The 72,089-nt window shown below is 45.5% G+C and overlaps 4 protein-coding genes and 1 pseudogene across 5 annotated transcripts; 3 read left to right on the top strand and 2 right to left on the bottom strand.

The window, feature by feature from the left end:
• Window positions 1–37,485: 37,485 nt before the first annotated feature.
• LOC147988667 (uncharacterized) lies at window positions 37,486–38,382 on the bottom strand. The gene has a single exon (XM_087535400.1). It carries the CDS (start codon window positions 38,380–38,382, stop codon window positions 37,486–37,488), a length of 897 nt encoding a protein of 298 aa, XP_087391526.1.
• Window positions 38,383–42,607: 4,225 nt separating this feature from the next.
• Window positions 42,608–49,559, top strand: LOC147988665 (lecithin-cholesterol acyltransferase-like 1; annotated as a pseudogene). Its single transcript, XR_015617529.1, has 3 exons — window positions 42,608–43,076; window positions 43,191–43,389; window positions 48,740–49,559. The product of XR_015617529.1 is annotated as a lecithin-cholesterol acyltransferase-like 1 (transcript).
• LOC147988666 (uncharacterized) lies at window positions 45,811–47,659 on the top strand. The gene is made up of 3 exons (XM_087545059.1): window positions 45,811–46,057; window positions 46,145–47,138; window positions 47,235–47,659. Exons 2-3 carry the CDS (start codon window positions 46,485–46,487, stop codon window positions 47,376–47,378), a joined length of 798 nt encoding a protein of 265 aa, XP_087401185.1. The 5' UTR covers window positions 45,811–46,057; window positions 46,145–46,484; the 3' UTR covers window positions 47,379–47,659.
• An 8,214-nt stretch (window positions 49,560–57,773) lies between the features above and the next one.
• LOC125543834 (lecithin-cholesterol acyltransferase-like 1) lies at window positions 57,774–59,874 on the top strand. The gene is made up of 2 exons (XM_048707319.2): window positions 57,774–58,369; window positions 58,557–59,874. The coding sequence occupies exons 1-2, from the start codon at window positions 57,951–57,953 to the stop codon at window positions 59,464–59,466; spliced, it is 1,329 nt and encodes a 442-aa protein (XP_048563276.1). The 5' UTR covers window positions 57,774–57,950; the 3' UTR covers window positions 59,467–59,874.
• A 3,176-nt stretch (window positions 59,875–63,050) lies between these two features.
• On the bottom strand, window positions 63,051–66,897 carry LOC147988664 (QWRF motif-containing protein 3-like). Its single transcript, XM_087544873.1, has 6 exons — window positions 65,878–66,897; window positions 65,084–65,203; window positions 64,843–64,959; window positions 63,617–63,706; window positions 63,433–63,540; window positions 63,051–63,363 (listed from the first exon to the last, which is right to left on the bottom strand). Exons 1-6 carry the CDS (start codon window positions 66,895–66,897, stop codon window positions 63,295–63,297), a joined length of 1,524 nt encoding a protein of 507 aa, XP_087400999.1. The 3' UTR covers window positions 63,051–63,294.
• Between the last annotated feature and the right edge of the window lie 5,192 nt (window positions 66,898–72,089).

Here is a 72,089-nt window from a genome sequence, read left to right as displayed (position 1 = left end):
GAAGTCCCAACTTCCAAGAAGGATCCCCTTTATGCACTTCACCTACCGTACACATATGGTGTTTTACAGGGAAGGCCCTCGGGACGCCATGCCGAACCCGTAGTGACTCGCCGACAAGGGACACCGAAGCCGGGTAGGCTAAAAAGGAAGGCGGTCAGGACTGAGACGCCGGCGCAGAGGTATGATACAGAACCTCGCTCCATGGTTCTCGTCTTTTTTTTCAATATAATGACGTCCATGCTTCCTAGTAGGAAAAATGCTCGCCGGACTATATCCGGAGAGGTTGCCGATCACGCCACCACTAGTCGGGCTCCAGGGCCGGATATAGAGGCGGAAGCTAACATGGGACGAACGCCGGATGCTCCTCCTTCAGAGGATGCGGATAGACTATCTGCTACAAATTCCGAAGTGGAGAGCGCCATGAATCACAGGCGTCGCCGGGCCGTACTCCGTGATGCTTGTTTCTCCCAAGAGGCGTTCGATGCCTTCAACTCAGGAGACGCGTACATCCATGCTGCTCAAAACGGTCTTGCGAGAGCCACGGACCAGTATGTAAAGGATATACGGGTAAGAAAATCTTACGATTATATATATCAGTAGCCCCTAAGACTCGAAACAGTTGACACAACTGATTTAAGGATCATGAATTGTGCAGGTTCTTACAGAGAAGAATACCCAATTGTCTCAAGAGCTGGAAGAGTGCAAAGCCCAGCTACGGGCCGCGGTTGCCGCATTGAAGGACTCCGAGAAGGCCCCCTCTGGTAACACTTGTTTCCATTGCAAAGAGTGACAGGTACCAGATAGTATGCGACAGGCATGCAAATCTAACAATAGAAGTTGTAGTTGACTCCGGAGTGAATCCGGAGGCCGTGCCGGAGAATACGCAGCGTGCTAGTCGACAGCTAAATGCTGGTGAGCGCGTGCTTACGCGGGTCAGGCAGGAGAAAATAATCTCCAGGACGCCATGCTACCTCTTGAGCACTGCGTTGGATTTCCCCGAAAAGGAGAGGATGATACAGCAAAGTAGCGTAAGTATTTCCCTCAGTTTTTGAGAACCAAGGTATCAATCCAGTAGGAGGCTACGCACGAGTGCCTCGTACCTACACAAAAACAATATCTCAACGCAACCAACACACTTAGGGGTTGTCAATCTCTTCACGATCACTTACGAAAGTGAGATCTGATAGAGATGATAAATAATATTTTTGGTATTTTTGGTATAGAGATGCAAAGTAAAAAGTAAAAGCAAAGGAAAAAGCAAAGCAATAATAAAGTGATGGACATTAATATGATGAGAAAGAGACCCGGGGGCCATAGGTTTCACTAGTGGCTTCTCTCAAGAGCATAAGTATTCTACGGTGGGTCAACAAATTACTGTTGAGCAATTGACAGAATTGAGCATAGTTATGAGAATATCTAGGTATGATCATGTATATAGGCATCAGGTCCGAGACAAGTAGACCGACTCCTGCCTGCATCTACTACTATTACTCCACTCATCGACCGCTATCCAGCATGCATCTAGAGTATTAAGTTAAAACCAGAGTAATGCCTTAAGCAAGATGACATGATGTAGAGGGATAGTTTCATGCAATATGATAAAACCCCCATCTTGTTATCCTCGTTGTCAACGATACAATACGTGCCTTGCTGCCCCTTCTGTCACTGGGAAAGGACACCGCAAGATCGAACCCAAAGCTAAGCACTTCTCCCATGGCAAGAACAACCAATCTAGTAGGCCAAACCAAACTGATAATTCGAAGAGACTTGCAAAGATAACCATTCATACATAAAAGAATTCAGAGAAGATTCAAATATTATTCATAGATAGACTTGTTCATAAACCCACAATTCATAGGTCTCAACAAACACACCGCAAAAGAAGATTACATCGAATAGATCTCCACGAGAGAGAGGGGAGAACATTGTATTGAGATCCAAAAAGAGAGAAGAAGCCATCTAGCTACTAACTATGGACCCGTAGGTCTGAAATAAACTACTCACACTTCATCGGAGGGGCTTGGATGATGATAGAAGCCCTTCGTGATCGATGCCCCCTCCGGCGGAGCTCCGGAACAGGCCCCAAGATGGGATCTCATGCATACAGAAAGTTGCGGCGGTGGAATTAGGTTTTTGGCTCCGTATCTGATCGTTTGGGGGTACGTGGATATATATAGGAGGAAGAAGTACATCGGTGGAGCAACAGGGGGCCCATGATGGTGGGGGCGCTCCTGGTAGGGTAGGGCGTGCCCCCTACCTCGTGGCCTCCTGTTACGTGCCTTGACGTAGGGTCCAAGTCTCCTGACTTGTATTCGGTGAGTGAGGGAGTCCTGGATTAGGGGGTCTCCGGACAGCTGGACTATCTCCATTGGACGGACTGTTAGACTATGAAGATACAAGATTGAAGACTTCGTCTCGTGTCCGGATGGGACTCTACTTGGCGTGGAAGGCAAGCTAGGCAATACGTATATGGATATCTCCTCCTTTGTAACCGACCTTGTGTAACCCTAACCCTCTCCGGTGTCTATATAAACCAAAGGGTTTTAGTCCGTAGGACAACAACCATAACATACAATCATACCATAGGCTAGCTTCTTGGGTTTAGCCTCTCTGATCTCGTGGTAAATCTACTCTTGTACTACCCATATCATCAATATCAATCAAGCAGGACATAGGGTTTTACCTCCATCAAGAGGGCCCGAACCTGGGTAAAACATCGTGTCCCCTGCCTCCTGTTACCATCCGGCCTAGACGCACAGTTCGGGACCCCCTACCCGAGATCCGCCGGTTTTGACACCGACATTGGTGCTTGCATTGAGAGTTCCTCCGTGTCGTCGCCGTTAGGCTTGACGGCTCCTACTATCATCGATAGAGATGCGGTCCAGGGTGAGACTTTTCTCCCCGGACAGATCTTCGTATTCGGCGGCTTTGCACTGCGAGCTAATTCGCTTGGCCATCTGGAGCAGATTGAAAGCTACGCCCCTGGCCATCAGGTCAGATTTGGATGTTTGAACTACACGGCCGACATCCGCGGAGACTTGATCTTCGACGGATTCAAGCCACAGCCGGGCGCGCCACACTGTCGCGATGGGTATGACCTAGCTCTGCCGCCGAATAGTACCCCAAAGGCTGCGCCCGTATCAGCTCCGACCCTTAGCTCGGAGCCAACTGCGCCAGTCGAGGACGGGTGGTTAGACACCGCCTCAGGGGCTGCAGTCTCAGCGATGATCGAGCCGAACACCAGCCTAACCCTCTGCGCAGCCCATGACTCCAAGGTGCCGGACTCTTTTCCGAACTCCTAACCATCCGTGCCCCTGCCAATCGAATCCGATTGGGCGCCGATCATGGAATTCACCGCCGTGGATATCTTTTAGCACTCGCCCTTTGGCAACATTCTGAATTCACTAAGGTCTCTCTCTTTGTCAGGAGAGCCCTGGCCGGATTATGGCCAACAGGAATTGGATGCGGACGACGAAAATTTCGACGCCCACCCACCACCCACTTCATAGCCACTGTCGATGATTTAACCGACATGCTCGACTTCGACTCTGAAGACATCGATGGTATGGACGACGATGTAGGAGACAAACATGAGCCAGCACCTATAGGGCACTGGAAAGCCACCTCGTCATATGACATATACATGGTGGATACACCCAAAGAAGGCAATGGCGACGGGATAGCGGAGGATGACCCCTCCAAGAAGCAACCCAAACGCCAACGTCAGCGGCGCCGCTCTAAGTCCCGCCAAAGCAAAAGTGGTGATACTGGCACAAGAGATAATAACACTCCGGATAGTGCTGAAGAAAACAACAAACCCCTCTAGCAATATTTAGAGCAGGAGGATGGAGGAGCCAGCTCTCCTGAGAGAGCGGCAGACGGAGAGGAGGAGGATGACAATCACATGCTCCCCTCCGAAGACGAGGCAAGCCTCGGCGACGATGAATTCGCCGTACCAGAGGATCCCGTCGAACAAGAGCGCTTCAAGCGCCGGCTTATGTCCACGGCAAATAGCCTGAAGAAAAAGAAGCAGCAGCTTCAAGCTGATCAAGATCTGCTAGCTGACAAATGGACTGAAGTCCTCGCGGCCGAGGAATATAAACTCGAGCGCCCCTCCAAGAGTTACCCAAGGCGCAGGTTACTACCCCGACTGGAGGAAGAAGCGTATGATACGGCTGATCGGCCACCTCATGGCCGCGATAGAGAGGCATTCCAGCCAAAAGCTCAGCCTCCACCCCAACGCCATTCAAATAAAAAGGCATGGGGAGATACGCCAGAGCTGCGAGACATATTGGAGGACAAGGAAAAGCATTCAAGATCGATCTACGGATCACGAGGGCGCACCACTCTGTGAGACGACAAATGTCACGCCGAATACAATAAAAGCAAATCCGGCCGGGCCGAACACAGCGGGCAAGACCCATTCGAGCTGCATCGCGATATAGCCCAATACAGAGGCGCCGCACACCCCTTATGCTTCACAGACGAAGTAATGGAACATCAATTCCCAGAAGGTTTCAAACCTGTAAATATTGAATCATACGACGGCACAACAGATCCCGCAGTATGGATTGAGGACTTCCTCCTCCACATGACATGGCCCGCGATGATGACTTACACGCCATCAAATACCTCCCACTAAAGCTCAAGGGGCCAACGCAGCATTGGCTTAACAGCTTGCCAGCGGACTCCATTAGCTATTGGGAAGATCTGGAAGCCGCATTCCTCGACAACTTTCAGGGCACTTATGTGCGACCACCAGACGCCGATGATTTGAGCCACATAATTCAGCAGCCAGAAGAGTCGGCCAGGCAATTCTGGACTCGGTTCCTTACAAAGAAAAATCAAATCATCGACTATCTGGATGCGGAGGCCTTAGCGGCTTTCAAGCACAACATCCGAGACGAGTGGCTAGCCCGGCACCTTGGTCAGGAAAAGCCGAAATGTATGGCAGCTCTCACGACGCTCATGACCCGCTTTTGTGTGGGAGAAGACAGCTGGCTGGCTCGCAGTAATAACATATCAAAGAACCATGGTACCTCAGATACCAAGGACGGCAATAGCAGGTCACGTCGCAACAAGTATAAGCGCCGCATTAACAGTGAAAATACTAAGCACTACTAGGAAAAGGCCTAATAATGGTGCACTTGTTTTGCCTACTAATGGCGCATTACCAGTGCGCCATTAGTAGCACGCCACTAGTATATCTTACTAATGGCGCACCACAGGTATACTAATGGCGCACCAACTAGTGCGCCATTAATATGAAACAGCATGCGCCATTAGTGTGCCTCCCGGGGGGCCATACATAAGCATGGCTTTGTCATACTAATGGCGCATTCTCTGTTGATGCACCATTAGTATCCTTTGGCATACTAATGGCGCACCTGGTGGTGATGCGCCATTAGTATGAATATTTGGTTTTTTTCCTTTTCTGATTTTTGCGCAGGTTACAAAATATATTATTAGACAGAATATAAAATATATTATTAGACAGAATATAGACAGCAGCACACAGCAACATCAGATTCATCGAATACAATAGAAGATTAGTCTCCGAATACAATTCATCATATTAGTCTCCGAATTCAAAAGACCGAACAAAGATAAAACATTACAAGTCTCAAGACCGCGAGTATCGAGTTTGTCGAAAGTAATACTAATCCTAACAAGTCCTACTAATCATCATCATCATACAACTTCTACTCGTTAGTCATAACAAGTCATACGATCATCATCTTGATAGTCTTCGAACCAACCCTACTTAATTGTTCTTAGCACATGATCATCAGTATTAGGCAGGACCTAAATACCCTATTTAAGCTAAAATAGCATAAAACAATATAGACCCTGACTCTCCATTATGGAGAATGGAGAACATCTTGTCTCCAATTCTTGCGCTTCGCTTCCTTTTGCTTCCAAGAAGCTCCTTACGACTGTCCATACATTTTTTCCATCCTTTGATTTTCACGTCTCCACTTCTTTTAGAAATCTCGTATGGACAGTTGAGATTCGTAGGACGACCTGGCTGTATGTTCAAAACATTAACACTACCTTTCAGATACATCATATGAGGCACACAATTCTCTGGGATTATCTGTTGAAAAACATAGTAATAACTTCATAGTTAGCAATGATGTACTAGTTTTAGAAGTATGCAAAAGATGCACGGATGTCGTAATAGTAAAAATCTTACCAGGGTATCTCCATGGTAGTTACCGTAGTTGAACACATGCACTAGTGGCACGTATTTACCATAATGTTGAGGAGTTTGATTGTAGATATTGTAATTCTCAATGTCAGTACAAAATCCGACCAAATGATTTTTCTCGTTGTAAGTTGTTAATTCGGAGCCATCGGTGTAGTGGGTTTTGTCTACCGTCTCCCACACATTCTTTGAACAATAAAAATAAGCTGTCAATGGAAATAAGCTGTCAACTATTTTGAAATAAACAATATAAATTAGCTAATAACTATGTTTGAGAAACTCACATAGCGGTAGAACTGCAGGCGTATCAACAAGGACCCAAATGTCCATATTGTCTTGGTTGATGTCAGGATTACCAAGATCCATGGAGATAAGCATACCCTCATCAAAACCATACATCTTGCAAAATGCTTCCCAATTTTTGCAACCAAAATGGGCTACGCTCTCAGAATTATATAGATTTACTTCAAAGTCCACATCGTGATGAGTCCTTAGGTGAATTTTCTTTGTTTCAGAAATTTCATGGTCTTCAAAATCCATCCTCTCCAAGACATAGAATCTTGCATGGCATGGGATAAGCTATACTCAAATTGTAAAAGATGAAAATTACACGTTGAAATAGTTGAAGTCATGCTTAATTATGAAAATAACACTTGTTGTCGTTGTGTACCGTTTCAACTTCGAAGGTCTCCTCGAGCTTAATGCTGAAGCGCCGATCATCGTCCGGGTGAGGCATGTTGCACAGACCTCGATCGTCGTGGCACCAGTCGCACTCCGCTGGGAGACTTTCGTCGTCCGATGATGATGACGACATATCCTGGGACAGCTCCTAGAATTGCTTGCCGCCCGAACCACCGGCCTCATCGTTGTGGGCCATGTTTCACTCTAAATAGGAAAAAAGTTTGGTCAAAAAGTTGGTTATTGTCAAGGAACAAGATCATGGTCTCATCATTTAGGGTTTGTCGACACCGAGGCACCCTAAAAGCCTAAGCTTTCATCATTTAGGGTTTGTCGACGTCGAGGCACCCTAAAAGCCTAAGCATACATCATTTAGTTTCTCATTGACACCGAGGCATCTGGGGCAGCCAAGTTAAGTTTTCATCATTTAGGGTTTATCGATGCCGAGGCACCCTAGGTTAGGCCTAATCACTTGGCACTAATCACTTGGCTCTATTGCCACCTATGGTTTAATACAGGAAGAATAAAGGGGCAGTTGATCCTACTTAATTAAGTACTAAGATACCCCGGCCCATGCATTAGTAGCAAGTACCCCATATGTCCGATCTTTAGCAAAGTCATGCTAAAATTCACGGAAAATTTCAGCATGACCTTTGCTGAAAATAGGACATATGGAGTACCCGAATTTGCTGGAACAGAAGTTAATCGACATTCCGGCAAACTCAAGGGCCTCTCGGGGTACCTGCAAAATCATCACGACACGAAGGGCCTCTCAATATGCTTGCAAGTAAATCACAATATGCTTGCAAGTAATTTTTCTGTAACAGTCTTGCCCCTATTTGAAGGACAAGCAAATAGATACAATGGGTAGCTTTGGCACAATCCTAAGGCACTATCCTCTGACTAATTCATCACTGTAGGCCGGCATGAAACACACTCCTCCAAAAAAGCCTAAAATTCCACTATTATTGCATGTAAAAAAGCCTAAAATCCACTAGTATTGCCTCTAAGAAAGCCTTAAAAGTCCACTATTATTGACAATCAAAATATGATCTGAACTGTAAGGAGTTAACTGAAAAATGAGTGTTAACTGAAGTTTTCCAGTACAGATCATAACTGAAGTTATTCATAGAATATAGTGACATCAAATGCAGTTAATTAGTCTTAATTGAATCTTAGTAAGGTTCATTCTGAAGTCAAAAGTCCCCAAACAGTGAAAGGGAACAAACAAAAAAATGTTCGGGAAATTCCAAAAGAGTCTAAAGGTATGGGTTGGTTTTTGGTTCCAATTTGAAAACCCAAAATTTCATCAACACATTAATTATAATTTGTTTGTGCAAATACTTCTCTCAGGCAGCCACACACATCTTTCTTCATCCAATTTTTTCCTACAGCATCATTGAACATCTAAAACTTACCAGCTCAACTTGAGAAAAAAATGGATAGGCAGGGACATTTGTGCCTTTTGCCATCTAATCTAATCTACCTCTGCTTGATTAACTATTATTTTGGTTTTCACTTTGTGCCAGCCCATTAGATTAGTTGGTAAAGTACATGCTTCATCTTACATTCCCTACCTATGTGTACATGCATTTGCAGGCTTTCAGGCCCTGACTAATTAACTACATTGCTGATCAGAGACCCTGCTGTTTACTGGGAGGTGGCAGTACTACTGTGCTAGTGTGCTAGTACTGGTTTTTATTCTTTGGAACCTTCTACTTATGAATCTCTCTCAAGTAAAGATTTTTAACTAGTAGTACATTTTTGTATGGTGGAAAAGTCCAGCAGCACTAGAACTGAACTGATTGATCTATACATGTTGTAGGAGGAGCTATATCATTTTCTCCATGGGGAAGGAGGAGAGGGAGGAAGGAGGAAGGAGGAGAGGTACCTGGGCGGGCGCGGCCGGTCGCCGGAGGGGTTGGGGTCAGGGTTGGGGTTGGCGGCGGCGTCGTCGAAGGGATGGCTCGATTGGTCGTTGGGGAGGCCTCCTGGGTGCCTCGGTTGGTCGTGGGGAGGCCGGCGGCCGGGGTCGTCGTCCTGCACCCCGTGCCCGGACTGAGGTAGAGGCGGCGCAGGGCAGGGGCCGACGTGGGGAGGCTGTCGGCGACGGCGAGGTTGCGGAGGCGTCGGCTATGGCGGAGCTGTCGTGGTGGGGGCGTGGGGGCGGCGGTGACGTGGGGCGGGGCAGCGCGCGGGGGGGGGGGGGGGACTAGATCTGGCGAGAGGGAGGGACAAAGGGGTCGGGCTAGGGGGGAAGATTACTAATGGCGCACCCCCGAGCGGTGCGCCATTAGAATGTTTTTTCTAGATAGCAATGGCGCATCCTAGAGCGGTGCGCCATCAGAATGTTTTTTTAGATAGCAATGGCGCACTACACGAGCGGTGCGCCATTAGTATGTTTATTATTATTATTATTATTTTTTGTTGCTATTTTTTAATATTTTTTTTATAAAAACAGTAATAATTTTTTTATGAATATGAAAAAATATCATCAAATGGGGTGCTCGGCGGCGGTGGAGCGGGCCGGGGAGGGTGCGGTGGGTCGGCGGCGACGGTGGAGCGGGGGAGGGTGCGGTGGGTCGTCGGCGGCGGTGGAGCTAGCGGGGGAGGGTGCGGGGGGTGTTCGGCGGTGGTGGAGCGGGCCGGGGAGGGTGCGGTGGGTCGGCGGCGGCGGTGGAGCGGGGGAGGGTGCGGTGGGTCGTCGGCGGCGGTGGAGCTAGCGGGGGAGGGTGCGGGGGGGGGGGGTCGAGATCGAGATGAAGGGGGATAGCGATCGAGATTTAAAAATATTCATCAAATTTGAAAAAATATTCATGAATTCGAAAAGTGCCCATGAAATTTAAAAATATTCATGAGTTTAAAAATATTCATGAGTTCAAATTTGATATCGTACGTCTCATAGGTCATCAGGTTGTGCTCGGTGCCATGTGACAAGGCGAATATGAGTTGTTCTTCCGCGGAAGAATCTTCATGTAAAGGGTACGACAGAAGCTTCTACTTGAACCAACGCGTGAAACATGAGTTGTGCTTTTTACTAGTTTAAACAACGAGTGAAACGCGTGAATCTTGAAGTAAAAAAATAAATATATATACTAATGGCGCACCGGGCAATAGTGCGCCATTACTAGTTTAAACTAGTAATGGCGCACTGTGAAACGGTGCGCCATTAGTAATTTTGCAAAAAAAAAGAATAAGAAAAAAATTACAGTAATGACGCACTCTCTGCTTGGTGCGCCATTACTAGTTAGAACTAGTAATGGCGCATTGTCGACCTGATGCGCCATTAGTATGTATGGAAAAATGGAAAAAAAATTAATACTAGTGGCGCACCCTGTTTCTGGTGCGTCATTAGTGTCTTTCACACTAATGGCGCATCACCAACAGGTGCGCCATTAGTATTTAGTAGTGGCGCACTACTTCCCTGGTGCGCCATTAGTATCAATCCTATCTATAGCCCTTTTTCTTGTAGTGGAGGATACGGCAGTCAATGCCGGATTCAAAGGCTCTAAATCCGGTCAGCGGAAAAAGCCATTCAAACAAAGTACGCCGGGTCCGTCCAACTTGGACCGTATACTCGATCGCTCGTGTCAAATACACGGCACCCCAGACAAGCCAGCCAATCACACCAACAGGGATTGTTGGGTGTTCAAGCAGGCCGGCAAGTTAATTGCCGAAAACAAGGACAAGGGGCCACATAGCGATGACGAGGAGGAGCCCCGGCAGCCGCACACTGGAGGACAGAAGAGGTTTCCCCCGCAAGTGCGGACGGTGAACATGATATACGCAACCCACATCCCCAAGAGCGAGCGGAAGCGTGCGCTTAGGGACATATATGCACTGGAGCCAGTCGCCCCAAAATTCAACCCTTGGTCCTCCTGCCCGATCACCTTCGACCGCAGGGACCATCCCACTAGTATCCGTCATGGCGGATTTGCCGCACTGGTCCTAGACCCAATCATTGACGGATTTCACCTCACTCGAGTCCTTATGGATGGCGGCAACAGCCTGAACCTGCTTTATCAGGACACAGTGCGCAAAATGGGTATAGACCCCTCAAGGATCAAACCCACACAAACGACCTTTAAGGGCGTCATTCCAGGTGTAGAGGCCCATTGCACAGGCTCAATTACACTGGAAGTGGTCTTCGGATCCCCGGATAACTTCCGAAGCGAAGAGTTAATCTTCGATATAGTCCCGTTCCGCAGTGGTTATCAACCGCTGCTCGGGCGAACCGCATTTGCTAGAATCAATGCGGTACCACATTATGCATACCTCAAGCTCAAGATGCCAGGACCTCGTGGAGTTATTACAGTCAATGGAGACACAGAGCGCTCTCTCCGAACAGAGGAGCACACCGCAGCCCTCGCAGTAGAAATGCAAAGCAGCCTCTCAAGGCAATCAACCAGTTCGGCGCTTCACAGCCCGGACACCTTCAAGCGCGCTCAGGGCAATCGGCAAATAGACCGCCTGGCGCGATCTGAGCTCGCGTAGCAATACGGCGGCCACCCCAATCCCAGCCCAGCAGCGAAACTCGTGCCGCGCGTACATAATTACGCATTAAAAATATCATGGGCACATGTGGGGAGGGGGGCAAAACTGCGGCACGCCCCAAGACGTGGCCTAAACCGCACTAGGGGCTTCCCGTTCGGTTATTTTTCCTTTTCTTTCAGGACCTTAATCTCTGGAAACACTGTCCGACAGCACTATTGCCGAACACATAATGCAGCAACCAAGGAGGCAGACAACTACGTTATACCACGGAATTTCCAGGTTGATTACAGTAACGAGTGAAATATTCAATTTAACATCATTCCTCAGCTTGCCCTTGGAAGGGACATAGTCCTACTCTTTTCTTATCGCACTATCTGTATAACTCTTTAACGCAATTTTTTAATAAAACAATGCATGGCATTATGACTATTATTGCATTCTTGTTATATATATATACTAGTCATCGACCCGTGCACCTGCACGGGCTAGCCATTTTGAGGAACCTGTAGATATTAAGAAACTGAATTAGTTTTCAACTTAGTTGGGAACTATTTCTCAAAAAGTTGAATATCGGGAAATCTATATAAGTATATATTGAAATATTAACATAACATTTATAATCTCTTATGGTTTCAAGTAGAGAGAATATAATTATTGAGTCGAACAACTTATTTTTCAGAATACTTCGCCAATTTGACAGGAAACAAATAGTATGCTTATGGATCTACATGGGTTTTAGTAGGATATTACAATATAAGTATGTATTGATGAGTTGCTAATAGAAGCATGTCCCTTTAACATCACAACAACCATGATTAGTGGGATTGAAATGTTTCAACAATCATTTGTTTATGGATCCACGCAACATCTCATTACTGTTTTCAATTTGTTTAGGTGTAATGCGACAGAAGGAAAAAATGACAAACATTTGCGGCCAAAAGAGAAGTTATGTGGGAAAAAAGGACCATGTGAAGTGTCATGTTTTGATAACATGAACATGATAGGGTTGAGAAAAAGGTAGGACTCTGCAGCAAAAAAATCGACAATGAAACACCAAATATATGTATCTGCGAGCTCTAAAAGAAATACAGTGTTAGCTATCTCAAAGGAGCTTTTAAATACTTAGAAAGGACAATATGGTGTAGATGCAAAATCAGGACTCCATCTCGTTACAAAAACGATGACGATGTTACGAAGGTAATCTCAACATGAGAAACTCATTAACTGAGGCGAATGTGGTGAATCTGCACACATAAGTTGTCACTTATTTTGTTGAGAGTACATATCAGATTATCAGAGGAAGTACCTGGAAGAGAGATAACCGCAAGTTATATGAATCTGAAGGTTATGTTTTCTACTTTTCATAGATTCCATGGTGTAAATCCTTAGACCATAAGTACACTCTATGTAGGTAACCGAATTCCGCTCAAGGCACAGACGAATGAAAATTAAAGGGTGCATAACTACAAATCCATTCCTCTACCGGGCATAACCATGAATCAAATCATATAAAGTAGGAAAATACAGAAAAACTCATGTTTGAGAAAATACGACCTAAGAATATCATGCATTCAACTGACATTGTTCATGAATTTTAATATACTACAAATAAGCCCAAAGTGGTCGGACCCTTCCCCGGACACTGCGCAAGTGGGAGCTACATGCACCGGCTGCCCTTTTACAAAAAGGAATAAACTGATCAGCAAGGATAACCTACCAAGAAAAGAACACGGAGAAAGGCATGAAAATAGCAAAATTATATATTGAATTCGCAGCATCATAAATACCATTATCAGTACTTCACGCCTTACAGCAGTAGAAATCCCAGCTACACATTAGCGAAACTGGAACAAAGTCACAATCGGTCCAGTTTTCAGCCGAAGAAATCAGCAAATACTTGGCTATCAAGACATGAGGAGGATTAATTATAAGTAGTAGAAATTTGAATATATGAGAATCATCAATTAAAATGAGATGGACTAATGAAACATGCGCGGCACTGGCCCTTTTCTCCAAGCTAGGTGAGACGCGCCGCTGGCCATTGGACTCCTTTTTGTCGTAATACTTAGTACTGCGCTAGTGGTAGGAGGATGAGAGCAAGTATGGTAGAAATTTCTACTGTATTTCACTGACCAAACCTACATTTCTCTTTTGAACTTCCATCAGTACATTGGCTCCCCCTCTGCATCATGCATCATGGAAATTCAAGAGGAAAAGCTACATTGCCATCTCGTAACGCGTCGCCGGCCACTCGACTCATCCTTGTCGTAATGCTTAGTGTTGCTTTTTGTTGATTCTAACTTTGCAAAAAAACATGGGACACACAAAAATGGTGGAGTCTGCAAAAAAAAAATATCCATTGTGTTGTGGCACGGGAAAAAGAACACTTGATTAGGTGGAAGAAGCGGAGGATTCTTATTGATTGTGTTATTCTATTTGCAGATTAGTAAAAAAGCACTTATTGCTCAGAGAATAGAAAGAAGACGTTCTGCCCCAGAATTCACGTTGATGCATGTGTACACATGATTCTTTCACTACTTCTTCTACGGGGATTAGCAATAGTAAATCCCAGCCACTGATAGAGGGACGAGACTTGCCTGCTCCCCTCCCGTGTGCCCATCCATGCTCCCGCATACGTGGCTTGATTTGATTGGAACAAAATAAGGCCCGGCCCCACCCCTTCAAAATCAGGGGGGAGATGATTAGATTAGAAAGAAAAAAGGAAAAAAGACAATCGTTGGATGAGGTGGGAACATGGATGGGAGCATGGAAAGGGAGCAGGCAAGCCGGATCCCTGATAGAGTAGCAGGGAAATCTTTTGAACAAATCAAACACATGATATCTTCGTACAACAGGAAATCTTGGAATGTCATGTCCACATAATTAAATCTTACCACTCTATCGATATGAACTAATTTATTTACCGTTCATGTATGGATCTATATTTATTCCCGATTTTTTTCTTTATAAGAAATACCATACCAGCAGAGAAGACAAACCTATTTCAGTGCAGCACAATCAACTTCCATGCTACATTAATATTACATTAAAAGCTGCAGGAAGGGAAACCTGGATCAGTAATTAAGCAGTATTGCAATGAAATAATAACTGTTAAACAACAAACAAAGCATGGACAAAAATTTCACATGGGCAGCAGGACTCAGACGGAGCAGTATGAGAACAACTTCCTACGAACTACGTTAATGATGCCGGCTAAGTAATGCTTGGTCAGATGGTTTCGTGAGCTTTGAACCTCATGCATGGCACCAACTCAGAGACAAAAGTACGCAGAGGCTAGAAGGAGAGCGAGCATCCTGTGGCAGGAGAGAGAGAGAGAGAGGAAGAGGCAACGCTGGAGATCGAGCAGGCGTCATGAACACGGCAGCGCTGCACGTAGGATGAGCGGCAGGTCGGAGATAGGAGCGAAGGGACAAACTACTCCGTAATACTTCCTAGATCAGGACGGGGAATCTGAGACGATGTATGTGAGAAATTTCAACCATAGTTCTCCGAACACAATAATCATTATCTCTCTTTGAAACGGCCATCAGTACATCAGCTCCTCTTCATCAATCATCATAAAAATTGATCTTACCAAAACGAAAAACTTGATTGCAGTATGGTCAAAATCTGAAATCAGGGGAGATTGAAGGGCTGCACAATAACACGATCACTGAGGGACTTGATTTGCTCGTGACCTTCTTTTTAGTTGATCTGCCATATGTTGAGGATTACAGGGAGGTGATGCGCGTTCAGCCTCTTGTGAAGAGGTGAGACTCGCCGGAAGAATTGGTTACATCCAAAAGAGGCTCATTTGGCTGTTTACATGAAGATTGGAGATGGGAGGGAGGGAGGAGGACCAGATGGAGCAGCAGCCCTAGGGATTTGCATGATGTGCGGGTACCTCGTAGGGTAGGATCGATGCAGGAAGCAGTCCGCAAGGGAGATGACCTTTTTTTAGACGGAAGATGACCTTTTTTTACATGAGGGAGATGGTTTGTACGGAGATCAGATGGGTAATATGATTAGTCTTGAGGATTAATGTTTTCTTAGATGGAAGATGCCCTTTTTATGACGTGAGGGAGAGATGCCTTATTTCTACAGGAAGGTGGGATAGTAGGTCAGGACTCTTAAGGTATCTCATCCAACGGCTATAGGTATTTAATATGGAGATCGGGTGGCTAATATGATTAGTCTTGAGGATTAACGTGGTGCCTCGATTAGTGCTTCTAATTAGTAAATATAAGATATAAGATAAGATAAGATATATATATATCTATGTGTTCATTAATGATGCCTTGCAACCGTACACTCTGGTACGGCCAATACACCAGGGGCTTACGTACCCCACAATGCGGTGTGAAAAATCCGAACACTTTCACAAGTGCGGCACCCCGAACTTATAGCATTATATGCATCAGCTCCAAATCATGTCTTTGGTCAAATGTTGGGTTTGCCCGGCTCCTATGTTTTGGTACCTTACGTTCCGCTCTATCGGCTAAGGTAGCGCTAGGAGAACTACTGCGATTGTGCCCCGGTTTTGCCGGGCTGAGCACCTCAGTAGAGAAAGCTAAAACTGACTGTCATGATAAGGCGAGAGACTGGTCGTTGTTCTGTGAGGTTCTCGAGTCCCTAAAGATTTATGCCGCTTAGGGCGAGGGGCCGGCCCTATCCGGCTTAAAGGCGTGTATCGCGCCTCGAATTCGGCCTTCCGAATACCAGGGGCTTCGCCGAAATTTAAAATTATAGAATTCTATGGCTAAGTGAGAGTGAGAAAGCATTATTAGTCCGGTTGCCTTGTACGTTGTGCTGAGCACCTCCCTCGAAGGACCCAAATATGGGAACAAGAGTGCTCAGGTTTATCCCGAACACCCCAGCACTCGTGGCATGGGGGCAGAAGTCGAGGACTAGCCATCTCTCAGATTGAACAAATGGCCAAACAGAAGGTAATATTTTAAATTCACACAAGCGTTGCATAGCGCATATGAAACAAGTTTTCATCATACAGGATCACACGAGCAAGTTTACTCAAATATTACATCATTTGAACATTCGTCCGCTACAAGATGGGCACCCTTCAGGACATCCTCATAATAAATTTCGGGGGTGCGATGCTCCTTGCCCTGCGGCGGCCCTTCCTTGATCAGCTTCACAGCGTCTAGCTTGGCCCACTGCACCTTCACACGGGCGAAAGCCCGGCATGCACCTTCGATGCAGACGGACTTCTTGATGACCTCCAGCCGTGGGCAGGCATCCACAAGTCTCCTCACCAGGCCGAAGTAGCTGTTCGGAAGGACGTCGCCAGGCCACAGCCGGACTATAAGAACCTTCATGGCCTGTTCGGCCGCCTTGTGCAGCTCGACCAGCTGCTTTAGCTGGTCGCCAAGAGGCATTGGGTGTTCGGTCCCAGTATACTGAGACCAGAACAGCTTCTCCGTTGAGCTCCCCTCCTCGGCCTGGTAAAACTGCGTGGCATCGGACACGCTGCGGGGCAAATCTGCGAATGCTCCTGGAGAGCTCCGAATTCGGGTAAGTAATCGGTAAGTTACTTTTACATGCTTGCTCTGCATATAGAATGCCCTACCCGCCGCTATCTTCTTCATTGCATCGACCTCACGGAGGGCCTTCTGGGCCTCGGCCTTGGCACTCTTCGCGCTCTCGAGGGCCGCGGCAAGCTCAGACTCTCGCGTCTTCAAGTCAAGCTCCAACACCTCGTGCTTCGTCACGAGAGCCTCGAGCTCTTGCTGCACCTCGCCCACCCGAGCCTCGTGCTTCTCTCGCTCGGTGCGCTCCTTGGCCGCTTTATCTTCGGCCTTGGTTAGAGCTTGCTTCAAGGTTGCCACCTCGGTCGTGGCCCCTGGCAAACATACAATGATCCTGTCATTTTGCAATCGCGTCCTTTTTATATATACATATCTATAGACGGGGTATTACTTACCCTTGTTCTCCTCGAGCTGCCTCTTGGCAAGGCCGAGCTCTTTCCTGGACCCCTCGAGGTCCTGCTTCAGTACGGCGACCTCCGCAGTCAGTGCGGCGGACGCTAGCAGCGAAGCCTGCATATGCATATTGACACACTTATATTAGACTCCTGCGATATTATTTGATCCTCTGTTCGGCTTTTCTTTGTGAACACCGAACAAAGCATCAGGGGCTACTGTCTATGCGGTAATATTTCTACTACATTTTAAAACACTTACCTCGAAGCTTGTTAGAAGGCTGGCACAGGCTTCAGTCAATCCGCTCTTGGCGAACTGAACCTTCATGATCACAGCACTCATGATAGTGCGGTGCTCCTCGTCGATGGAAGCGCTGCGAAGCGCTTCCAGCAGATTGTCCGGCGCCTCTGGATGGATAGAGATCACCGTCACAGGCGTCTTGCCCCTCTTAGAAGGAGACCGCCTGCCCGAGCCTGGAACCGCTGGAGGTTCCGGCGTGGTCTTCGGCTGAGGGCCGAAGTCGGAGCTCTTAGGGGCCCCGTCCCCTCGGCTCCCGGAGTCCGGAAGGTCGCCTTGAGGCGCCTCCGGGACTGTCTCCCCTCGATCCGGTGCCTCTTGAGACAACACCTCGGTGTCATCGGTAGGATGAGGGGAGGTGGCGGTCGGGACTGGATCGCTATCCATGTCCGACAAGCCCAAGGAGCCGTCCGATGATACATCGATACTGGCTCGTGGCGGCCTGCATAATTGCGTTCGGCGTTAGGGAAAGCAGTGCGACAAAGGAATCCTATGAGTTACTCTGGTATCCGAATACTTACGATCTCCCCGGGGGCTTGACCCTGGGCAACCACTCGTCTTCGCCTTCGTCAGCGGCGGTGGAACTGTCCGGAAGGAGAGTCCTTCCCTTCTTGGACCCTCCGGCCTCCCCGGTTGGGGCGGCCTTCCTTTTCTTGTCTCCCCCAGTCGATGGGGGAGCATCTTCTTCTTCTTCTTCCTCGTCTTCGGGGGAAGAGTGCACCGCGGAGTCATCGGACGGTGAGTCCGACGACGCCTGGCGTCGGGAACTCTTTCGGGTTCCCTTGGCCTTCTTGGTCTTCTCCGGCACCGTATAAGGGGCCGAAGTCAACATCTTCGCCAGAAGAGCGTCTGCGGGGCCTTCGGGCAAAGGAGCCAGACAGTCGATCTGCCCGGCCATCTTCTGCAAGTCCTGTCAAAGGTACGGGAGTTTAGATCCCGCATAGAGTCAATCTATATAAAAAAATAAGTATCCTTGGAAAGGTAAAGCAGCTTACCGCACTAGCTTGGCGCTTCGCGCTGAATCCGCGATCCTCAGTAATAGGGGGGGACCTCAGCACTTTTGAACAACACCCTCGAGGCGTCTTCATGAGTCGTGTCGAAGAGCCTGTTCAGAGTTTGGTGCTGCGCCGGATTGAACTCCCACAAGTTGAACTCCCGTTGTTGGCACGGGAGTATCCGACGGATGAGCATAATTTGGACTATGTTGACAAGCTTGAGCTTCTTGTCCACCATGTTTTGAATACATGTTTGGAGTCCGGTCCGCTCTTTCAAACTACCCCAGGACATGCCCTTCTCTTTCTAGGAGGTGAGCCGCGCGGAGATGCCAGATCGGAACTCGGGGGCCGCTACCCATGCAGGGTCACGCGGCTCGGTGATATAGAACCACCCCGATTACCACCCCTTTATGGTTTCCACAAAGGAGCCCTCGAGCCATGTTACGTTGGGCATCTTGCCCACCATGGCACCTCCGCACTCCACCTGGCGGCCGCCCACCACCTTCGGCTTGGCATTGAAGGTCTTCAGCCATAAGCCGAAGTGGGCTTGATGCGGAGGAAGGCCTCGCACACGACGATAAACGCCGAGATGTTGAGGATGAAGTTCGGGGCCAGATCGTGGAAATCCAGGCCGTAATAAAACATGAGCCCCCGGACAAAGGGATGGAGAGGGAATCCCAGTCCGCGGAGGAAATGGGTGAGGAATACTACCCTCTCATGGGGCCTGGGGGTGGGGATGAGTTGCCCCTCATCTGGGAGCCGGTGCGCGATGTCGTCGGGCAGGTATCCGGCTCTCCTCAGTTTCTTGATGTCTCCCTCCGTGACGGAGGAGACCATCCACCTACCTCCCGCTCCGGACATGATTGGAGAAGGTCGAGGTGGAAAGTGCGGACTTGGGCGCTAGAGCTCGAGTGTGCGAAAACGGATGGGTAAGGGAGGAAGAAGGCGTTGATAGAAAGGTGAATCCTTATCCCTTTATATGGGCGGACGAAACTAAGCGTCCCCACTTGCCTGGTAAAACTCGCTTATCCCCCAAGCGCCACAATTGATGGCGCGGTTGGGTTACCCACGCCCATATTGATGAGAATCCCATAATAAGGGGACACGATCTCTGCTTTGACAAGACGTGTCGAAAAACTGCCTCGCTTTATGTGCGGGGCTGGTTAAAAGAAACAGTTCGAATAATCACTTGGCCATGACGTAACATCATGCTGCCAAAACAAGCCAGCAAATTAGATCTATGAAAGTATTATTCTCTCTGTGGTGGAATATGGAACTTATTTTGCAGGGTCGGACACTATCCTCGTATTCAAATTCTTCTGTGATGTATTCGGAGAAGGAACCCGCCTTGCAATGCCGAAGACAATACTGCGCGCCGGACTCATCATCATTGAAGCCTGGTTCAGGGGCTACTAAGGGAGTCCTGGATTAGGGGGTCTCCGGACAGCCGGACTATCTCCATTGGCCGGACTGTTAGACTATGAAGATACAAGATTGAAGACTTCGTCTCGTGTCCGGATGGGACTCTACTTGGCATGGAAGGCAAGCTAGGCAATACGTATATGGATACCTCCTCCTTTGTAACCGACCTTGTGTAACCCTAACCCTCTCCGGTGTCTATATAAACCGAAGGGTTTTAGTCTGTAGGACAACAACCATAACATACAATCATACCATAGGCTAGCTTCTAGGGTTTAGCCTCTCTGATCTCGTGGTAAATCTACTCTTGTACTACCCATATCATCAATATAAATCAAGCAGGACGTAGGGTTTTACCTCCATCAAGAGGGCCCGAACCTAGTTAAAACATCGTGTCCCCTGCCTCCTGTTACCATCCGGCCTAGACGCACAGTTCGGGACCCCCTACCCGAGATCTGCCGGTTTTGACACCGACAGTCAGAAAATCAAGTTCCCGAAGGTTTCATTCCATTTGGACTCCGTTTGATATTCCTTTTCTTCGAAACCCTAAAACAGGCAAAAACAACAATTCTGGGCTGGGCCTCCGGTTAATAGGTTAGTCCCAAAAATAATATAAAAGTGGATAATAAAGCCCAAGAATGTCCAAAACAGTAGATAATATAGCATGGAGCAATCAAAAATTATAGATACGTTGGAGACGTATCAAGAATCCCCAAGCTTAATTCCTGCTCGTCCTCGAGTAGGTAAATGATAAAAACAGAATTTTTGATGCGGAGTGCTACTTGGCATAATTTCAATGTAAATCTTCTTAATTGTGGTATGAATATTCAGATTCAAAAAGATTCAAGACAAAAGTTCATGTTGACATAAAAATAATAATACTTCAAGCATACTAACAAAGCAATTATGTCTTCTCAAAATAACATGGCCAAAGAAAGCTACCCCTACAAAATCATACAGTCTGGCTATGCTCTATCTTCACCACACAAAGTATTTAAATCATGCACAACCCCGATGACAAGCCAAGCAATTATTTCATACTTTTGACATTTACAAAACCTTTTCGATCTTCACGCAATACATGCGCGTGAGCCATGGATATAGCACTATATGTGGAATAGAATGGTGGTTGTGGAGAAGACAAAAACAGGGGAAGATAGTCTCACATCAACTAGGCATATCAACAAGCTATGGAGGTGCCCATCAATAGATATCATTGTGAGTGAGTAGGGATTGCCATGCAACGGATGCACTAGAGCTATAAGTATATGAAAGCTCAACAAAAGAAACTAAGTGGGTGTGCATCCAACTCGCTTGCTCCCGAAGACCTAGGGCATTTTGAGGAAGCCCATCATTGGAATATGCAAGCCAAGTTCTATAATGAAAAATTCCCACTAGTATATGAAAGTGACAGAATGAGAGACTCTCTATCATGAAGTCATGGTGCTACTTTGAAGCACAAGTGTGGTAAAAGGATAGTAACATTGTCCCTTCTCTCTTTTTCTCTCATTTTTTTTGTTTGGGCCTTCTCTTTTTTTATGGCCTCTTTTTTTCGTCCGGAGTCTCATCCCGACTTGTGGGGGAATCATAGTCTCTATCATCCTTTCCTCACTTGGGACAATCCTCTAAAAATGATGACCATCACACTTTTTTTCTTCTTACAACTCAACAATTACAACTCAATACTTAGAACAAAATATGACTCTATATGAATGCCTCCGGCGGTGTACCGGGATATGGAATGAATGAAGAGTGACATATATGAAAGAATTATGAACGGTGGCTTTGCCACAAATACGATATCAACTACATGATCATGCTAGCAATATGACAATGATGGAGTGTGTCATAATGAACGGAACGGTGGAAAGTTGCATGCCAATATATCTCGGAATGGCTATGGAAGTGCCATGATAGGTAGGTATGGTGGCTGTTTTGAGGAAGGTATTTGGTGGGTGAGGGAGTCCTGGATTAGGGGGTGTCCGGGTAGCCGGACTATACCTTCAGCCGGACTCCAGGACTATGAAGATACAAGATTGAAGACTTCGTCCCGTGTCCGGATGGGACTTTCCTTGGCGTCGAAGGCAAGCTTGGCAATGCGGATATTTAGATCTCCTACCATTGTAACCGACTTTGTGTAACCCTAACCCTCTCCGGTGTCTATATAAACCGGAGGGTTTTAGTCCGTAGGACAACTTCATCATACAACAAGCATACCATAGGCTAGCTTTTAGGGTTTAGCCTCCTCGATCTCGTGGTAGATCTACTCTTGTACTACTCATATCATCAATATTAATCAAGCAGGACGTAGGGTTTTACCTCCATCAAGAGGGCCCGAACCTGGGTAAAACATCGTGTTCCTTGCCTCCTGTTACCATCCGGCCTAGACGCACAGTTCGGGACCCCCTACCCGAGATCCGCCGGTTTTGACACCGACAGTGGGTGTATGATACCGGCAAAAAGTGCGCGGTATTAGAGAGGCTAGCAATGGTGGAAGGAAGGAAAGTGCGTATAATCCATGGACTCAACATTAGTCATAAAGAACTCATATACTTATTGCAAAAATCTAGAAGTTATCAAAGCAAAGTATTACGCGCATGCTCCTGGGGGGATAGATTGGTAGGAAAAGACCATTGCTCGTCCCCAACCACCACTCATAAGGAAGACAATCAATAAATAAATCATGCTCCGACTTCATCACATAACGGTTCACCATACGTGCATGCTACGGGAATCACAAACTTTAACACAAGAATTTATCAAATTCACAACTAATCAACTAGCATGACTCTAATATCACCATTCTCATATCTCAAAACAATTATCAAGCATCAATTTTTTTCTTAGTATTCAACGCACTCAAAAGAAAGTTTTACAAATCTTAAATACCAAGCATATTATTATTAAGAAAATTACCATGCTATTAAGACTCTCAAAATAATCTAAGTGAAGCATGAGGGATCAATAGTTTCTATAAAACAAATCCACCACCGTGCTCTAAAAGATATAAGTGAAGCACTAGAGCAAAATTATATAACTCAAAAGATATAAGTGAAGCACTAGAGTAAAACTATAGAGCTCAAAAGATATAAGTGAAGCACATAGAGTATTCTATCAAATTCCAAATTATGTATGGCTCTCTCAAAAGGTGAGTACAGCAAGGATGATTGTCGTAGACTAACAAGCAAAGACTCAAATCATAAAATACGCTCCAAGCAAAACACATATCATGTGGTAAATAAAAATATAGCTCCAAGTAAAGTTACCGATAGAAGTAGACAAAAGAGGGGATGCCTTCCGGGGCATCCCCAAGCTTTGGCTTTTAGGTGTCCTTATATTATCTTGGGGGTGCCATGGGCATCCACAATCTTAGTCTCTTGCCACTCCTTGTTCCATAATCCATCAAATCTTTACCCAAAACTTGAAAACTTCACAACACAAAACTTAAAGTAGAAAATCTCGTGAGCTCCGTTAGCGAAAGAAAACAAAAGACCACTTCAAGGTACTGTAATGAACTAATTATTTATTTATATTGGTGTTAAACCTACTGTATTCCAACTTCTCTATGGTTTATAAACTATTTTACTAGCCATAGATTCATCAAAATAAGCAAACAACACACGAAAAACAGAATCTGTCAAAAACAGAACAGTCTGTAGTAATCTGTAGCTAGGGCAAGATCTGGAACCCCAAAAATTCTAAAATAAATTGCTTGACGTGAGGAATTTATATATTAATCATCTGAAAAAATAATTAACTAAATAGAACTCTCCAAATAAAAATTACAGCAGTTCTCGTGAGCACTAAAGTTTCTGTCTTTTACAGCAAGTTCAACAAGACTTTCCCCAAGTCTTCCCAATGGTTTTACTTGACACAAACACTAATTAAACACAAAAAACACAACCAAAACAGAGGCTAGATAATTTATTTATTAAATAACAGCAAGTATAAACATTGGGTTGTCTCCCAACAAGCGCTTTTCTTTAAAGCCTTATAGCTAGGCATAATATTTCAATGATGCTCACATGAAAGACAAGAATTGAAGCACAAAGAGAGCATCATAAAACACGTGAAAAACACATCTAAGTCTAACATACTTCATATGCATAGGCATATTATAGGCAAACAAATTATCAAGGCAATAAAAAACTAGCATATGCAAGGAAGCGTAAAGAAACAATAGCAATCTCAACATAACGAGAGGTAATTTAGTAACATGAAAATTTCTACCACCATATTTTCCTCTCTCGTAATAATTACATGCAGGATTATAAGAAAATTCAACAAAATAGCTATCACATAGAATACTTTCAACATGATCCACATGCATGTAAAGTTGACACTCTTCCAAAATAGTGGAATTAACATTAACTAAAGTCATGACCTTTCCAAACACACTTTTATCAAAAACTTCATAAGATTGAACATTCTCCAAATAGGTGGGATCTAAATTTGACATTCTTCCAAACCCACTTTCAATATTATTGCAAACATTATAATCAATCTCATATTCATCATGGGGCTTAAATAAATTTTCAAGATCATAAGAAGAATCACCCCAATCATGATCATTGCAACAAGTAGAGGACATAGCAAAACTAGCATCCCCAAGCTTAGGGTTTTGAATATTATTAGCACAATTTATATTAATAGAATTTATACTGTCATCATTGCAATCATGATTTTTATTCAAATATCTATCGTGAATCACTTCATGAAGTACTTCATCACACTTTTCAGATTCACGAATTTCAAGCAAAACCTCATAAAGATAATCTAGTGCACAAAACTCACTAGCAATTGGTTCAACATAAATGGATCTCTTAAAAAGATTAGCAAACGGATGAGGATCCATAGATCTTAGGTTCACTATTTAGTAATAAATAAACGACTATTCCAACCCTACGAGCAAACAAAAAGCAAGCGGGCAAAAAGAAGCAAATAGAGAGGGAGGATAGAGAGAGAGGGTGAATAAAACGGCAAGGGTGAAGTGGGGGAGAGAAAACGAGAGGCAAATGGCAAATAATGTAATGCGGGAGATAGGGATTGTGATGGGTACTTGGTATGTTGACTTTTGCGCAGACTCCCCGGCAACGGCGCCAGAAATTCTTCTTGCTACCTCTTGAGCACTGCGTTGGATTTCCCCGAATAGGAGAGGATGATGCAGCAAAGTAGCGTAAGTATTTCACTCAGTTTTTGAGAACCAAGGTATCAATCCAGTAGGAGGCTACGCACGAGTCCCTCGTACCTACACAAAAACAATATCTCAACGCAACCAACGTGCTTAGGGGTTGTCAATCCCTTCACAGTCACTTACGAAAGTGAGATCTGATAGAGATGATAAATAATACTTTTGGTATTTTTGGTATAGAGATGCAAAGTAAAAAGTAAAAGCAAAGTAAAAGAAAAGCAATAATAAAGTGATGGAGATTAATATGATGAGAAAGAGACCCGGGGGCCATAGGTTTCACTAGTGGCTTCTCTCAAGAGCATAAGTATTCTACGGTGGGTGAACAAATTATTGTTGAGAAATTGACAGAATTGAGCATAGTTATGAGAATATCTAGGTATGATCATGTATATAGGCATCACGTCCGAGACAAGCAGACCGACTCCTGCCTGTATCTACTACTATTACTCCACTCGTCGACCGCTATCCAGCATGCATCTAGAGTATTAAGTTAAAAACAGAGTAACGCCTTAAGCAAGATGACATGATGTAGAGGGATAGTTTCATGCAATATGATAAAAACCCCATCTTGTTATCCTCGATGGCTATGATACAATACGTGCCTTGCTGCCCCTTCTGTCACTGGGAAAGGACACCGCAAGATCGAACCCAAAGCTAAGCACTTCTTCCATGGCAAGAACAACCAATCTAGTAGGCCAAACCAAACTGATAATTCGAAGAGACTTGCAAAGATAAACAATCATACATAAAAGAATTCAGAGAAGATTCAAATATTATTCATAGATAGACTTGATCATAAACCCACAATTCATCGGTCTCAACAAACACACCGCAAAAAAGAAGATTACATCGAATAGATCTCCACGAGAGAGGAGGAGAACATTGTATTGAGATCCAAGAAGAGAGAAGAAGCCATCTAGCTACTAACTATGGACCCGTAGGTCTGAAGTAAGCTACTCACACTTCATCGGAGGGGCTTGGATGATGATGTACAAGCCCTCCGTGATCGATGCCCCCTCCGGCGGAGCTCTGGAATAGGACCCAAGATGGGATCTCGTGGATACAGAAAGTTGCAGCGGTGGAATTAGGTTTTTGGCTCCGTATCTGATCGTTTGGGGGTACGTGGATATATATAGGAGGAAGAAGTACGTCGGTGGAGCAATAGGGGGCCCACAAGGGTGGGGGCGCGCCTGGTAGGGTAGGGTGCGCCCCCTACCTCGTGGCCTCCTGTTACGTGCCTTGACGTTGGGTCCAAGTCTCCTGAGTTGTATTCGGTGAGAAAATCACGTTCCCGAAGGTTTCATTCCGTTTGGACTCCGTTTGATATTACTTTTCTTCGAAACCCTAAAACAGGCAAAAAAACAGCAATTCTGGGCTGGGCCTCCGGTTAATAGGTTAGTCCCAAAAATAATATAAAAGTGGATAATAAAGCCCAATATAGTCCAAAACAGTAGATAATATAGCACTACTAGGGAAAACGTTATACACAGAACTTTAGCAGTAACGCTTGTTAAAAGAGCACGCTACTACTAGATAGCAGTAGCGCGTGCAAAATAAGCGCGCTGCAGATGGACATATATCAGTAGCGTGTCTCACCAAAAACTCGCTACTACTAAAATTCCAATCACTTAGCCGATGGGCTACACATAGTAGTAGCGATCTTCCAAAAACCGCGCTACCGCTAATAAACTTATAGCAGCGCGTTTATGTGTAAATCGCTACTGCTAACGAAAAGAAAATGAAATGAAAAACGAATAGAGAAGCAGATGAAAATGAAAGAAAAAGGAGAAAGGAAAATATAAAATGTAAAGAAAAATAAATGAAAAAGGGAAAAAAATGATGAAGACGTAGCAATAGCGCGCTCTCTGAAACGCGCTATAGCTAACTTAGCTATAGCGCGTTTTCTGTAACGCGCTACTGTTACTTTTGACTTAAGCAAAAAAAAAGGTTTCCCCCGGCCACCACTTCTCCCCCAAATCGATCCCTCGCTTCGCCGCCGTCTCCCCCACTTCGCCGTCGCCCCCACTTCGCCGCCATCTCCTGCCGGCGTCGACGTCGCGCTCATCCTCACGGCCGCCGCCCGAGGCCGCCCAGCATCACCGCCGCTGCCTCTCGGGCCACCCTCGACCTCACCGTCGCCTCCCTCGACCTCACCGCCGCCGCCCTCGACCTCACCGCCCCCGAGCCCGCCAAGACTGTCGCGTCCCGATCCTGAGCCCGCCCACCCCGCCCCTACCTCCATCGCCAAGAACCTCCCCGCCACCGTCTCTCCCCTCTCTGTAAGCCCCCCAACCCATCCTTTTTAGTTAATAGATGTTCATGTTAAGTAGTAGATAATGTTGATGTTTTTAGTTAGGGTAATAAAAGACGATGTTAAGTAGTAGATAATGTAGATGTTAATTAGTTCAGTAGGGTTTAGTTTTTGAATTGAGTTTGTTTAACTAGATGTTAATTAGGGCAGTAGGGTTTAGTTTAGAGTAAAGTTTAGTTCAGTAGTTAACTAAATATAATCTATATTTGGTTTTTGAATTGAGTTTGAGAGAGCATGTATGATTTGTGTAGATTTTCTTGAAGTGTCAAACGCTATAGGACATGCAAATTTGAAGTGGTTAGGATATATGCAAATTCCTCAATTGTGTTTGCCCATGTTTAGATTGTGCCCAAGTGGCCTTTTGTTGTTTCCAGGGAATGAAGCTGAGTGGCCTATGTTTTGCCGGAATGTTGATTCATTTCCGTTCTGGCAAATTTCAGGTTCTTGATTTGTCCACTTTTTAGCAAAGGTCATGCCAAAAATTTTCGTGAATTTCGGCATGACTTGTGCTACAAACTAGGACATATCGAGTGCCCGGGATTTGCCGCACCAGGAAGGAGTCAACGTTCCTGCAAAACATAGGCCTTTTGTATGTCATTATTCATTTTATTAGGTCTAGAATTAATTTACTAGATTTAATCGTAGGAAACATGGCTAGCAACGATGAAGGGCAGGGTTCTGGTGATTGCGACGACGTCTATCGGGCGGCAGACGAATTTTTTAGCCTTGCCGATGATCAACCGGTGGCATCGGGGACTGAGATCGACACATAGAACGGTGCTGAGACTGAGACCGGCGCTGAGACTCAGACCGGCATCGAGACCGGCACTGAGACTGAGACCGACGCTGCCTCGGGGAGTGGAGCCGGTGTAGAACCGAAAGCAAAGAGGCAACGGCTTCCTAACAAACTCAAGACTACTAGACTGGTGGTCACGGAGGTGGACGATGGCAATTTTGAGCCAAAGGCACCCGAGGAAGCGCGTCGATGCTACGGCAATCAAATAGGCTGCATCGTACGGACAACCGCCACCATCAATGATGAGAAACTACCGAAGATAGAAAATATGAGGAGCTCCCTCCTAAAGAAGTTTCACCAGATATTGTTGTTCCCGGGCCGGAATGAGAAGGATTATGAAGATCCAGATGAGGACCTGGCAATGAAGAAGATAAACAAACACGCCATGAACAAGTTTAGCAACGCATTGGCCGCCTGGAAAAATCGAGTGAAAGCAAAGATCATCGACAAGAAGTAACCCTACTCCGAGATTGTAAAGGATAATCCGACAATCACGGAAGAGCAGTTTTAAATATTGAAGGAGGCTTGCGAGGCCGAAGCTGCCAAAAAAAGTCTCAGTACATGAAGGGGCTTCAAGAGAGGAACATTGGGAGCCACCACCTCGGAAGCCGTGGTTACGGCGGAAAGAGGTCCAAATGGGCCAAGGAGGACGCGGAAGCCGCGAGTCTTGGCATCCCAGACCCCTTGGCGGATTTCACCGTCCCGCAGGAGCGTGACGTCATCAGGGCCCGGCACCGTTGGGACCCAGTGAAGAAGGTTTACGAGACAACACCGGTCATTACGGAGTTCATGAGACTGCTGGTAATTTTAGTTTCTGATCAATTCGACTGCACACGTTAGTCATATTTGTAAACGATCCTTGTGCCTTTTGTAGAGAGAGCAGCACCAGATTGCGGCCGAAAGCGACTCGCCGTCTGAGGCATTGGCGAGGCCCAAGTGGGACACTCCATTCAACCGGGCGTTAAACATATTGAAACGGCAACCGGTGGATACTTGACCATCGTATGGACGCGTGCACGGTGTCGGAGACGGCGCCACGTGGAAGAAGTACTACCGTGAGACCACGGAGGAGAGAAAGGAAAGACGGAGGTTAACTGAAGAAAACATCGACAAGAAGGTTGAGATTGCGGTTGAGAAGAAATCATCTCAGACAGTCGCAACAGCGGTAGCTGCCGCAAAACAGGTGGTTGCAGATTTGTCTACTTCCTTGGTGACGGGCGTTATCCCTTGGACAAGGAAAAATCCAGAAAAAAAATGCAGAGGACTTTCCCCTTGCCGACTTCTTGGGGAGCAGCTCGACTAGCGTTGCACCGGCACCTGCTCCCGCACCGGCTCCTGCACCTGCTCCCGCACCAAACGTGCTCGGTGGTGCTTCGTCTTTGGCTGAGCTCGACGCCCTCACGGTATCTGTCACACCGCCCCCCTTCAATATAAATGTATAATCTCCCGTTTTCGTTTCCTTTCGGATGTCTCACGTCGCAGACTTTTCTTTACAGGCCGACGAAACCCCGTGCACCATATTGTACACCATCGGCGACCATAAGGTGGACATGGGGAAGGCGATGATAATGAAGCCGAAGGAACCATTGTTCCACAACCGGCCGATCCCCCCGAACGTCTTCAAGGTTTCCGTGGCCAGTGTCAAACCGGGCCACGAGAATTTGCCTCCTCCAATACTAGCGGGGGATGACGACGAGACACCGTGGCGGCTTGGTGATTGTTGCAATGGGTGGGTCCTGTTGTGGCCAAAGAGTCTGCTTCGTCTGGAGGCGGCCGGGAGCACACCCATGAGCACGCAGCCTCAGCAAGGTATGAACATCAACACCCCACCTAGCCAATTAGCGTCGGGTGTCGGTTTGGGTGATAGCGGACGGGGTAAGGAGGAGGCTCCATTAGTCGCTGATGACGTCGCCATGGATGAGGATGAGGACGAGGACGGCGATGGCGCTAAACAGTATGTCTATACTGGCGCCTTCTCAGGGTTTGAGCGTCATGAGTCGGTGCCTGAATTGCCGTCTCAACATATTATGGACGACTTTCTGGTAGTAAAGAAGTCTAGGAAGAGAGCGAGGAAAGGCAAAAAAGCTGATTCTATGATCCAGCCGCCTCAGCAGCCTCGGCTTCAGGACCGTATAGATATCCCCGATGCGGAAAATTGGCATATCCCCGGTCAACCAAACCTGCAACAGCGGTACGGGCCAGATTCGGTGATCTAAGGAGACTTCATGACGATGTGCTGCGGGTAGAGAAAGGCCCCATCGCCTCGAAAGATCCAGGATACCCACTCTACGTGGTTAACGTTCCGCGGCAAATGTCGTACGTCGACAGCTTCCTCGCGGATAAGTTCTTCCTCCAATTCGATTACATATTCGACATGTTTCACGTGAAGAAACTGGATTTTACGCTTGTCCGCCTTTATGCCTTGCACATGAACTACATCATCGGGGTTGAGCAGATATCTAATATCTGTGTCGCTGACCCGTACTACATGCACGAGGGCTTCTTGGGAGTCTGCGCGAAGCACCGTGAATACACGAGGGATTACATCGTCAATTTCATGCTCGCCAATAAGGACAAGGAGGCGATTCTTGTGCCTTATCATCCGGTGTAAGTCATCCGGGCTGCTATCCTTCCTTCGATTTCAATCATTCATTTGCACGGTGGAGGCTAATTAATTTGAGGTGTACTTATTTTGCGCAGCGGCGGGCGCGTCGTCCTTGTCATCCTCTACCCCCGATTCTCCCATGCTCTTTACTTGGACTCGTCGAAGAACATTCACAAAAAGGATTACACCCACATCAAGGATGTTCTCGACAGTGCTATGTTTTACTACCAATCAAGGGGTGGAGAGGTCAGGGACAAGAAGACAAGGGGCGGCAGGGCCTCCTTCGGCCATAAGACCGACTTCTGCTGCATCCAGCAACCGAACGATTCTCTTAATGATGGATTCTATGTCCTACACCACATGATGGAGTACAGATGGGATCACCAGAACCTTCGCATGTCATCTAGATCCGCGATGCACATATTCTGCAATGGGCAAAGGACATAGGAGATATCAAGGATCATCGACTTCGAGCTGAGTTCTATAACATCCAACGCGAACTTGCCCAAATCATCATGAAGGAGGTTGTCGGAAAAACATGGATGTTCTATGGAGAAGGACAAATGTCGCGGGAAGACGTCCGAACATGGATAGCCTCTCAGCGTCTCGACATGAAGCCTTTCACTAAGCTCAAGGACTATCTCCCTGACTTGGATGGATGGAACGACATGTTGGAGTGATTGTCGATATATGACAATGTGTCCGTTTAGTCCATACTTTCTGTATGAAAAAACTTTGAGTTATGCACGGTGAAACTTTATTTGTGATGTAATTAAACCGTCCTCCTCCTCGACTAGCGAAAATCACTCTAGTTCGGGCATTTTGGGGTATGATGAACTTTTTTATTTATGCTTATGATATGTTGTTTCTATTTTTGCCAAGTCTGTCTCTTTCTGTTGCTCAACTATATATGTTGCATATCATCGACTCATGTGACGATGCAGGTGCATAGATCATAGATGGCGAAAAAGTGCTACGCCAGGAGTATATATAAGACAAGTGGCCGGAGTGTCAGGCCCAGGTGTACGGGTTTCCGGTTTCCGAGCGACAGGCAATAGTTAGTTCAGGTTCACGCTAATGCGAGAGAGGGATACGAACTTATGTACTCAAAGTGATAGCTCTTCTTGCGTATATCATTGTTTAGATGGATGACGATGTATTTGCAAGTAATCGATACTTGTATCGCTATTTTTGAGATGATGACGAGAGACCACTTTGTGTTGGATGATGATTATGATGATGACATGATTTGATGAGACTAATTGTATGTATATGCTATGATACAATTGTATGTGTATGATATGCTAAAGATTATTGTATAAAGCCTATTCAAATACAAAACAAATATGCAGGGAAAAAACTAATAAAACTAGTAGTAGCGAGGGGGGGAATTTAGCAGTAGCGCCGCCTTACCAGTACCGCTTCCCAGTAAACAGCGCTGCAGATAATATCAGCAACGCCCTTTTCTAAAGAGCGCTACAACTATTCAAGTATAGCAGTAGCATGGGACAACAAGCGCTACTGCTACCTTATTAGTAGCGCCAGTCCCCACGCTACTAATAGGCCCAAAACCCGCACTACTGCTAGGCTTTTCCGTAGTAGTGTAGCATGGAGCAATCAAAAATTATAGATACATTGGAGACGTATCATGCCAATATCCAGTTGGGCGTGGAACTGAAAGATGTCTGAGCCCAGCTTGCGGACTCCGTGAAGGAGAATAAGCGGCTTCGACGCGGCATTTTCAGTAAGTGCTTAAACAAACTTTTGAAAGAGTTCGGTGAATAAGCCGGCTAACAGAGTTATGTCTGCAGGTATGCTGACGGGTCGTCCCGCGGAGGAGATGCCCGAGTCTGCGGGTGATCTTCTACCAGAGCTCTCACAACTGCACAAACAAGTTCGACAGGTGATGCAGGGTATTTCCCAAGCCTTGTGGCCATCCGCCTCCCCACCAGGAGGCATGGGGAGTTTATAGAGAAGCTCAAGGGAGCATGGCGGCGCTTCCGATTATGGAAGATATCAGCCTGCCGACAAGGTGCAAGGGAAGCCTGGGCCATGGTGAAGACGCGATATACCAAAGCTGACCCAAACCACATGGCCAAGGTCGGACCTGTGGGCCCCGATGGCAAAGAGATCCCCGTCAGTTTAGTGTATGACCAAGTAGAATTGGCCGCAAAGTATTCCCAATAGGATTGCAGGCTAGACAGCCTGTTGGATGGTATAGAAGAAGAATTTAGTCAGTCTTAGCGACTGTGTAAGTGACATATATAATGTCCCTAGCCGGATTGTAAATCATTTGTCATGGCGGGCCTTTTCCCTTCTACCTCTGGACCCGATAGTCCGGAGTGTATCCGAATACCCGCTCGGTTATGTAAAAACCGGGGTATGCGTGGAAACCAGGCGTATGGGTCATAAGTGTTTGAACAGACAAGTACCCAACTAGCTATGTTATATTACATAAATAGTAAGAAACATCTTCCAGGGAGAATAGTTCCGTTAAGGGTTACTTTTCCTGGGTACGCATGCCCTAATGTACATGTCTGAACTACGAAAAGAGACGCAGGCTATAAACATTTGGGGGCATGTATCAAAATAAATAAAAGTCATCTTTTGTTCACCGACCGAATATTCCCTTAAGAATGCTAGCTTTCGACTTCACCTAGTCTGAGGTACACATCCGGCTGACCCGACAGTAACAATCGCAGAGGTGCTCCCCTTATGCCCTAGCCGAATTAACGGGAACGTAGGGCATAAATACAAGAGCCAGGCAACTCAGCTTCGCCAAAACTTAAGTCATATCGATGCATATAATGGCAAAAAAAGGTACATGTGTAAGAATAACACATGTGTGGGGCATAAAGCCCAGAAAAATAGTTATATTAAGCTTCTGTATAAGAAGCCCCCAGGTATAATGAGCGCGGTTAGCGCGTCAAGATTGTGTAGTCAAGACACAAGTTAGCCTTTTAAGGCCTTGAGGAGAATAAAAAAGACGAGAGAAAGAGAGAAAAGACAGATAACGGATATGCAAAAATTGATGGGGGTAAGGAGACGAACATAGAGTCTGGCACTAGGCATAGAATCTTGAGAGTCTGGCTGCGTTCCATGGGTTTGGCTCGAGTCGATTGTCCGATGCATCCCGCAGACGGTACGCTTCACAGGTTAGAACCTGGTCAATAATGAAGGGACCTTCCCATTTGGGCTTGAGCTTATTCTTTTTCTTCTCCGGTAGGCGTAGAATTAGTTCGCCAATGTTATATGTTTTGGCCAGTACTTCTCTGCTTTGATACCTTCGAGCCTGTTGCTGATAGAATGCGGAACGGGCTTTTGCCACGTCGCGCTCCTCCTCCAGGGCGTCCAAATTGTCCTGCCGATTGAGCTCGGCCTCTTTCTCTTCGTACATGCGCACTCGAGGTGAGTCATGAATTATGTCACAAGGCAGAACCGCCTCTGCGCCGTACACCATAAAAACGGTGTGTATCCGGTAGTACGATTCGGCGTGGTCTGCAGCCCCCATAGTACGGAGTCGAGCTCCTCTACCCAGTGCGTGTGTGATTCCTTTAAGGACTGCACTAATCTTGGTTTGATGCCGCTCATGATAAGACCATTTGCTCGTTCGACTTGACCATTAGTTTGCGGGTGATAGACAAAAGCATAATCGAGCTTGATGCCCATATTGCTGCACCAAAGTTTTACCTCATCGGCTGTAAAGTTTGTGCCATTGTCAGTGATGATGTTGTGGGGGATGCCATAACGGTGTACAACTCCAGATATGAAGTCTATCACCGGTCCGGATTCAGCCGTTTTAACGGATTTGGCTTCTATCCATTTGATGAATTTATCCACCATGACCAGTAAGTATTTTTTTTTATAAGTGTTGGCCCAAACGGTGTTGCCGAGTACTTTCCGGCGACACTCGATGACCGACGATGAACGATGAAGAAGCAACTCTGGATGAACTTGGTTCCTGCCCCAAGTCAGCCTAACCCGACAAGATACTTTACGTCGAGATGCGTTGTATGTAGCTAGCTTGATTTACTCTAGCCACGTCCAAGCTAGCTAGCTCGATATTGCTGATCGATTCTTGCGGCCGGCCAGAATACAACAACACACGCGCACACATGAATCGGTAGACGAGATTGATGGCCGCAGGTACGTCTCGTACCTGTTGATTTCTTTATTGCTTTCAATCTCAACTCACAGTTACAAAGTACAGGGGTACACCGGTATATATACTAAGATATCCTATAGATAACAAGTAATCCTACTCGGCAATGATTATCAAGCCAACACGGATTCGGATACACATACATGATTAGGACCTGGACGTATATGTATTCGTGTTTAACTCCAACAATCACCCCCTAAACACGACATCGTCACGTTACAGCGCCGACGCCGATTCTTCTTGGCAGCCCCAAGAACTTCTCTTGATCTAAAGCCTTGGTCTGAATGTCCGCAACCTGGTCATCGCTGCAAACGTAGTTGACCTTCGTCTTACTTTCTTCTACGACATCCTTCATATAGTGATACATCGTATCAATGTGTTTACTCCTATCCTGCCACACTGGATCCTCACGTAGAAAACTTTCAGACTTGCTATCAACATTGAGCACCACTTGTTCCGAATCTCGGCCCGTGAGATCACCGTGGAGCTTCCTTAGCCACACACCTTGACGCATCGCAATGGCCGCTCCAATATACTCTATTGCATCAACTGCGGGTGCTTTACTTTTCTTACTCAGTGCTAAATGAGGTTCCATTAGAGCGTCAACTGGATTGCAATCTCTCATGACAGGGCTTTCAAGTACCTTCCTTGTGTATGCCTCCTGGCATAGTGTGACCCCCTCCGTCTTTTGATGTACCTCTATCCCGGGGTAGTAGCACAAAAGACCTAGATCATCCATCTTGAAAAGCTCTTTCATCTGTAGCTTGAACTTTGCAATCACTTCTTCATCTGCTCCAGTAATTAATAGGTCGTCGACGTAGATGCCAACTAGTAGACGATCTCTTCCTTCACCTCTCTTGTACATTGCATGCTCTAGTGGGGATTTCTCAAATCCAAGAGAAACCAATGTCCGATCAAGCTTGATGTTCCACTCTCCAGGTCCTAGCCATAGCCCATACAAGATTTTGTGTAAGTTCAGTACCTTGTGCTCCTCTCCCTCTTTTATGAAACCCGATGGTTAATTAACATACACATCTCCTTCTATCTCGCCATTCAAAATCACGGATTTTACATCCATGTGATGTACTTTTCCATGATTCCTGAGCCGCGAGAGAGATGATTAATCTCACCGACTCCATCTTTGCAATGGGAACGAACACTTCTTCGAAGTCCATAATTTCCTCTTGCACATACTCTTTGGCCACTAACCTCGCTTTGGCTTCATGCACCCTTCAACATCTTTCTTGACCTTGAATTCCCACTTGAGCTCTATGGTATCATGTCCGTTGGGAAGATCCAGGAGCTCCCATACTTTGTTGTTTCGGATCGACCTCAACTCTTCATCCATAGCACGATGCCAACACTCTTCCGTCTTTGCGTCTTCAAAATTTTCCGGTTCCTTGATGTGCAAACATTGTTGCCCTTTACTCTTCATCTTCACCGAATTTATTCGAAGCGCTTCCTCTGAAGATATGTCCAACACGCATCATTCTCGTGCTACCAAAGAAGACACACTGTCGTCTGGACTTGCCAAAGTTCCTGTTGCTGGTAATTTGGGCTCTTCCGAACTGCTCCTTGTAAGCCCTGCATAATTGCTGATAATTTCTAGCTTGCCTTCCGTGAGTATACCTTGCATCTCTTCCGGCATGCTAGAAAAACCTTTATGGGTAGTAGTACCTCCGTCCAGAGCTCCCACTTCTAGCCCATCTCCTTCTTCTGGAATATGCTCACGTTCTAGCCCAAGCACTAGGCCACGTGATATTGGGCTTCCTTGTGGAACGCTCATTATAGCCGGCCATCCACGCTGCACCGGCCACACCATCGCACCTCGTCTCGGCCACCTGCTCGCGCGAGCTGGCTGGCTTGCCGCTCGTTGCGATGCACACAATGTTTTGACTCGCCATGTCGGATCCATCGTAACTTGCTGCGTCTGGACTGTCTAACATCACGCTGTCTGGTCCGACTGCAACTCGCTGCGTGCCTTGGCCCGTCTCTGTTTTGACCATGCTGAGATGTTGTACGGCATGGACTTCTGGCGCCACACCTTCGTCTATCTTCAGATTTTGTGAACTGCTCTTTCGGCCGTAGCTGGCCACTCTCGGACGCACCACGCAAAGGCTACTTCTCCATGGACGAGCACATGCAGCTTTCGCTGCATCCGCTTCAGCAAAGTTAGCACTTAAGTCCATAGCATTGTCATAAGTTTTGGAATCACCCTCTGCATCTGTAGCTTCGACACGAGTTTCCGAAACATGATCATGATGGCAAACTGTTTCTTCCGCAAGCTTGACAATTTCTTTAGTCAACGCTTGAGAGTCTGGATCCTCCTCGTCCACGAGTTCACTCCTCAACATCATATCACCATCATCTCCTTGCTGGGCCATGAGCGCCTTCTACTTTGGTGCTTCCTCGCAGTCAGCCTTGAAGTGGCCGAGGAGGCCGCAGTTATAACACCTCACTTTTTTTATGTCAAACTTTCTCCTTGGTGGCGGTGCAGCCTCATCGTCTGAGTCGTCGTCTGAGTCGGCGAAGTTCTTTCTCGCCGAACGTTGTTTCCCCTTCTTCTTGCTGCTTCTCCTGGATCCCCCTTGCTTTTCTAGGGCGATCCACTGCGCCTTCGTGAGCATCACAAGCTCGTCGTTCCTCCTGTCCCCAAGAGTGTACCTCATGCGCTCATCGTGAGCCTTGTACCTTCCGACAAGATCGTCGGTGGAGAGAGTCGCGAGATCGACGCACTGCTCGATCGCCGTGACAATTTGCAGGTACCGGGGAGGGGCCGCACGCAAGAAACGACGGACAACCGAGGTCTCCGTGAGGTTTTCTCCAAGCGCGTGAATCCGATTGACGAGAGTTGCCACCCGTGAAGTGAACGCGTCCATGGACTCATCGTCGCCCATGACCAAAGTCTCATAGTTCCTTAGGAGAGTTTGGAGATTGGCTTGCTTGACACGGGTGTGTCCCTCGAACATGAGCTTCAAAGTATCCCACGCCTCCTTCGTCGTTTCTTTGGCGATTACGTGTTGGAGGACATCCATCGGCATCACCGAGTAAATCGCTGACGCCGCCTGCCGATCCTTCCGGTGCTCGGCTCCCTTCTTCTTGAACGCGTCGCCTCCTGGATCAACTATGTCCCATAGCTCGTTGGCGCGGAGACCACACTCCATGAGAGCCTTCCAGACCCCGAAGTTCTCGCGATCAAACCGTGGATACGATGAATTCGCCGGAGCAGCAAATACTTTAGCCGCACCGAAGTACTCTGCCAGCTGCTTATTCTTCTCGTCGTTCGCCATGATCCTCCATTACTAGAAGATCAATCTTGCTCTGATACCAATTGTTGGCCCAGACGGCGTTGCCGAGTACTTTCCGGCGACACCCGATGACCGACGACGAATGATGATGAAGCAACACTGGATGAACTTGGTTCCTGCCCCAAGTCAGCCTAGCCCGACGAGATACTTTACGACGAGATGCGTTGTATGTAGCTAGCTTGATTTACTCTAGCCACGTCCAAGCTAGCTAGCTCGATATTGTTGATCGATTCTTGCGGCCGGCCAGAATACACAACACACGCGCACACACGAATCGGTAGACGAGATTGATGGCCGCAGGTATGTCTCGTACCTGTTGATTTCTTTATTGCTTTCAATCTCAACTCACGGTTACAAAGTACAGGGGTACACCGGTATATATACTAAGCTATCCTATAGATAACAAGTAATCCTACTCGGCAATGATTATCAAGCCAACACGGATTCGGGTACACATACATGATTAGGACACGGATGTATACGTATTCGTTTTTAACTCTAACAATGGGTTCCCCCTTTGAGGGGTCCTACCATATCAAGCCGCCAGACCGTAAAGGGCCAAGTAATGGAGATTGTTTGGAGAACGGTAGGCGGCATATGGCTTTGGTTTGCAAAACGCTGGTAACCGATGCAATGTTGGACCAGATCCTGTGCATCTGCTCGGGCCGTCGGCCAATAGAAATCTGTACGGAAGACCTTACTTACAAGGGCCTGGGCTGCGGCGTGGTGGCCGCCGAGTCCAGCATGGATTTCTACCAAAAACTTCCGCCCTCCCTCTTTGGAGATGCATCTTTGAAGGACTCCGGTTGTACTTTTCTTATAAAGCTCTCCCTCGTGGACCTTATAGGCTTTAGATCGCTGCACTATGCAGCGTGCCCCATTTTGGTCCTCGGGTAGTTCCTGCCTGGTTGGGTAGGCCAGGAATGGTTCTGTCCACAGGGCGATTACGGCCATTATCACGAGGGCTGAAGGTGTTATTTCGGTGGCGGAGCCTCTGATTGTGTCAGAGTGTTCGGTATCTGATGTTGTGGCCGGGTCCGGACTATTGTTACCGGTGTCCCCTTCCCATAGCACGGATGACTTAAACAGCTTTTCCAAGAAGATTTTAGGTGGGACAGGGTCGCGCTTAACGCCAATACGGGCGAGGATATCTGCCGCCTGATTGTTTTTCCGAGCCACATGGTGGAATTCAAGCCCCTCGAACCGAGCTGGCATTTTGAGGACGGCGTTGCGATATGCCGCCATTTTCGGATCCTTGGCATCAAAGTCTCCATTTATTTGAGATATTGCGAGGTTCGAATCCCCAGGCACCTCCAGGCGTTGAATGCCCATGGAAACTGCCATCCGGAGACCATGTAATATCTTGCTATGCATCTCCAAGATAAATCCTGCGTGATCGTAGGATATTTTTTGAAATTGCATGCTACGTTCTCTAACACTTTGCATACAGTTTCAAACATTCAAAGATATGCATGGTGTTATGACAATTTAGACTTTTGGCAAGTGCCATACTACCGAAGTCCACTACTTTGCCGAGTGGCAGCAACACTTGGAAAAGGGCAGGGGAAACTTGGCAAAGGGTTGGCTGAGTATTACGCTTGGCAACGCCACATGGCGATGGTTGGACTGGCAAAATGATATTTAATGAGTGTTTTCTATCGTGCGCTCGAAAAAAGGTTTTGCTGAGTGTCATATTCAGAGCTACCAGGTCCTTGATGCGTTTTGGCCAATTATTTGGCGTGGTCGCAGGGTTCTCAGGCATTTCTTGGTCTGTGGGCTATTGGTTGGCCGTCTATGGTGAAGTCGCGGTCGCTTTGTCGGGGAGACATGATGACGATGCCACTTTGCATGCATCCTCCATAGTGTTTCTCTTATCGGCGGTGTGTGTGGGTCTTGTGCATAGCCAGATTGGTCTGGGTGCCTTGTCTTTTGGCACAATGTAACAGTTTTCGTCTGGTTTTCTGTAAATTAACCCGACAAATCTCCTTCTTTTTTCAAAGATTCGAGATCCATCGGGGACGACTTAGATGCAGTGTGAGACAAACAAGTAGTACAACATTAGACAACGTGAAGACCAACTTATGCAAGCAAAGGTTAGAAAGGCTAAAATCTCAACTGACCATGGGCAAGAACATATGACCCCTCCTGTTGGAGGCAACACTCAGATCCGTCATGTCATTGAAGCTGATGCTAGCTCTTTTCTCTTTAGCGTAGCGCCGAATGGGGAGAGAAAAGAGCACCGGAAGGGGCCTCCTCCTTCCTCGCGCAGCGGCAGCAACTCAGATGAGGGGTGGGAGTGTTAGTGGCAGTGTGCAGTGTGCAGATGCGGAGAGGCAGCACCAAAGGCTAGTTTCCTGGATCTCTCCTTCTCCGATGCAACGGTGCTTCAACCGGGGAAAGAACCTAGGAGTATGGCGTCGCTCCGACCATGGCAGGTAGGTATCTGGGAGCAGCAGTGGGCGGCGTCCGGCTTTCCCAGTGGGCTGGACGGCTGGTGCGGGATCAGGAATATCCCTATAGGGCTCCGAAATATATATGTATAAAAAATATTCGCTTGAATACTTGGCGGGCCACGACCCATTTCGCCCCCAATGAAGCTTGGCCGCTTGGCACAAGATGCGCAATATTCTCACGTGTTTCCTCCTAGCCCTGTAATAATTTGGAAGAGCTCCTGTTTGACGCTCGTTAGCGATAACGTTTCGCTGAAGGTTTCACGCAAACGAGCCAGCCCATTCCCAAGAGTCGAGCAAACGTAATAAAAAAAAAAACAGCGTACGATGGTGTCAGACACTCGACCTAACGGTGGATAACAACGTTGCCATCTGCTGCAACTAAGCGGCTGGGCATGTCTTAAATTATAGCCCCACCCTTGAAGTACTATGTGCACCTGCAGATCCATTTTTTAATCTTTTTTAAAATGAATAATGTCTTCTGGAACAAATTTCAGAACTTGAACAAAATTTTTAAAAGTATTATTTTAAGAAACATGAGCAATTATTTAAAACATTAATACAATTATTAAATTCCAAACATTTACTGAATTATTTTATGTATGATAAACAAATTTTAACTATATATTCAATATTTTGTAATATGCGCTGAACAACTTTTTAACTACACCTTGAATTTTTTGTGATATACACTTAAAAATATTAAAAACTCATTGAACTTTTTTGTGATATACGATGAACTACTTTTAATTATACATTGAACATTTTGTGTAATATACGACGAATAATTTTTAACTATACGTTGGACATTTTCTGATGTAGACTAAATAAAATTTAAATACACATTAAATAAAAGTTTTTATATACGATGATTATTTTTTGAATTGTGAACAAAATTTTAAAAAGTTTTCTATTTTTTTAAAAGTGGACCAAATTTGAAAACTAAACAATTTTGAAATCATGAACAAACTTTGGAAATTCAAACATTTTCAAAAACAATCGATAAAAATAAGAACAAAAAAGGAAGGAAAATAAATAAATAGAAGCAGAAGCATAAAGAAAAGAGGGAACAGGTAAAACCAGAAAACCAGCAAAAATCGGTTGAGTGAACCTTCTAGAAGGTTCCCAAAACCAGTTGCCTGGCACTGCTTTGACGCTCGAATTGGGCCGGCCCGTTTTGCGGTGCTCACTCAAGCACTTCAGCGGAAGCACAACACCTCGACATTCACGAGCGTCAAATAAGGAACGCCATAATTTGGTTACTAAATAGTTTCCAACAGTCAGCGGTACCATCAAACTTGCTCAAAGCTTTGATCAAGGCTTAAAAATACACCCCTACGCCATATTCTTGACTCAATCTTAAGCATACATTTTGCACAACTGATAAACTCATGGTGTAAGTTGTGATTACACTAAAAACAACCTAAACATATACTGTATTTTACTGGCCAAAAGAAATTCGAAAAAAGGGGTGCTATCTTAGTGGCCAAATGCATACTAAAATATTGGTATGGTTGAAGTGATTAAGTCGAACAAAGAGTGAGGTGCAAAACAAAAGAAAATCTACTCCATCCGACCCATAATATGACAGCATTTTTTGACAATAAGATAGTGCCAAAAATGTTCTTATATTACGGGACAGAAGCAGTAGATATTTAATGACAGGATTAACAAGACGTACCATGATTGGTTTCCTAGCTGTAGGAGTACGAAGTAGACGTGTCACCTGACAAGACAAGTGACAGGTTGTTGCAGTGCAACCATGACCATAGCTGGTATTACAGACAGATAACGCAATTGCGGTGCAGCCATGGCTACGAAAACAGAGCTCCTTCGTTTGCTACATCTGCTGCTCCTGCTCCTTCCGCCTCCCCTCCGCAATTACCTGTCTGATCAAGCCGCCGGCAGCAAAGTCGGCCATGGCCGGCTCCAAGAATACCACCCGATAATTTTGTTCCCCGGCATAAGCTGCCCCAACCTCGAGGCGCGGCTGACCGACGCCTACGCCCCGTCGCTTCCGCGCTGCGGCGCGCTCAAGGGGAAGGGGTGGTTCCCGCTGTAGAACAACACCCGGGACCTGCTCGACCACGACCACTTGCCGTGCTTGCTGGAGCAGATGAGCCTCCTGTACGACCCCATCCTCAACGACTTCCGGAACCAGCCCGGCGTCGAGACGCGCGTGCCAGACTTCGGTTCTTCCTACGGTTTCACGGCAAAGGACGATGTGTAAGTGATCCCTTGGCTGATTTGTACTGCACGTAGTAAGTATTGATTTTTCTGTTTGCTCTCTGTGGACTTAGATTTGAAAATTGGCCTTACGGTGTAACTCGGCGTCTCCAGGGGACATGACGTATTTTGCCTGTTAAAGCTCCGCGAAGAACTGGAGGCACAAGGGTACCGCGATACGGAGACCCTTTTCGGAGCTCCTTACGACATACGGCACGCTCCACCCTCACCCGGCCAGCCATCTCATGTGTACTCCGACTACTTTGCCCGTGTCAAGGATCTGGTTCAGCATGCGAGCAAGAAGAAGGCAAAAGTCTAAAAAAAACCTTGATTTTGTTCTCCAAGTCTGAATCAAACCCTGAATTGAGAATCCCTGGAATTGTCACCTTGTCTTTGTTAATCCCGGTTTATCCCAGCCCATTAGTGCTAATAGATGGTTTGGGCGTCGGGATTGCTGGCGTGGCTGGGATTAGGGGTTAATTGGACGCCATGATGGACGGACTATGGGCCCTACTGTCCTCATAAACCCCACCACGAACCTGCTCCTTCCCCTGTTTCTCTCCCTGGACGTCACCCGTTCCTTCCCCAGCTTGCAGCGGCAATGGCGTACATGCATTGATTGATCACGGGGACGGCAAGACGATCACGGCGGCTGGAAAAATCTCTGGTAATCCCCTTCCATCTTCTATTCGTCTTCTCGTCCTTGTTTTTTTCACCAATGATTGTCTCTGGTTAGGGTTTGTAGGCGCAGAAAAATCTGGTTTTTAGGGCATTTACCTTGTGCAGAAACAATAGATTTTTCTTACATCTAGTTCGGAGTACTTGTATCACTCGTTGATTTTATCAAAAAATATGTGGCAATGCAGGTTTCTCATGTCATCATGGATCCTTGCGACAAACTACATGTGCGGTTTCATTTTGGTGGCCAATTTGTTCGAATTGGGCCTACTTTAGACTATGTTGGTGGAGATGAAGCAAGTTCAGAGATTGAAAGGGATAGATTGTCTTTGCCAGAGATCAAAGGCTTTCTTGGTGATCACATACCAGTGAAAGAAAGTATGAAGATTCACTTCCTGATGCCTGGTAAAAAACTAGTGGATGGCCTATTATTTTTGTGTGATGATGCTGGTTGTATGAAGATGTCTGAATATATAACTGATGGAGGAGTGGCTGAGGTCTATGTGGAGTATTTTGGGGAGCAAGATGATCAGAGTGCAAGTGACAGTGGTAGTGATTTTGAAAATGAGATGGACAATGATTTAGAAGGGGAGACTGATGTAGAACCAGATGCAGTCATAACTGCAGATGATGATGTGCAAATAATTAGTGTGGATCCATCATCATTGACCGCAATAGAAAATGTGCTCGAACCAAATGAGAGTGCTGTTATTACCCAGGTGATTAGCAGCCCTACAAATCACAATTTCTGTAGGAAACAGAGGACTGAAAGTTCACAAGTTCAGATATCGAGTTCCCAATTTCAGATACAAAGTTCTCAGGTTCAGATATATAGCTCTCAGGTCATTAATCCAGTAATAGATAGTGGTAATGCAGCAGCTCAACAAACACAAGAACATGACAATGATGACAATGGCTCTGCAGTTTCAGACAGTGAGGAGGATGATAGTGATTATGTGGCAGGAAGTGATGACAGTGGACTGGAAGAGGAATATGTGGAACTAAGGGAACAAGCAAAGGTTTTAAGAAGAGAATTAGAGACTCAAAGAGATGGGCTTAGAGAAATCCATCTGGTGTTGTTCCAATAGATCTAGTGGAAAATGTGGAAGAAGTGGTAGGAGAAGACCACTTTGACTCAGATGATGAAGATTACTCATATGATGAGGAAAGTGATCATGAAGGAGAATTTGTTAGGAGGAAAACTAAGTTCCCTAGGTACAACCCTAAGGTAGATATTCCACTATTCTGCTTGGGAATGGTTTTCAGGAGCAAGGAACAGATGAGGAAGGCACTAATAAAATATGGACTTCTGACATTTAGAAGTATAAACTTCATGAAGTCAGAAGAAGGGAGGATCAGGGCTAAGTGTGGATGGCCTGGATGTCCGTGGACTATATATGGTGCTTATAGTAGCAGGTGTTCTAGATTTCAGGTGATCACATATGAAGATCAACATGAGTGTGGACCTAACAGAGACAATCACCTTGTCACAGCAAAAGTTATTGCTAGGAGATATGAGCACATCTTAAGAGCCAATCCGACATGGAAAATTGATAGCATTAAAGCCACGGTTCTGAAAGATTTCTTTGCGGATGTTTCAACATCAAAGTGCAAGGCTGCTAAGAAGATAGTGTCAGAGAAGCTACTTGCCGGACTGAAAGATGAGTACACCAAGGTGTTCGACTACCAGCTTGAACTACTTAGGAGCAATCCTGGGAGCACAATCCTTGTTGGCTTGAACCCTGAGTACATGGATCAAAATATTTTCCAAAGCTTCTATGTATGCTTCAATGCTATGAAAAAGGGTTTTAAAGCTTGCAGAAGAGTTATTGGGCTTGATGGCTGTTTTTTCAAAGGAGCATGTCAAGGTGAGCTTCTATGTGCTATTGGTAGAGATGCTAATAATCAAATGTATCCAGTAGCTTGGGCAGTAGTGGAGAAAGAAACTAGTGAATCTTGGGAGTGGTTTGTTGGCCTTTTGATAAAGGACTTGGATATTAATGATCAAGGTGAAGGATGGGTGTTCATATCAGATCAACAGAAGGTATGTTGTTCACATAGTTGTCCATATTGGCTTTTTGTTAATTATTTACTTGTTAGTGATATCCTATTAATTACTAGTTTGTTTAGGTTCATGCTATGTTGGTTAGGTTCACTCGTCTTGTCGAAGCATGACGTACTCACTTTTATGGTAGGTTGCTTAGGTTCACTCTCCTTGATGAAGCGTGACCTACTCACTTTTATGGTAGGTTGCTTAGGTTCACTCGCCTTGTAGAAGCGTGACCGACTCACTTTTATGCTAGGTACACTTTTTTAGGCTAGGTTAATTTGTCCCATCTACATTTGTCCTATGTACCTATTGTAATATATTTTTTGCAACTTCAATGTAGGGCCTTATCAATGCAATGCAAAACTACGTACCAAAGGCACAACATAGAATGTGTGCTAGACACATCTATGCTAACTGGAAAAAAAAGTTTAGAGAGCATGCTCTGCAAAAGAAATTTTGGGCAATTGCCAAGGCTGCAAATAGAGAAGATTTCATGTATAGGAAGGCCAAGTTAGCTCAAGATACATCTGAAGGTGCAAGGGACATAATGAGGACAGAGCCTAAGCATTGGGCAAGAGCATTTTTTTCCTGTTGGGTCCCTTTGTGACTCAGTTGATAACAATCTATGTGAGTCCTTTAACAATGCTATAGTTGAGGCCAGATTCTATCCTATCATCTCTATGCTAGAGAAGATTAGACACAAGATGACACTTAGAGTCCAAGAAAATAGGAGCAAAAGTGAAAAGTGGACATCTAGTGATATATGCCCAAACATTTTCAAGAAGCTTAAGGTGGCCATCAAAATGACTCAGTTCTGTGATGTGCTCTGGAATGGCAAGGAAGGGTTTGAGGTGAAACATGTCAGTGGCAGAGGAAGGAGCTATACAGTGAACTTGGACAAATGGACTTGCTCTTGTGGTTACTTTCAGCTAGCAGGGATGCCTTGTTGCCATGCCATCAGTGCCATATACAAGAGTGGAAGAAACATAGCTGACTTCATTCACAAATGCTATTCAGTTGAGCAATTTAAGAAGATATATGAGCACTGCTTGGAGCCAGTAGAAGGACAAGAGAGATGGCCTATCTCTGACAAACCTAGACCACAAGCGCCTGGGTATGTGAGTATGCCAGGTAGGCCTAGGAATAATGACAGGAAGAGGGAAGAGGGAGAAGCACCAAAAGGAAAGAAAATGTCAAAGCATGGCACTAAAATTACTTGCAGCATGTGTGGCCACAAGGGGCACAACAAGACAGGTTGCCACAAGAATCCTGAAAAGGGGAAGAAGAAGAATGCCTTCCTGAAGAAAACAGGCAGGAAAATGAAGTCATCTGAGGTAAATACAAGTTCACTCTCTTGTTTCAAATAGTTTTGCTTTTTCTTAATCACTTGTGCATTCACATGCTTATGTACTCTCATATTTTTTTAACAGCAAGCAAACACTGATGCTCAAATCAGATCAAGCCAGCAAGCTAAAAGCATAGGAGAAGTTCAAGCACAAGCAGGATCAAATGGTGGGAAGAGGAAGGCTACCAAAAAACAGAATGTGCAATCCAAGAAAAAATCAAAGATGTGATATGATGGAGTAGTGATTTTCTGTTAGCATATTACTGAATTGCTATGTCCTTTTGTTCCTTATGTCACTCTGGTCATATAGTACCTATTGTGTGATGAACTTATGCAAAAATACGGAATTAAACTGCTGTACTAGTGATTTTCTCACTCTGGACTAGTGATTTTACTAGATATGTCACTCTGGTTATGTCCTTTTGCTGGTTATGTCACTCTGTTAGCATATTAATAAATTACTTGTTATTTTGGTTTACTCAAACTGTGTTTGTGTAAGCTGAAATGTCATATATGTTGTTGAGAACATGTGATATGTTCTCACAAATTTACCTACTGTTTATGTGATATGTTACCAGAAATTTAGCACATAGTAGCACTTCCTGTTGTTTTCTCAAGTTGCAGTCTAACAAAATGAACCATCAATTACCACATAAATAGCAGCATGGAATATCATTACATCATCCAACCATTACATCATTCAGCCATTACAAGATTTTGGCATTACATTTTTCTTCTAGCTATTAATGCAGTACAAATCCTGTAAATACACCTGCCAATAACATTTTTGGTTCAATCTCTGCATTCTTCTCCAGAACTTGTTGACTCAGTGCATCCTCTGTTCCAATTCTTTGGCCCTGTTCCAATCATGGTTGCCAGTCACCACCACCTGCAGCTTCAAACCTCCTGATTGCAGCCCTGAGATCGAGCAGTAGTTCTGCAAGGATTGGGGAGCAGGGATCACTATGCCACTGAAAAAATCCACAGCCAGCCTCTGATTCAAGTGTTCATACCATAAGAAATGGAAAGAAGGACGAGGAAGAATTGGTAGAGAAGATTGGGAGCTCACAATTTCATGGACGCAGCACTAGTATCTTCCAGGGAGGAGACTTCTTGCACGGGCGACCTTGATGGAGCCCTACGCCCGCGACCTCCGCCTGATTACGACGCGCGGGAGGAGGAAGACATCGCCGATTGCAGCCGCCACCGTTGCCGTCGCCGTCGTTGCCGCCGCCGCCGTCGCCGTCGCCGCCGCCGCCGCCAGCCAGCCAGCCTACTGACGGACCCTAATTTGGTTCCCCTGCTGAAGCTTTGTTTTTGCCCGTCAATAAAAAGCTCTGTTCTTTCCCCGCCGCTGCACCTTATGTGAGTACCCAAAGAGGCCCGCAGTCAGTTCATCGTCGCGTCCAGTTAACCCTAATCCTAGCCACGTCAGCAATCCCAACGCCCAAACCAGCTATTAGCACTAATGGGCTGGGATTAACCGGGATTAACAAACACAGGGTGATGATTTCAGGGATTCTCAGTTCAAGGTTTGATTCAGACTTGAAGAACAAAATCAAGGTTTTTTTTAGACTTTTGCCCAAGAAGAATGAGAACAAGCCGGTCATCCTCGTGGGCCACAGCTTCGGAGCCAGGGCGGCCCTCGACTTCGTCAATTCGACTCCCCTATCATGGAGGAAAAAATTCATCAAGCACATGGTCCTAATCTCGCCCACACCACCTACGGACTTTGTGCAGGTGGTCACGAACCTTCTCTCGGGGCCAGAGGTCATTGTTGTCCCAACAGTTAAGCGGCTGGGTTTACGGCTAATGTGGAGGACTTTCGCAAGCTCCCTTTCATCCGTGCCGTCTCCTCTGGTTTTCGGTTACGAGCCGCTTGTAGTTACCAAACATAGAAACTACTCAAGCGTACGACTACACGGATTTCCTCACTGTGCTCGGTTTCAGCACCGACGTCGTGAAGCGGGTGCTACCAACGAAGCTGAAGGTTGACGCGCCAATGGTGCCAACCACATACCTTACTGGTGCCAGCATCCAAACGCCAAATCAGGTGATGTTCTGGGAATGTAACTTTGATGTGGTTCCAGAGTATGTATATGGCGATGGTGACAAGGTTGTGAACTTAGTAAGCGTGTTGGCGTTCGTGAAAGAAATTAGCAGACAGCAGCGGCGGAGTAACATACACTTCAAGTTCGTCAAGATTAATAATGTTACCCACTCTACTATTGTTATCCAGGAACACCCGCTCAAGAGAGTTATGGCTGAAATTCTAGAAGCAAATCACAGAAGAGACAACATGTGATATTTTTTAGTTTTCGCTCATATTAAAAATGTTATATTATGGAGACGTTGGCATTGTTGTGGAATAAAACCATTATGTAAGGAATTTTTATAAGTTGGATGAGAATCAAAAGGATCTGGCGGCTATACAACATGCTTTTTAACAGCCATTAAAAGATTCTAAAACTTAAACCCTGTATAGCTAGTTTATTTTTTAATCAAAAGATTCTTATTTCGACTAGAAATAGTAGGAAATTACTCGCAAAAATATAGTAGGAAATTCTTACTGCGGTCGTAGAGGAAAGGAAAACAGCTGATAAGCCGTGGCCGTGACTCGTGACGTCACAGGGGTAAAGGAGAGTAGACGTGCAGAAGCGGCGATTGCAGCACAAACACGCAGTCTCGGTTCAGGGGTGGAGAGGGCGAAACCGGTGCCATGGCAGCAGCTGCGCCATATCATGTACCGTAAAGATGCTGCTGCTGCATGTATTTGTAAAGTTGTTCGTGTGGATGAGGTCCTTGATATGTAGGGCATGAATTATGGGAAATTATGGATGACGATACTTGCCTAGTCGCATCTAGACACAATTTTCGTGCCATGGGTAATTTATCAATTTTACCAAATTGCATAATGTTGCTTTGGGTTCATGGCATGGTTTTAAATAGCGCGCTATAGCATCCTATAGTTTTTAGAAGCGGTCATGCACTAAGAAACTTTTATCCAAACACATGAGCAAACATTTTAAATAACATGTTATAGCATCGTTGTAGCACGCTATATCATTTAGAAGAGGTCCGTCGCTAAAAAGATTAGCACGCTATTTAAAACTTTGGTTCATTGTCTGACTTGTGCTATCATACTTTGTGGAAGGTATGACCACAGACACCAAGTAACAGTGCAATTTTTTCCGTCTTGTCGATGGCTCGACAACCTGATTCATCAGAACCTCTAATCATTTTAGATCATGTCTTTGGTTTTTTTACGGTGGATCATGTGCTTAATTTGTGGTGCTGAACTCGTAGAACATTACCTAGTGTTAATCGCAATAATAGATGATATCTTTTGTTGCACGGGTGATCGAGGGGCTCTAACCCTAGCCGTCGGGTCACCGCTCCTTCCTCTCCCACCCCTCCGTCGTCACCCGTGGTCGGCGCCGGGCATAGCATGTGTGTGCGACGACGGCGGCGGAGGCACTCCTCCCTCTCACGGGTCATAGGGTGATGCGGGGCGCCCTGGCTCGTGGGTGTGACCCCGATCAAGATTGCAGTGGCGCCGATCTGGTTCGTGACGGCCCAGATCTAGACTATGGCGGTGTGGCGGCCGGCCGGCCGACATCCTAATGGTGGTTGTGGTGGCAGTGTTGGCGACGGTGATGACGGTGGCGCAGCGATGTCGAAGGTGGCGCGGGCTGCGGGCAAGGCCGCCTTCCCTGTTCGGGCGGCGGCAGCACGCCATTTGCCTTTGGACCAGCGGCGGTGGCATGAAGGGCCTGGTGGTCACGTCAACGGTGCCTCCTTTTCTAAATAAAAAAAATGCAATAATGGATTTATGCTTTTGTAATTTTTTCAAGTAACCGTCCCAGTTAGTTCGAAACAACACCTTGTGTAAGACAACATGTTATATATTTCTTTGATAAACTAGGGTCTGGCATTTAAACTAAACTTTGTCGTAGTAAATGCATGAAATTTTAGACTGAACTGCCGGCATTCATGACAAATTTGGAATTTCACAATAGTACTCTCTCATCAGAAGTGGTCCGAGCAAGTGTGTCTGTCTTTTCTCTTTTACAACAACCAAACCAAAGCATCTTTCGCAACAAAAAAAAAAAACCAAAGCATGCAACTGCAACAAACAATATTCTCCTGTATTTATTTAAATTGCATCGTCTTATTCAGTCTAGCTAAACTCACTCTGCCACTGATAATTCTTATGAATACCTAGATAGAATCTTTGTTTCTTCTCTCGGCGGAGGATCCAAGTACCTCGAATCTAATAACAAGTTAGAGGTTTGAGTGGAGCTGACTAGCTCAGGTACGCTCTGCTAGTTTTGCAGGTACGATCATCAGAATCAGACATAGGCAAAGATGGAAGAAGAGGTGAGCCTGGTGGGCCAATCGGCGGCATCCTTGCTGGGAGGCTCGGCAGCGGAGCCTCGAACCTTAGTACGCTGATGGCCTGCCTGATGGAAGGTCTGAGGCTCCGGTCATGGGCAGTGCACCAGAGCCCGACGACGATCACGCGCTCCATTTCCTGGAAGTTGAACTCCCCGATCAGCCGTGGGTCGGCGGCGTCAAGGACTCTTCCCTGGCTGTACAACTCCGACACCCGTTGAGCCAGGTGGATCACAGTATCGTTTGGGAGGGCCACGACAGGCCTGCGCCCACAGGCTATCTCGAGTAGGACAACGCCGAAGCTGTATATGTCCGACTCAGCGGTGGCCCTGCCAGTCACCATGCAGTCCGGGTCCATATACCCCATTGTGCGGGCGAGCTCCGTCGTGTACGACCCATGGCTATGGTCAACGAGCCTTGCGAGCCCGAAGTCGCCAAGCTTGGCGCTGAAGGAGGTGTCCCGTGTCCAGCATGATGTTGCTCGGCATGATGTCCCTGTGCAACACACATTGCTCCCAGCCTTGGTGCAAGTACAGGATCGCCGAGCTGCCCCCCAGCACAATCCCATGCCTAAATGTAGAAAACGAAAAGCAGAAAATTACGTGCAGGTCATATTTAGCAAGAAAGGGCGAAGCGTTCCATAATTATTGTATCCAGGCTTCCCAGAAGATCTGCACGCCAAGAATAAATACCTGATCGGCCATGCCATCACATCTGCTGTATTGTAAAGGTGAGTGTCGAGACTGCCACCGGGCAACAGCTCGTAGACCAGAAGGAGCTCGCCGCCACCATGGCACCATGCAATGAGTTGCACGAGATTGCGGTGCCGAAGCCGGCTTATGGTCCTCAGCTCCGAGATATACTCCTTCATCCCCTGTTTTGAGCTCATGGATACTCTTTTTATCGTCATATCAAGGTTCAAGTCCTTGAAAAATCCTTTGTATACTGAACCAAAACCTCCTTCCCCGAGCTTTCTGCCGTCTGCGAAATTACCTGTGGCAGTTGCCAGCTTCTTGTAACGAAACTGCTTGGGTCCTGTTCCTTTCCTGAGCTGGTCTTCCACCGCCACATCATTGAACAAGTCCATTCCCATCTCGTCGAGTCTTTTCTTCGGCCGGTGCATGAAGAGCCATACCCAGGTGCCCTGGCCGATCAAGGACAAGACTGAACCGGCAGCCGCACCCAGGCTGATAATCAGTTGCCGTTTCCTATCTGGAGAAGATGGAGCTCCTGCTCGGTATATAATGGACTGACTACCAGTCAGTCGATTAAATTAGATTTGGATCGGTCACCCTTTCTTTTTGACATGCAGCGTGTGTTGTGATGTGGCGTGTGCATAGCTCTGGCTCGCCGTGGCGCGTGAGCTAGCTAGCTCGGCTTGCCGCGTCCCTCTGTGAGCTAGCTAGCTCCGTCTGGGCGTGGTTAGAGCAGACACCAGACACCGTATAACGCCGACCCACAAAATGCATTTGTAGTTCGTAAAAAAAACGGCTTTGCGGACCGGCGCAGGCCGCCGCAGAGTTAGACCCCACAAAACAGACCCGTATAAAAGGATATTCACGGAATATGCTCTTTTACGGGTCAGCTTTATGGTGTCTGCTCTTGCGCCGCTCCCGCCAGTCCGCAAATATCAATACCACACCACAAATACAACAATCATCCGCATTACAAATAATTATTCAAAAAAAATATTAATACCACAACACAATACAACAATCATCCACATTACAAATAATTATTCAAATCACCGAAACAAACTAAATAATGCAATATAAAACTTGTCCCCAATACAAATCACACATGAATTAAATGAAAATGGATAGAAAAATAAGTTTTATTACTGTCCAGCCCTTTGCCAATGGTGCGCAATGAGATCCTCCTGAATCTGAAAGTGGGTGTTTGCATTTTCAATCTCCTTGTATGTCTGAAGAAAAGCTCTAATGCGGTTAGGGTCTCTAACTGGTTTGACACGGCTACCCACATTGTCGTAGAAGAACTCGAAGTTCATGCCTCTCTCATCTTCGACAATCTGGCAAACCTAGATTTCAAAGCCCCGAATGCTCTTTCAATGTCTTTTCGGGCTGCCTCTTGCACCCTTGTAAATTCACATTGTTTTCTAGTTTTGGGTTCTTTGATACTCTTGAAAATGTGCACTAAGGAGGGTATATACCATCTGCAAGATAGTACCCCTTTGTGTATTCATGTCCATTGATAGTGTAGTTGCAAGCAGGAGTATCACCACTAGCAAGCCTAGCAAACAAATGAGACCATTGCAACACATTGATATCATTGAGAGTACCCGGCATACCAAAAAAGCAATGCCAAATCTATAAATCCTCGGATGATACGGCCTCTAGCACAATTGTTGCATCACGAGACTTGCGACAATACATTCCCTGTCATGCCTTCGGGCAATTTTTCCAATTCCAATGCATACAGTCAATGCTACCTAGCATGCCAGGCCAACCTCTCCTCTCATTAGATGCCATCAATTTTTTGTGTCATCCTCGTTGGGTGCCCGAAGATATTCAGGACCAAAGACACGGATAATCACTTTGGCAAACCTATGCACTGACTCAATTGTGGTATCTTCACCGATGCGAAGGTACTCATCGGCATAGTCAGCCGGAACACCATATGCAGTCACCCGTATAGCTGCCGAGATTTTTTTATATGCACTAAATCCATTCAAGCACGCGACATTTCTTCTTTGAGTAAAATACCGACAATTTGCCTCGCAAGCTTGAACAATTTTCACAAAGAGAGATCGGCGCATTCGGTACCTTCTCCGAAAGAGGTGCGGCGGATATGTTGGATTCTCCGTGAAGTAGTCTTGCATCAACAACTCGTTCCCGAGATGGCGATTTCAAGGAATGCACAGAGGGCCGACGGTCGATCCTCGCCGCCTCTTTCGGTTCTCATCTTCACGGCAAGGGCCATCACCAACGTCTGCTGCCGATAGTTTGCAAGCAGCGTCTCAACATTCGAGTCGTCCAAATCGGACGAGTCATCGAGCAAAAACTTCTCGCAAGGGCTCAATTCCATCTACATGAACAAGAATCGCACGCCGCGTCAACCAACTATGGATAGCTCTCGCCACAAAGCACAAGTAAACACTAATCGGCTGCTCGAGGGCGGTGGCTCTCCGACGGTTCGGGTGGCAGTTGATCCCCAGCGGCGACGGCAACCAGGGGCGGCTCGTGTCGTCGGATCTAGGGGGGGGGGTGCAGCGTAACGGTGGAAGAGGCTGGGGTTGCCCTCGCAGCGCGATTCCGCCCATAAATTTGGCCGGAATCGCCGGCGCCGGACGGGCGGAACCAATGGCGGGCGACAGCAGATGGAGGTGGGTAAAGGGTGCGGGCTAAAATGTCCCTCCCGCCAACCGCTTTCCTGGGATACGGGGCACCGTAGGGGCGAGGCGGAAACCTTCGTATTCGCGAGTTGGGGCCGAGATTTTGCCGCGCCCTTTACGGGTCAGACGTGTTTGCGGGGTCTGGTCGGGTAGCTTTTTCCGCGCCGACCCGTATTTTGACGGTTATTTTATGGGTCACAGCTTTATACGGGGTCTGGTAGAGATGCTCTTAATGGCATGGTATTGCATTGCACAAAAGAAGAAAGAAAATAAAGCACATAAAAGAAATAATGACAGAACATGATTGTTGTAGAAATTGCATTATTTTATAATATGTAAAAGTAAGCATATGGTAGTGCAATTTTAAATAGTGGTATGAACCGCACACATATTGCATAAAAATTAAGTGAGTATATATTCATCTAAAAGCATGCATGAAAACCATGGGCTTTGGCAGCCAAAACTATGGTAGACTGTGATGCAAGAGCACATACATGTAGGCACCATGCGCACATAAACATGTAGACATGCCCACATGCATACACACACATGCACCACAGAGAATCATTATTAGCTTTTTGGTTGTGCGGATGGAGCATAATTAATACTAAAACTAATACAAAATTAAAATAACTTTTTGAAGGAGAAACAAATTAAATTTGCACAAATTATTGGCATTGGTATTACCATTCAAAAAGAAATAAAATGAAAAATAATTTAAACAAATGATAAATTGCATACAACTTACACAGAAATTGCATTTTTTTAAATATGCAAGAATAAATATATAATAGTGAAAACTAAAACATAATAAAAAATAAAATTTTCTATGAAGGAATGAATTCGTGGCATTGGTATTAGCCTTTCAAAAAAAACTAAAACGAAATCAAGATAATGAAGTCTCAAAAAAATTAAACTCTTTAAGAAGAAACAAAATGAAAAAGAAAAAAACTTGCACACAATTCGCACTGAAATTGCACTTTTTGAAATATGCAAAGAATAAGCAAATATTAATGCATTATTCACATTCTGCTATATTTTACACATAGTGTAACTGCAATAATGTATTTTCTTTAAGAAGAAGTTTAAAAAAATTACGCACAACTTTGCACCAAAACTGCACGTTTTCGAAATATATAAAAATAATCATATAATCATCAAATTTTGGCACATATTATATATTATTAGTTTGTATATAATTATATTCGGCCAAAGACCCACAAAAAACAAAAAAAATAACCAATAAAAGAAAGAAAAAGGTAAAAGGGGAACACATAGAAAGAAAAAACATAAATAAAAAAATGAAGCAAAAATACCCATAAAAGGAATAATTAAATTTCCTAAGGAAGAAGGAATGACTGGCATTGGTATTACCATTTAAGAACAAAAAAATGGGAAAAGGAATCTAAAACATACATTGACAAAATTTGCACAAAATATACATAAAAATTGCTCTTCTTTACAATATGCAAGAATAATCATATAAAAGTGGAACTTTTGCAAAAACTAAATATAAGAAGAAATGAGTAGTGGCATTGGTATTAACCTTAAAGTAGAGTGAATATGAAGTAAAGACTAAAACAATACCAAAATAATGATTTTTTTAAAGAAAGAATTAGTGGCGTTCGTATTTTCTTTAAGAAGAAATAAAATTTATAACAAAAACTTATGCAAAACTTTGCACAAAAATTGCATTTTCTCATAATATGCAAAAATATTCGTATAGTTATGAACTTTTGGCACATATTATGTATTATTTGTATGTATATAATTATGCCCAGCGAAAAACCCACAAAAACAATAAATAAAAGAAAAAAAGGAAAAAGAAAAGATGCAACCCAGAATTAAACGGGTGCAACCAAGACAAAGAAATCGGCTTGGTACAGATTTGACTGACCAAAACAATGTGCCAATCAATTCCTTCCAGCCCGGCCCAACAACGAAATTAAACAGAAAAAAATGAAAACAGCACAGATCTTAAAGCACAATCCAATGAACAAAAAATCAACTGATCACAAAATAAAAAGTCAGCTGACTGAAATGTAGCTAAGTGAAAATGAAAACCATAGATATGAACATTGAAATTTCAGACGCATGCCTGTAATTAAGGGAAGGAAGAGAGAAATACTGAACCTGGAGTACGGGTGGTGATCTCCAGCGGATCCGTGGTGTATCTTACATAGCAACTGAACCCCTTGATGCTAACAGCGGTGCTATTAGGAAAACGTTCTGTCATCTATATGTGCGCGTCATCTGCACACTTGGTGCACTCATTGGGTGCTCGTCCAGCTTGGGCAGTAAGAATGAATAGGCACATGGTCTTGCTCGTCAGCAGTTGCGCCTAGCGAGATGATGATGACGGCCATGGGGAAGATGGCAAGGAGATCAGCTGGCCTAGGATCCAACTTCTTGGCATGGTATTTGAATCTGATGAACGGGAGACAGCAGTGATATGGTCGAGTACCTTTTTTTCTGTGCGCTCTTTAGATTGTACTCGGCTTATCATAACCTAAGCCGAGTACGCGATAAAAGACTCTCGGCTTATAGGTTGATACTTGGCGACATGTGTTTTTTCTGTAGTGATGCTTATTTGTACAAGGAGAAGTCCATATTAGTTATACACGATTGATGTTCGTATCTTACTCTACAAGAGGTAATTGTAATACTAGCTAGCCATCGGATGGCGTAAGAATGAACGGTTCATATTAGTTGGGAGCATCCTAAAATTTCTGTAAACTCAAGGTCAATGTACTCATGTGCTATTTCACTGGCCAAAAACAAACACAAACAACAATATTAGAACAAGGCCTGAGATGCAAAACTAAATAAATCTAGGATATTTAATGGCCTCCAAATAATGGTAACAACCCATGCATGATTGGTTTCCTAGCTAGCAGGAGGAGTACGAAGTAGACATGTCGGCATTAAGATTCAACGTGCATTGCCGGCTCAGGCTCCTCTGGCCAATACTACGACGTGCATTAATAGGGTTGTTCAAGTGTAGCCATGGCCACAGCTGGTACCACATACAGATAACGCTATCGTAGTGCAGCCATGGCCATGAAAACAGAGCTCCTCCGTTTGCTACCTCTGCTGCTCCTGCTCCTTCCGTCTCCCCTCCGCGATTACCTGTGGACTGATGAAGCCGCCAGCTGCAGAGTCGGTCAAGGCCAGCTCCAAGTCTACCACCCGATAATCTTGTTCCCTGGCATAAGTTGCCCCAACCTGGAAGCCCGGCTCACTGACGCCTACACCCCGTCGGTGCCGCGCTGCGGCGCACTCAAGGGGAAGGGATGGTTCCCTCTCTGGAACAACACCTGGGACGTGCTCGACCATGATTACCTTCCGTGCTTACAGGAGCAGATGAGCCCTGTGTACGACCCCATCCTCAATGACTTTCGGAACAGGCCTGGCGTCGAGACGCGCGTGCCGGACTTCGGCTCCTCCTACGGTTTCACCTCAAAGGGCGAAGTGTAAGTTCATATTCAAGTGATCCCTTGGTAACTAATTCATTTAGTACTCATTTATTATACTGCACCCTTTTTCGAAAAGAGGGGAAAGCCGTTTCTTCTTGTGCATGTACTATGAGAGTTCTTGATCCAGATATTCGCCTTCTTCAAGGGCGGCCGTAACTTATTTTGCATGTCAAAACTTCTTCAGGGACGGACGTAACTTATTTTGCATGTCAAAACTCATTCAAGAACTGGAGGCAGTAGGGTATCGTGACCGCGATACCCTTTTCGGAGCTCCTTATGACTTACGGCATGCTCCACCTTCACCCGGCCAGCCATCTCAGGTGTACACCGACTACTTTGCCCGTGTCAAGGATTTGGTGCAGCACGCAAGCGAAAAAAATGGGAACAAGCCCATCATCCTCGTCGGGCACAGCTTCGGAGGAAAGGCAGCCCTTGACTTCGTCAATTGGACTCCCCTTCCATGGAGGAAAGAATTCATCAAACACATGGTCCTAATCGCGCCCACACCTCCTACTGGCTTTGTGCAGGTGCTCATGAACCTCGTCTCGGGTCCGTCAGCCATTCTTATACCGACGGTAACGTCGCTAGATTTGCGTCCAATGTGGAGAACTTTCGCGAGTTCCCTTGTATCCTTACCGTCTACTAGGGTTTTTGCTCACGAGCCGCTTGTAGTCACCAAACATACGAACTACTCGGCGTATGACTACAGAGATTTGCTCATGGCACTCGGTTTCGGCACTAACATCATAAAACGGGTACTTCATATGAAGCAAAAGGTTGATGCTCCATTGGTGCCAACGACATACCTCAATGGTGTGGGTATCCAAACAATAAATCAGGCAGTATACCGGGATAGTAACTTTGATGTGGAGCCGGAGTATGTATATGGCGATGGTGACGATATCATCAACTTAGTTAGCTTGTTGACATTCGTGGAAGATATGAGAAGGCAGCAACATCGGAGTAACATACACTTCAAGTTCATCAAGATTGCTCATACTAACCACTCTCACATTCTAATTCAGGAACGTTCACTCAAGAGAGTTATGGCTGAAATTCTAGAAGCTAATTGCAGAAGAGACATCATGTCATAGTTTTGTGTTTCCGTTCATATAAAAAATGTCGTATTCTCGTTGGAGAAGCTGGCATTGTTGTGGAATAAAAGTATTATGTAAGGATATTCTATAAATTGAATAAGAACCAAGGCCTTGGTTACTATACAAACATCCCTCGTCGTACATGGTTAGGACAAAGAGCATGTGCAGTTTGGACACTCACACCCAAAAAGAAGAGGTAGACCAAAAATGCTTGCCCGTTTTCCGTGTGTATCAGGTTGGGAAATATCTGCTGCACTGGGCCAATTGGTGCTACAAGTGCGCCCATTTTGATTTAGCTATTTTAGTCATGAGGGTTGAAAGAACAATTATGAAGCTCATAGTTCAGCTAAGTTATCCCTTCGCTTAGCAGTGGGCCAGAATTTTGGCTGGGCACTCCTCATCATCTTGTAATGATCCCTTTGACGTTGCAGATAAATAAAGTTAGAGCGGCATTCTCGCAAAAAAAAAGTAAGCGGGATATAGTTTTTTGGTCCATGCAAAGGGGTGGACAAGCGGTTGAAGCATGTCCCAGTGAGCCTACTTATCCTATCTTTACCTAATAATAAAGCAGCTATTAATTGTTTCTTACCATCATAATTTCGTCTGTCCGTCGTTCGTTCATTTTGTCCATATTATTTTCTATATCCGAGATAGTACTATTCATGTGATCATGTAGCCCTGCCATGCCCGACTGTTCCATCCAGAGCGATGCGACTCGAACGAAGCCTACCTAAGGGAAAGGCGCATGCAGCTTGGGTTGTGGCCCAACTAAGCTAGCCCACATAAAGGGCCAGGCAAACTTCCATCTGGAGTGATGTGACTCGAACAAAGTCTGCCTGAGGGAAAGGCGCACGCAGCTTGGGCTGTGGCCAACTAAGCTAGCCCGCATAAAGGGCCAGACAAAAATCCGTCTGAAGCGATGTGACTCGAACAAAGCCTGCCTGAGGGAAAGATGCACGCAGCTTGGGTTGTGGCCCAACTAAGCTAGCCCACATAAAGCGCTAGGCAAAAATATTATATGTTACTTGGAATTGAACTCACGACCTCACCATCGCCTACCTATTGTTAGCACCAACTGAGCTGGCTCGATGCTTTGCTAAGAAGAAAAGTGTGTTTCATCTATTATTAGTCCCACCTCGCCTCCTTGAATCCAATCCTACTAACTTATATAGGCCTTTCATTGTCCTGGTTATCAAGGAGCTATCTCGGAATCAATAAGCAAAGACTGAGAAAAGGAAGCAAAGGAAGGAAGTCATACATGCACGGTGGGCCTTGAGGGAGATTAACGGAAACAAGGAAGTGTAAATTCAGTCTCCGGCCGGACATGAGGAAGCTTCTTCTACATCAGATGTTGAAGGAAGTCTCTCGAGGTGCGACTATGGTCGGTCTTCAGCACTGGTCATGGCCCCACACTCCAATTTTTTGAGGAGTATATATTAGCATAAATGGCCCCGTTAGCTTGATGAGTTGCACGTCATGCCCTTGCTTGCTTTTGCAACGGCATTTCCTATACAGCGCTTAAAGGCGCCGTTTACAGTGTAATATGCAAATTGGCGCACCCCTAGCTCCTGGGCCAGCCCATCTATTCTTCCTTTTTTATGTTTTAACCAGCCTATCTATTCTTTTTTTTTCCTGTTTTAAAGACTTAAAAAGTGCGCGCGAGGGGTATGATTCGTTCCTTTTTTCTGTTTTAACCAGCCTATCTATTCTTTTTTCCTGTTTTAAAGACTTAAAAAGTGCGCGCGAGGGGTATGATTCGAACACACAATCTCCTCGTCTAGTTTAGCTACGGTAGCCAATGAGGAAACAAACCAAATGTAATTAGATACATCATGTTTATCCTTTTCTCCATCCTTTTTCTTTTTCTTTTTTTTAATTTTCCATTTCCTTGTTCCCCTTTTTTCCTTCTTTTAAATGCATGAACTTTTTTATCAAAATCGATGACCTGTTTACAAATTCATGAACATTTTTCTAAAATCCGGTGAACATTTTTCGAATTCATGATTTTTTTTTCAAAATTGATGAAATTTTTGGAATTCATCAACTTTTTTGAAAAAATGATGAACTTTTTCCAAATTGGTGGAATTTTCTAGAAAAACAGATGAACTATTTTCCAAAATCGATGAAAGTTTCTGCAAATTTGTGAACTTTTCTTCAAAATCAATGAACTATATTTCAAAATCGATGAATTTTTTTGAAGCTCGTGTTTTATTTCAAGATTCTTGAACTTTTTCAAATTCATGAACTTCTTTCAAAATTTGATAAACTATTTCAAAATAGACAACCTTTTCATATTGCCTGAATTATTTTAAAAAATGGACTTTTTCCATAGTGTTAAAAAAACAGTTTTGCTAAAGCACATCTAGATGTGCCATAAGTATTGCACATCTAAGTCCTATGTCATTGATCTTACGTTGAGATTCGTGTAGATATTTTCTTTTTCTTTTTCCTTTTCCTCTTTATGCATGATTCACTCACTTAGATGTGCAATAACTAGAGCACATCTAGATGTGCCCTAGACACACCCTAAAAAAAATTATTGCGAATCTATGAGTTTTTTTCTTAAATTTACCTTTTTCTTTTTTCAAATGATTTATATGGGTACACAATATATGTTAATGTTGTACTAAATGAAGTATTGAATGGAACTATTTTCAGATTGTAGACAACTAATGATCTTGTTCCAGTGGTTATTGCGCCAAGTCTTTGGTCGATGACTTTAGCATGCGGGTTGGAATCCCATGTCTCCCATGTTAATTCTATTTTTTCACGTCTATTTTTTTAGCAGATTAGTGGGCCGGGCCGCTAGGCGTCGCGGTCGAGATCCAGGAGCGCTAAACGGCGCTAAAAGCGCCGAATAGGAATTTGTGCAGCAGATATTGGGAAAGTTACAAAACTAAGGGCTGGAAACTATGCACCATGCATACCATGGACCCGGCCCTGATGTTAGCCATGTCGCTTATGTTTATTGGTCCAGTACTTTTTCCAGAAGAAAAATGTGTTCCAAAATCATCTAAAATGTTTTTATAATTTTTTGGTTATTTGGTCCGGTCAAAACGTTTGTTATTTGGACGCACCATCGTAGAGATAAAACCTTTACAAAATGAATAAATAAAAAATCACAAAACTGCCAGGTTGCGACAAGTGTCACACATAGAGTGTACCACTTGTTACCATGGATGGAGGTGGGAAGGACCTTTGCAAAGGGTAGCTTCTAACTAATAATTTCGGGACAATGGGCATGTTGCCTTGATGAACTGAACTCGGGCTGAAAATTATTGGCGCTGCATGCCCATGGGCCTGACCATGATGTTTATCCATGTGACTTAAGTTTATCGTTGCGGCGGATTTTCTAAAGAGAAAGAGTATGTGTCCAATATAATATAGAATGTTTTCAAAATTTTCTCATTATAACAACAACAACAACAACGACTGCTCAGCTGGTAGACATTGAGTTATGACAGGGAAGAATTTACCACATGGTGCATGTGGTAGGCTATCTAAAAAAACTTAAAGAGAAAAAGTCATAGTTAAGATCCAGTCTTATTTTGAATGTTAAGATTCTACTCCCTTCATCCCAAAGTAAGTGTCTCAACTTTAATACAACTTTATACTAAAGTTAGTATAAAGCCGAGACACTTGTTTTTTTGGGACCGAGGGAGTATATAAGAGCATCCAACAACATTTCATATGCAATTGTCAACTCTGCACTAGCTCGTATCAACAACTACTCTTTTCAGCCCCTTTGTAGATGCACCACAACTCTGATTTTAATCCCGCGTTGGGACACAGTCCACCCACGCTGGCTATATGGCTAAAACCATACTAATTCACATTCACAAGATTCAGAGACGACGATTGCACCATATGGCAATGCAAACTCTGTTCTTCAATCTGTACATTAATATAATTAGCCATATACAAAGTTATGATATTTCCCAGTAAAAGAAGTACCAAACCTACCTGCAGTGCAGAGAGCCGTCCAAGCAACTCGTGACACTCCTGTAACAGAGCTCGCTCCTCACTAGCCACATGAACCAGCTTCGAGATCACCACGGTCGTATCTTGAGCCTGTAGTATGGAGAGATTCCAGTTTAGACATTCATTCAGTACAACGTACAGAGATGACTACACATAAATTATTTACCATAGGGCTAAACGAGCGAACTGATATCCTGGCCGTCATTGTGAGCTCGAACATCTGCTCGAGTATGGATGCCATTGCCGGGAGGGAGGCCTGTACATGAATAAACAAACAATTTGTTCATATTACATGCATGTTGCAAGTATCGCTATAGCTTTGGTTCTTATCCCAATGCAATAGTAACCATGTTCTCACTCAGGATGTTTTTATATACAGCCTCCACTTCAAATTAATTGAAAATGTAGTTTTGTTCTAAATCAAATTTCTTTAAGTTTGGCCAAGGATATAGAAATATATACTAATATATACCACATCAAATACATGTAATATAAAATTATATTTTATGATGACCCTATTGGACCTAATTTAGTGTGTTGTGGATGTTAATTTATTTTCCTATAAACTTGGTCAAACTTTCAAAAAAACTTACGAAAAAACTAGAGCATAATTGATCAAAGTACAAAATCAGCCCAAAAAACTTACAAATCCACAGATAAAAATTACACATTGAACTGCCTGCATCCATGTAACTGGCGGCCGTAGAGAAAGATCCCAAATGCTATATACCGATATAGCCCACGGTGCTTGTGTGCTAGTGGGCCGACTCACTTTGTTGGGCTTTCATTTATTTTTGTTTTCTGTGAATTTTTTTCATTTTCAGTTTTATTTTTTTCTGTTTCTATTTTCCCTTTTGCTGGCTTCATTTTTCTAGTTGTATTTTTCTTATTTTTTCTTTATTTTTTAAGAAACAAAATAAAAGAGCAATTCACTAACATTTTTTAACATATGTGAATCTTAAACGAATATTATTTTAAAATAGTGAAACTTCATTGATTGTATGAATAACCTTTTTAAAACATGGATATTTCTTAAATTACCCACACATTTATAAAAATACATGAGTATTTTTATTAAATAAATAACATTCAAAATACGTTAACATTTTTTTTGTTTCGCTAGGGGGGGGGGGTGTCTAAGAATGATATTTTAGAATTTTTTTAAAGAAAGAGGTACTATAGCCCAGACACCCAATCATATTTATCATTCCTGCTACCTACTAGTTGGCCGCAATCTTTCTCCTCATCTCCCATAGGGTTTAGGATTTATTGTGAATTAATCAAGAAACTTTTGTGAATTAAACGAATAACGGCCAGCTGACTTCGCTAAGATTAGTTCGGTTTTGTTTATTGCTTCTAATCAAAAGATTGAACATAGTGCTATCAACATACCTTTGCACCATTTGTAAGAGGAAGCCTGCAAATGGCTGATTTGGCGCACTCAACTGTGGACTCCAGAGCGAAGGCATGCTTGCTCTCCAGCTGCCCCCAACTCTCTAAATCACTCATCTATAGAATTGCCCAATAATTTGCCAACGATTGATCTCATCAAATTGTGAACATTTGGGATTGAAGTTGTCTAAAATTTATAAGACCAAAGATAAATGGGTATCAAATTTAAGCAAAACTGTACCTGAGGAGAGAGTATCTCATTCAACCTAAACTTCAGCTTCCCCTTCTCGAGTTGCGCTTGCTTCCTTGCTACCTTTCCTCTTAGCTCTGACACGCGGGCCCATGTACCCATCAACTGAACCTATGCAAAGCAAAATAACTTGCATCATTTGGGGAAACTGCAATCTGCACCATGTTGTGTGTGGTACACAATGTTTTAAATAGCGGGCTATCGCATTTAGCGGCGACCCTTAAAAACAGCTATAGCTGGGCTATAGCGGAGCTATAGCAGCAAATTGTACATGAAATCATTTAGCAGCAACACCCACATTTAGCGGAGCTATAGCCGGCTATTTAAAACTATGGTGGTACATCTAAGTTTTTTTTAAATAAAAATGAATCATGGACATAGGTTGTGTTGTTTCTTGTGTACATACACAAACGTATATAACCATTTGTTAACTTCACAAAAAGTTCATATTTGTTTTGCCACAAAAAGGGCATATAATGTGTGAACTTTACATAAAAAGAGCATATAATGTGTGAACTTTACATGATATATACTCCGTCCGTCTGGAAATTATATGTCGCAGAAATAGATGTATCTAGACATATTTTTAGTTCTAGATACATCTATTCTTATCCATTTCTGCAAAAAGTTATTCGGGACGAAAAGAGTATTATTCAATTATGTCTTATGTCTGTTTGCACCAGTCATATATAGATTTTTATATTTTGATGAAGTTGGTATGAATATGCATAGGCATGCAAAATTGATATGAAATTGAACGACTTGCATTCCGGAGCTAACCATACCTCGGCGTTGGCCGCCTTGCTCCTGCACGCAGCGTCTGCCTTGGCGTTCATGAAGCGCCACTGCAAGAGCCGGCAATGCATCATCCTCATCTGGTGTCCGGTTTCCCCTATCACCCCGTTGCTGCGTGACACCGGCGAGGACGGCACGGTGGCCGGGATCGCAGGAATGGAGTTATCCGCTCCGCCGGACTTCTTCCGGTTAAACAGATGGCCCCACCCCATGCTGAGCAAGCTCTTCTTCCCCTTCGATTCCGACACGGTCGCCAGCGTCTTGGCAGGCGAGCTACTCCGGCGCCCCGGCGAGAGCGCCCACTGCGAGTTGCTCGAGCCGAGCAGCCGGACGGAGCTCGTCCGGGCGATCATCGGCGAGTTGGGCTTGGGGATCGCCGACCTTGCGCTGGACCCCCTGGAGGCGTCGCTGCACTCGGACCCGGAGCTCGCCACGTCGGCGCGGGCGTCGAGGGAGTAGCCGGCGGCGAGCCTGCGGAGGTCCGACGGCGCGACGCGGCCCGGGGTGAGCGTGACGGCGGCGGGCTTGGACGACGGCAGGAAGCGCATGGAGCGGCCGAACGCGTGGCCGGCCCCCTTCCCGGACGACCTGCCGATCTTCCTCTCCTCGGCGTCGGCGTCGGCCTCCGCGAAGCGCGGGAGCTCGGTGCAGCTGCGCTGGCGGGAGAGCGACTGCAGCGATGGCGCTGCCACGGGAACGGCGTTGGGGCTGTCCATGGTGTCGTTGGTCAGGTGGTCGGCGAGGGTGGCTACCGAGGACGGCGCGGCGGTTGGTGCGGAGGTCAAGGGCGAGGACGATGACTTCTTGATCTTGCCGTCGGAGTAGGAAGGCCACATGCTGCGTGCGGGGGCGGCGGGGGTTCCTGATGGGGCGGCGGGGTCGGACCGGGAGACGGAGCGGCGGGCGCTGTGGCGCAAGGGCGAGAGCGCCGCCGCAGGGATGACAGAGCGGCCGGTTAGCTGGTCCGTGCCGGAGGAGGGGGAGGAGGACCACCGTCTGGACGACGACATGGCGGATGGGATGGTGCGTGCTCTGCCGAGTGCAGGTGAGGATGGAGGACAGACAGAGCTAGCGTCTTGTATGTATGTAGGCATGCATACGGATTACTGGATAATATTGGCGTAGAGACGAGCCGGCCGGCACGAGGTGATCGACGGACAGCGACGCCGTCCGAGGCTGAACGGGTCTGCCGCCGTGCAGGACAGAGCGGGATGCGTGAGAGACAAATGGAAGAGTCTGTGCCCCCAACTTGATTAATCAAGATAGAATGTGACGCACACATATCTACCGGTTACAGTAAGTTTTTTTAAGGGGAAATCAAGTTTTATTTATCGAAAACCACATGATGTGGGATACAATTTTGGTCATGAGATTGATCAAATCAAACGTGGCATCTCAGATCTAATGATAGTGCAAATTTAACTAGACTATGTGCTTCATAATTAATAACATGACCTTCAAAATGAAATTATACTGAAATAAAAGACCCAAATAATTCAACATAAGCCACGGGTGTCCTTCCTCCTCCTCCTCCAGAAAAGTCTTCTTCCTTCTCTCACCGGTGTTGGCGATCCGCTTCACCTCCGATGGCGTTGGGGCATGGAGGTGCAGAGGATCTCGGCCCCCCGTCGATGGGAGGGACCATTGTAACGCCCCGAGACCGATGCACAAAGTGTCTTCCAGTTATTCGCTGTTGTTGCCATGTCATTTGTTTGCGTGTTGCATCTTGTCATGTCATCATGTGCATTGCATCATCATGTTTTCAAAACATGCATCCGTCCCGGTCTCCCCGTTCTTTCCGTTGTCCGTTCTGAGCCCAGACACACTTGCACGCGCCCGCGGCACGTCTGAAATATTATTTTATAAGTGGCCGGAAAATGTTCTGGGAACAGGATGAAAGTTGGCGTGCGGTCTTATTATAGTGTAGATAGACCGCCTGTCAAATTTCATCATATTCGGAGTCCGTTTGACGCCCCAACGGATAACTATAGCGACAATATAGTCAGTTAAATCGTCGGACGTTTTCGGTCTCCGAAAACTGTTGCCGGGCTTTCCCTCTCTTTCCTCCCTAGACAGTCTACACAGTCCACTACCAACCGCCAGGCCACCTAACCCCTCTTTGCACAGTGCATCAACCCCCTCGCGTGCGTGTCCGAAACTCACCCGAACCCGACCCGCTCCATCATCACTGTTGGGTCTGGATCATCCCCAAACAACCCTAAAACATTACCGTTTTCTTATTTGGACTCCCTAGCCTATTTTTCCTGACCGTCCGATTTTGATCGGAGGGATGAGATAGCCCCTAACCTAACCAACTCGCTATATATATTAGTCTAACCCGAGACCGAATCCCTAATTTCTAGGGATCCTCCTAGCTGCCGCCGCCACTCCTCTTGTCTCCTCCCACCTCGGGTTCTTCCCCGATTCAAATCCTTCCTCGAATTTCCAACTGGACCAACCACTCGTTGCCTGCCCAATCCACCACTGCAGCAAGCCGCCGCACCAGCAGGACCCCGCATCCCCGCTCCACCCCTCCTTTCTCCCTGTTCATCTCGTTGCTCCCTCCCATCTCAAATCTCTCTCTTTTCTCTCTTTCTACAGGAACGCCAGGACCGCCCCGCAGCCAGCCCGAGCGCTCGTGGATCGAGCGCTACCTCCAGCCCGCAGCCACATCGAGCTCCTCCTCGAGCACCGCGCCCGCGTCCAGCAGATGAGCGCCGCCCCTCTCCTTCCCCGTGGTCTCTCCCTCCCTCTGGTTCTTTCTCTGTCTCTGAATTCTTCTCTCTCTCTCTCTCTCTCCCTCTCGATCTTCTCCAGGGAACCTTGACACCCAAGGTGGAAGCTCGCCGCCTGGCCCTAAAGTCCCGCGCCGCCCCGCCATGACCTTCAGCGCCGTGGTCATCCCCTGCATCAAGCCCGACCGCCTCCTGCTGTTTCCCTTCCTTGCCGTCGCTGCGCCAAGTCCCGCCGCTGCCAAGCTCCTGCCAGAGCCGTCCCGTCCGTGGCCTCCCGCGAGCCACCGTCCAGAATCCCGACAGGCCGCGCCACTCGCTGGAGTTGGAGTCCCGCAGGTCGCGGCCCCTCGCCCGCGCGCCAAGTTCTTGTTGCGGCCGCCTCGATCTGTCATGCCGACGCCTTCCATAGAGTTCCCTGCAGCCTCCCGTCTGCGCCGTCTCGAACCGAGCCTCGCCCCTACGTCATCTTTCCCGCGCGCCGCAGGAGACAGGAGACCAGCAACCTCCAACCTCGCCGGAGTACCCAACCAGGCCGGCCCTTCTGCAGTTCGTCGCGCCGCCCTGCCGGGACATGCCCCGCCGTCTCCTTCCTCGCCAACCGCCGCCGACCTCCGTTCTGTCCTGAGCGCCGCCCGGCCAAGTCCGGCGACCAAGCGCGTGATCTGGTCGAGCTCGCCGCCCCTCGCCTACTTGCACGTCGTTCCTGTGCCTGGCGAACCTGTTGTTGACCCTTGCTTCCTCTGCTTCGAGCGACAGGATGAGGTCGTGATACGTCTCCAACGTATCTACTTTTCCAAACACTTCTGCCCTTGTTTTGGACTCTAACTTGCATGATTTGAATGGAACTAACCCGGACTGACGCTGTTTTCAACAGAATTATCATGGTGTTATTTATGTGCAGGAGCAAACGTTCTCGGAATGACCTGAAACTTCACGGAGACACTTTTCAGAAAATAAGGAAAATACCTGCCAAAGATGAAGGCCAGGGGCCCACCGTCTCTCCACAAGGGTGGGAGGCGCGCCCCCTACCTCATGGGCCCCTGTTGCCTCTCAGACTCCAACTCCACCTCCATATATTGAGTTTCGGGGAGAAAAAATCAGAGAGAAGAAATCATCGCGTTTTACGATACGGAGCCGCCGCCAAGCCCTAAAACCTCTCGGGAGGCCTGATCTGGAGTCCGTTCGGGGCTCCAGAGAGGGGAATCCGTCGTCATCGTCATCATTAACCATCCTCCATCACCAATTTCATGATGCTCACCGCCGTGCGTGAGTAATTCCATTGTAGGCTTGCTGGACAGTGATGGGTTGGATGGGATCTATCATGTAATCGAGTTAGTTTGTTTAGGGTTTGATCCCTAGTGTCCACTATGTTCTGAGATTGATGTTGCTATGACTTTGCTATGCTTAATGCTTGCCACTAGGGCCCGAGTGCCATGATTTCAGATCTAAACCTGTTATGTTTTCATCAATATATGAGTGTTCTTGATCCTATCTTGCAACTCTATAGTCACCTAGTATGTGTTATGATCCGTTAACCCCGAAGTGACAATAATCGGGATACTTACCGGTGATGATCGTAGTTTGAGGAGTTCATGTATTCACTATGTGTTAATGCTTTGTTCCGGTTCTCTATTAAAAGGAGGCCTTAATATCCCTTAGTTTCCGTAAGGACCCCGCTGCCACGGGAGTGTAGGACAAAAGATGTCATGCAAGTTCTTTTCCATAAGCACGTATGACTATATTCGGAATACATGCCTACATTATATCAATGAACTGGAGCTAGTTCTGTGTCACCCTAAGTTATGACTGTGACATGATGAACCGCATCCGGCATAATTCTCCATCACTGATCCATTGCCTACGAGCTTTACATATATTATTCTTCGCTTATTTACTTTTCCGTTGCTATTGCTATCATCACTACAAAATACCAAAAACATTGCTTTTACTACTGTTACCTTTTGTTACCGTTATCACCACTATCATATTACTTTGCTACTAAACACTTTCCTGCAGATATTAAGTTTCCAGGTGTGGTTGAATTGACAACTCAGCTGCTAATACTTGAGAATATTCTTTGGCTCCCCTTGTGTCGAATCAATAAATTTGGGTTGAATACTCTACCCTCGAAAACTTTTGCGATCCCCTATACTTGTGGGTTATCAAGACTATTTTCTGGCGCCGTTGCCGGGGAGCATAGCTCTATTCTTTGAGTCACTTGGGATATATATATCTGCCTATCATTATGAAGAACTTGAGAGATCCAAAAACCAAGATCTATCCCTCAACTACGAGGGGAGGTAAGGAACTGCCATCTAGCTCTACGCTTGAATCACCTTCTGTTATGAGTAAGTTTGCGACACCTACACCTGCTTCTGCTATTCGTTCTGATATGTCGCATGTTATTGATGATGCCACTTCTGCTATGCATGATACTTATGATGAAACTACCTCTATGCCTGATACTACTATGCCACTTAGTGATTTTCTTGATGAACAACTTGCTAGGGCTAGAGAAATTGAAAATATTGAATCTGATGATACTGATGAAAGTGATGATGAAGAACCACTTGCTATTCCTAAGGGTTATGTATTTGATCAAGATGCTTCTTTATCCATTTTAGCTTGCAGAAATAGAACTGAACTTAAAAAATTATTAGCTAAATGGAGTAAGAAATCTCTAAATGCTAGCATGAAACCTGACCCTGCTTTTGCTACTTCACCTATCTTTGTTACTGATAAGGATTATGAATTCTCTGTTGATCCTGATATAATTACTTTGTTTGAATCTGATCCTTTTCATGGTTATGAATCTGAAACTGTCGTGGCACATCTTACTAAACTGAATGATATAGCTACCCTGTTCACTAAAGATGAGAAAACTCGCTACTTTTACATCCTTAAAATATTTCCGTTCTCATTAAAGGGTGATGCTAAGATATGGTTTAATTCTCTTGATCCTGGTTGTGTGCGTAGTCCCCAGGATATGATTTATTACTTCTCTGCTAAATATTTCCCTGCTCATAAGAAACAAGCTGCTTTAAGGGATATATATAATTTTGTGCAAATTGAAGAAGAGAGTCTCCCACAAGCTTGGGGTTGCTTCTCCAATTACTTAATGCTTTGCCTGATCATCCTCTTAAGAAAAATGAAATACTTGATATCTTTTATAATGGACTAACCGATGCCTCCAGAGATTACCTGGATAGTTGTGTTGGTTCTGTTTTCAGGGAAAGAACACCGAATGAAGCTGAAATTCTATTGAATAATATGTTGACGAATGAAAATAATTGGACACCTCCGGAGCCAATTCCTGTGCCTATTCCTAAACCAACTCCTAAGAAGAGAGGTATTCTATTTCTTAGTCCTGAAGATATGCAAGAGGTAAAGAAATCTATGAAAGAAAAAGGTATTAAAGCTGAAGATGTTAAGAATTTACCTCCTATTGAAGAAATACATGGTCTTAA

Source organism: Triticum urartu, chromosome 1A (assembly GCF_056163025.1).
Source record: "Triticum urartu cultivar PI428250 chromosome 1A, HENAU_Tu73, whole genome shotgun sequence".
Classification (NCBI taxonomy): domain Eukaryota; kingdom Viridiplantae; phylum Streptophyta; class Magnoliopsida; order Poales; family Poaceae; genus Triticum; species Triticum urartu.
The sequence above is the reverse complement of the archived record's forward strand: the minus strand, read 5'-3'. Positions and strand labels throughout refer to the sequence as shown.

Coding starts and splice junctions, on each gene's coding strand:
- LOC147988667 (XM_087535400.1), bottom strand. CDS start 38,382: ATGGCGAACGACGAGAAGAATAAGCAGCTGGCAGAGTACTTCGGTGCG.
- LOC147988666 (XM_087545059.1), top strand. CDS start 46,485: ATGCTAGAGAAGATTAGACACAAGATGACACTTAGAGTCCAAGAAAAT. Junction 47,139..47,234: donor GGAAAATGAAGTCATCTGAG/GTAAATACAAGT, acceptor TTTTTTTAACAG/CAAGCAAACACTGATGCTCA.
- LOC125543834 (XM_048707319.2), top strand. CDS start 57,951: ATGGCCATGAAAACAGAGCTCCTCCGTTTGCTACCTCTGCTGCTCCTG. Junction 58,370..58,556: donor TTCACCTCAAAGGGCGAAGT/GTAAGTTCATAT, acceptor AAACTTCTTCAG/GGACGGACGTAACTTATTTT.
- LOC147988664 (XM_087544873.1), bottom strand. CDS start 66,897: ATGTCGTCGTCCAGACGGTGGTCCTCCTCCCCCTCCTCCGGCACGGAC. Junction 65,204..65,877: donor GCAAGGCGGCCAACGCCGAG/GTATGGTTAGCT, acceptor TGCTTTGCATAG/GTTCAGTTGATGGGTACATG. Junction 63,541..63,616: donor TTCGCTCGTTTAGCCCTATG/GTAAATAATTTA, acceptor TCCATACTACAG/GCTCAAGATACGACCGTGGT.